General features: G+C 37.2%; 5 protein-coding genes, 2 long non-coding RNA genes and 1 pseudogene across 10 annotated transcripts; 5 read left to right on the top strand and 3 right to left on the bottom strand.

Moving 5' to 3' along the window:
* The first annotated feature begins 9,812 nt into the window (after positions 1-9,812).
* Positions 9,813-11,125, top strand: LOC145156756 (uncharacterized). 2 transcript variants are annotated; one of them, XR_013736905.1, is made up of 3 exons: positions 9,813-10,314; positions 10,494-10,670; positions 10,780-11,125. It is a non-coding gene; the product is annotated as an uncharacterized LOC145156756 (long non-coding RNA). The 2 variants fall into 2 exon arrangements; XR_013736906.1 differs by lacking the exon at positions 9,813-10,314 and adding an exon at positions 10,334-10,420.
* Positions 11,126-15,032: 3,907 nt separating this feature from the next.
* On the top strand, positions 15,033-21,398 carry LOC145158186 (UPF0548 protein At2g17695-like; annotated as a pseudogene). The gene is made up of 5 exons (XR_013737243.1): positions 15,033-15,090; positions 20,274-20,325; positions 20,505-20,681; positions 20,791-20,989; positions 21,172-21,398. The product of XR_013737243.1 is annotated as a UPF0548 protein At2g17695-like (transcript).
* Positions 21,399-22,977: 1,579 nt separating this feature from the next.
* On the bottom strand, positions 22,978-24,696 carry LOC145158185 (GDSL esterase/lipase At5g33370-like). Its single transcript, XM_079077118.1, has 5 exons — positions 24,429-24,696; positions 24,029-24,177; positions 23,609-23,830; positions 23,277-23,520; positions 22,978-23,201 (listed from the first exon to the last, which is right to left on the bottom strand). The coding sequence occupies exons 1-5, from the start codon at positions 24,694-24,696 to the stop codon at positions 22,978-22,980; spliced, it is 1,107 nt and encodes a 368-aa protein (XP_078933244.1).
* Positions 24,697-33,506: 8,810 nt separating this feature from the next.
* On the top strand, positions 33,507-34,978 carry LOC145160107 (UPF0548 protein At2g17695-like). Of its 2 annotated transcripts, none has more exons than XM_079079217.1 (4): positions 33,507-33,799; positions 33,978-34,154; positions 34,264-34,462; positions 34,640-34,978. In XM_079079217.1, exons 1-4 carry the CDS (start codon positions 33,741-33,743, stop codon positions 34,823-34,825), a joined length of 621 nt encoding a protein of 206 aa, XP_078935343.1. In that variant the 5' UTR covers positions 33,507-33,740; the 3' UTR covers positions 34,826-34,978. The 2 variants fall into 2 exon arrangements, with proteins under 2 accessions (XP_078935343.1, XP_078935344.1); XM_079079218.1 differs by having other exon boundaries at positions 33,511-33,799; positions 34,643-34,978.
* Positions 34,979-35,348: 370 nt separating this feature from the next.
* LOC145160110 (uncharacterized) lies at positions 35,349-36,204 on the top strand. Its single transcript, XR_013738017.1, has 2 exons — positions 35,349-35,763; positions 35,839-36,204. It is a non-coding gene; the product is annotated as an uncharacterized LOC145160110 (long non-coding RNA).
* Positions 36,205-36,409: 205 nt separating this feature from the next.
* LOC145158183 (GDSL esterase/lipase At5g37690-like) lies at positions 36,410-37,301 on the bottom strand. The gene is made up of 2 exons (XM_079077117.1): positions 37,031-37,301; positions 36,410-36,612 (listed from the first exon to the last, which is right to left on the bottom strand). The coding sequence occupies exons 1-2, from the start codon at positions 37,299-37,301 to the stop codon at positions 36,410-36,412; spliced, it is 474 nt and encodes a 157-aa protein (XP_078933243.1).
* Positions 37,302-38,499: 1,198 nt separating this feature from the next.
* On the top strand, positions 38,500-40,672 carry LOC145158182 (uncharacterized). The gene is made up of 2 exons (XM_079077116.1): positions 38,500-38,648; positions 40,384-40,672. Exons 1-2 carry the CDS (start codon positions 38,500-38,502, stop codon positions 40,670-40,672), a joined length of 438 nt encoding a protein of 145 aa, XP_078933242.1.
* Positions 40,673-66,355: 25,683 nt separating this feature from the next.
* On the bottom strand, positions 66,356-71,597 carry LOC145158181 (GDSL esterase/lipase At4g16230-like). The gene is made up of 5 exons (XM_079077115.1): positions 71,327-71,597; positions 70,146-70,294; positions 69,719-69,940; positions 69,390-69,633; positions 66,356-66,579 (listed from the first exon to the last, which is right to left on the bottom strand). The coding sequence occupies exons 1-5, from the start codon at positions 71,595-71,597 to the stop codon at positions 66,356-66,358; spliced, it is 1,110 nt and encodes a 369-aa protein (XP_078933241.1).
* Positions 71,598-72,089: the final 492 nt, after the last annotated feature.

Below are 72,089 nucleotides of genomic sequence, written 5' to 3'. Positions count from 1 at the left end.
AATAAAAAACTTATGGTTTCCATTTACCAACTGGGGGGTTTTCAATGACGCTCATACTCATATTGTATGAGTTCCCAAGTGAGTACTTGAATCCTTCAAGTGTAGAGCTCATGTTTTTCAAAAGGGATTCTAATGGTGTGTAGAATGCACTAGCCACATCGTTAAGTTCCTTTGCACAATCACCACCGGAAAATGCACGAGCAATCGGACAACATCCAATTGGTGGAACACTCATTAATCCAAACTTTCTTGCTCCCAAGTCATATAAGTTCTGTCGGTTTAAAAAAAAATAAATGATGTAATATGAGCAGAAAGTTGAAGATCAAAACTTGGAGATGGTAGTGACAAATGTCAGGGAACCTTTAGATGAATAGCGTAGATGGCTGTAATGTTGGCGATGAAGACCTCTGGAGTTGTAGGGTGGGAGAATACATAGTTCATGATGTCGTTGCTTCCAACACAAATGATGTACATTGAACCTTGAATTAGAAGTTGACCTTTTGACTCGCCTAGTAATGCGGTTATGTTTCCTTGAACCGTTGCAAATTGTTGAATTTGCTCTTCCAACGATACCACATCCCCCTGTATCAGCATCATACTTTCTTATACATAATGCATGACATGACATGATATGACATATTTTGAGCTAACAAAACAAGACGACCTTGAACTGTATTTGACATGCATTGAACTTAACCCAAGATTTATGTAAATAAGACAAAAATTACAATATTTAAGAACCCTCAAATTGTATTCCAATTTTATAGATGAACACTTACCACAACTTGTTTCCCAATTCCTTTAACAAGGGCAGCACCTCCGGAAGCAAAGTTCACCCCGTGAAGTAAGTCTCCCGTAAGGTTGGAACTATGTGCAAGGAGTGCAAGAAATGGAGGCGGACTTTCTTCGTAGCCACCCAAAAGTGCGACTGAACATACACGGAATAATCATCTTAAACTTGTTTAAATTGTGGAGCACCAACAATATTTTTTGGCGTTCCACGTTTTGAACCCTAGGATATTATCCGTTTTAGGAAACCCAACACTGGGACCCCTCGACTTCTTAGGGGTCACCCATTAAGGTTTTGTACTGTATATGAAAATGAATAACTTACCGACAGTATCGGCAGGGTTTAAGCCATTGCTGAACCTTCCCGTTGCTATTGAATGTGGATAATCGATCCCGTAATATGGGCGATTGACTTGTGCTTTGCAGTTTTTAAGGTAGTTGTTTGTGCCAACATCTACTATTGAATCCCCGAATATGAATACGGGTCCCACGGTTTCACTGGTTGCATCCTTTGTGGCTATTGTTGTCACGCTGAAAAGGAGTAGGCATATTTTGAGCAGCATGGGTTTTTGAATTGTTAATGGCGTGGCCATCTTTATTTGGTTAGTTTGTGAATGAAGAGGGCAAGTACTTGTAGAAGATGGAGCCTTTTGGATCTAGAATGTACATAAGGAAAAGGTTAAAAGATTATTGGCAATGAAGAGTAAATACTTAGTTTATATCAATTACCATGATCATTATCCTTGTTTATAACCAAAAATATACCATGAACTGTTTCTCGTTTTTTGGTAATATTAATTGAGTTTGGAATAAATCGTGAAAAGATAAGTATTTGGTCTGTTTGAGTTGAGCTATGTGTGTGTTTTACGTGGTTAAAAGCAAAAAACTGATGCTAACTTGTACATTACTTATATTTGGTAAGTTATCTAATTTGAGCTGGACTAACATCGAGCTAATTTGCCATCACAATTTATGTTAGATGTGACAATTGCAAGTAAAAGTGCTCAATTACTTTTATGTGACACTTTGTTTTGATTTAAAATTGTTCATGCTTGATTTAGAAACACATTTTGACAGCTGAAATTGAAGATTTTGGACCGGAATAATGTATAATTTTTCTTACAAGATATAATAGAAATTATTGCGAAATGATGGTGTTTTCGTCTACAAACAATGTTTAGAAACATATATTGCAAGTAATCAAGGAAAAAAAAGGTTCGTCTACAATCAATGTTTGGAAGCAAAACTATATAAATTTAATCAAATTTCTATAGCAGGATGGAAAATGTAATCTACATCTACTATCTCCTTTCCCCCACCACACATTTAACGAATCTAAAGCCAAAATAACCACCATCAATTGATTAGTGAATTGCCAAATTGTTTTATGGATGGCATCTGCCACAAAAACTTTCAAAAAAGTAATCATATTTTTCGCAATTTTTTAAAGTTTTTTTTTTGGTAGCTTTTTCTCGTTAAAAAGCAATTTCACAATTTTTTTGGAATTCCGCAATTAACCATTTGTGAAAAAAACAGTCATTTTAGTCCAACATATGTTGAAATTGTTATTTTTTGTGATTATCTCTCAAACTAAGACCTATACTACTCCTAAAGTTTAGAAAACAAGAATGCAAAACAAAATAACCAAAATAACTCTTTGATTAATCGGAAACTAACTCAAAACCGATGTTTTACAAACTGTGCTCATAATCATAAACTCGATTATAGACATGTATATATAGCCTAACAAACCAAATTGTATTAGACTAGGAAACTTATGACCAACTTGCCATAAACTAAACTTGTCATAAATTAGATTGCTTGGTCTCCAAGCCCTAATCGACTTAGGATTCCAACAATCACCCCCCGAATCTCTAAGTCCTTCTAGAGAATTCTTCAACCCCGATCCGTATTTAAAATACGGGCTCGTCGTTGTCGTCACATTCCGAAAAATCACCTTCTTGTAATTTTTGGAGTCGTTTCGGACATTCAGAGGCAAAGTGACCCGGTTTGTCACACCGAAAACAAATCACCTTAAATCGGTCTTTTTCCCTATTTTTCTGATTTTTATGACAACAACAATTACAATTTTTGCAATTGTTGGAATTGGGTTGAGTTAAATCACAATTGGACTGTTTATTGGGCCGATTACTTTGAGAAACCCTATTATTCCCTTTGGGCCCGCCTGACCCAGATAACCCACCGGATCCGGATCCACTTGGCCCGTCAGTCCCATTAAACCCATTCACATTATTAGACCCATTCGATCCACTCGTTCCTTTTGATCTACTATGAGAACTAGTCGATTTCTTTGCAAACAATACCTTCGACTGATCTGCCTCACTGATATCTTCCTCCCTAATTCTATCTTCGTAAGCTTTGAGCCTTCCGACGACATCTTCAAATCCCACCGTCTTCAAGTCCAAGACTTGCTCAAGGGAGGCAACGATTTGGATGAATTTCGACCTAGGAAGAGTTTTGAGGAATTTCTTTACCAACTTCGATTCCTCAATCGTCTCACCGAGTGCCGCCGATTTGGACGCGATTCCGGATAGCTTTCCGACATAGCTATCGATTGATTCCGACTCCATCATCTTCAGCTGATCGAATTCGGCGTTTAGGGTTTGCAATCGAGCCTCTTTCACACGATCAACACCTACATATCTCGCCTTAATCGCTTCCCAGAGTCCCTTGGCAGATTCCACATCTCCGATTTGCATGATTAGATTCTTCGGGATTGCCTGATACAACAATCCTATTGCAAGATAATCTTTCTCTTCATTCTTTTCTGTTCCCGGATCAATTACAGTCCAGGCCTTATGGATTCTAAGAACTACCTTCATTCGTAGAGCCCAAACGGTATAGTTGGTTGATGATAGCATGGGACAGACAACTATGGTGGATCCAACTTCCTTCGCATTCACCGGAGGAGGCCCTGCACCATCTTCTACGTCTGACATATTGACCTAGCTCGTCAATAGGTAAACAACTCGATCTCACAGCTTCTTAACTCAAGCTCTGATACCAATTAAAGTTCAGAAAACAAGAATGCAAAACAAAATAACCAAAATAACTCTTTGATTAATCGGAAACTAACTCAAAACCGATGTTTTACAATCTATTCTCATAATCATAAACTCGATTATGGACATGTATATATAGCCTAACAAACCAACTTGTATTAGACTAGGAAACTTATGACCAACTTGACATAAACTAAACTTGCCATAAATTATATTGCTTGGTCTCCAAGTCCTCATCGACTTAGGATTCCAACAACTCCATGGGTTGATATTAAGCTTCCATACTTTTCTATATGAAGTTATGTCCTCGGGAAAAAAATAAATCCAGATACAAATGCAAAAAACGTAACAACTCAGATCCGTTGAATTTTATTCATGAACGGTACTTTGAGTACAAGATGTGACACATGATACAAATTAATGATCTTTTCATCTCATTTGGTCAAAATTCTAAAGATCAATCCCTTCTAAAAATGCTAAAATTGATTGGAGTCACAAATTCCGGATCTTCACAAAAAACCAACGCACGAGCTGCTAGTTTGGCGGTTGCCCGAGAAGGATGATATGCATCCCAAAACAAGTATTCATCCCTATTTCGACAAAGGTACCCTCCTTTTTTGCAGTCACTTATTCCTTGTTGCGTGTGATCCCCACAAAATATTGTTTTAACATCTTTAAACCCTGTAAAACATGCCACTTTAGAACCCCGAATATGTAAGCATTTGCATGCAATAAAAAACTTGGAGTCTGGTTGGTATGAAGGAGTGAAATCACAATGAAAAGGAGTTAACAGAACTTAGGTACCATTAATTATTTGGGGAATGTGATTTCAAGAGCCGGTGTGACTGCCGATCTAGAAACACTTGAAGCAATACAAGCATGGCCGCCCCCACTAGATTTACAACATTGCGTGGGTTTTTGGGCCTTACCGGCTATTACCGACGTTTTGTTTACGACTATGCTCACATGACAACACCCCTCACAGAATTATTAAAAAAACCACAGTTTGACTGGTCATTTCAGCTTCGAAATCCTTCACCCAACTCAAAGTTCCCATGACATCGATCATCAACCTCACCCTACCAATGGGTTACTTCAACCCATTCTCATTAGTCATTCCTAACAAAGTCTGGAATGATATTTCCATGGAGTTCATCACACATCTTCCAAGCTCAAATGGAAAAACTGCCATATGGGTAATTGTCGGCCGCTTTTCCAAATTTACACATTTTCTAGCTTTACTTTCTCTACATTTGGTGCAGTCTCATTGGCAACCTTGTTCCTCCAAAACGTCTACCATTTATATTGAATTCCTCGAAGCATCGTCTCAGATCGAGACCCAATATTTCTTAGCTCTTTTTGGAAGGAACTTTTCAAACAAATGGGAACCCACTTGAAGTACTCCACAACCTACCACTCACAGTCTGATGGTCAAACTAAAGTTGCCAACACCCTACCTTCGTTCATTTGCAAGTATGGAACTGTAACATCCCGTTATTTTCTACTTGTAAAGTCAACCCTAGTCAACCAAAGTCAAACTTAGGTGAACTAAAGTCCTCTTTATTGTTTGGATTTTTATTAAGGTTAGAATAATAACCTTTACATGTTAAAACCATAAGAATTTTAGGTGTTTAAGAAGGGAATAAGTTGGATCCGAGAAACTTTGCACCACCTTTCTTCTCCTTTCCCTTCGGATCGCAAACCTCGCAACCGTGAACCACTTCGGACTGTGAACCCTTCCATATATATATATATATATATATATATATATATATATATATATATATATATATATATATATATATATATATATATATATATATATATATTTCGGCTGATTTTACTTCATTTCTACACTTTCAAACGAAAATTCAACCCTTTTCTCTCAAGTATCATCAGCCAAGAACAACCTCTCTCCTCAAGAACATGCTAAATTCATCCTTTCTCATCATATTCAAGTGATAATCTGTAGTTCTTCATAAGATTTAACAGGTATTATTTATTGATCTTGTTATCACTTCAAGAATATCTTTCAATCTTCATAATACTAGGCAGAAACCCGTTAATTTCACTAGTTTTCACGAAGAGCGCGAAGAACACGAAGAACACAAAGAATACTAGGCTGAAACCCGTTAATTTCACTAGTTTACAAACAGAATGGTTTTATGAGATTAAAACTACTTTTCATATACAGCAGGAAATATAGGATTTTCTGGAACAGTTTACATATTCAAAGAACAAAAAACATACTTTCAAACATAAATACTTATGCACTCACTCAACTTATGTTGATACTCTCTTTTCAAATTACTTGTATTCTCAGGGAACCAGTAGACAGGTACTCCCCGAGCTTTTGAGAAGACGAAGCAGTTTTGAGTTGCGTCTATCAGTTTTTACTATATTTTGGTGTCAATATACATTGGTTGAACACATGTAAAAACTTATACTTATTAATGCAATGGTTGTTTGTACTTTGATTACTATAATGCATGTGTTGTAATACTACAAATGAAGTCATCCACCCCCGGACGTTTACCGCCGTCTGGTTTGGGGGTGTGACAGGAACCGAGCGTGGAGTAAATTCTTGTACCTTGTTGTGTTCTGGTACAATAAGTACCATCATAATGCCATTAACATGACCCCGTTTCAAGAAATGTATGGTCAACATGTGTGACAACTCGGAACTTCTATCTTGTACACCTAGTCAATTCAATCAAAGTTAAACTTGTTTTGTTGACTTCTTGTGCTGCTTAAGGGTTCATTTAAGTGTTCTAAGCTTGAGTATGACCAAGGTTGAGTTTAGGAATGAGTCAGCAAGTCGTATAGTGTCAAAACCGGGCCATACACACCCTTAGGGGGAGTGTACGGCCGTACACATGGGTGTGCAGCCGCACACTCACCTCTTGGCCGCACACTTACTTTTAGGCAGCATACTTACCCCTATATAAAGGGTAGCCCCCTTTCCTCTCATTCCTTTAACACCTTGGCAGCACACCACACCACACCATTTCTCTCAAGCTTCTTCAACCACAAACCCTCCAAAGCTTCAAAAACGTGAGTAATTCATCCTCTAGCTTGCAAACCATGAAAGACCACTCTATGTAAGCCTTAAGTGTGTAATATTCGTCATGTTCTTCGTGTTTGGAAGTGAGTGCGGCTGCACACCCCCTTAAGGTGGCCGCACACTCTTAAAATACCCTCCAAAGTGAGAGATTGACTTCCATATTCGAGATAGACATGAACCTAGCCTTGTTGCACCTTGGAATTGACATTTTGGACATCATCTTGTAGGGTGTACGACCGCACACACCCTTGTGCGGTAGCACACTCCTTGTGTGCGGCAGCACACTCTAGTGTGCGACCACACACTCATCCTAGGGCCGCAAACCCACTTATAGGACCCTTAACTTGCACTACAATTGTGTATAGACCTAGAACACTTCATGGATGCAACTATGGACCTTGAAACACCTCAAAGACACTTTCTAACATGAGTGTACGGCCGCACACCCCTTGATCCGCACACCCATGGCCGCACACACCTTTAAGGTGGCCATACACCTCCCTCATGCAATCCTTTAAGGTCCTAACACTTAGTGCAAGTAGTACCAAGTCCCTAGAGTGGTTCTCCATCACATCTAGTGGTGAAATACCTTCATTTGACTCCTTTATGTGTCATTACGTGTTAACTAGGATCAAATCGTGTTCAAGACTTCACTTGAACATCCAGCCTTCCGTATCGATCCTTCAATCAAACCACTAACCCGAGGTGAGTTCATACCCCTACATTTTCCGTGTTTTTAATGTTTTCACGGGGGAATACAAGCCAAACTCAAAGTATTTTATTAAGTTTTAAACTTATTAATACAGTTCAATGATTTCCACGTTCAATAAAATATTCCGATATTTTACCCCTTTTGTATTAAGTTGAGCATAAGGGAAGCTTTTATTTTGGAAATCTAACTTCATGATTTCAGAAAGGTTTTTACAAAACATTTTTCCATATCAACTCTAATAAACTATAATGGGTATAGTTTGGGATAACCCTCTAGACAGTTTTTACCAAATCAGATTTCATGAATGAATATATATAAACTATGACAGATTTAGTTTATGTTATATATTTTCTTAGGAGTATAAAATAGAATTATTTTATTGTTTTATACTGTTTCTAGCGCGTAAACTAGATTATACAGAATTGTGAGGCTCTACTTCAATACTGTATCCTTAGGTGTACAGGGATAAATCCTTTTAGTATAACCAGAGTCTCCTGGAGGGAGGGCGTGAGATTTGTGAATAGATCTATTCGGGACTGACAATCCCACACCTGAACTGCTAGCTACAGTTAGTCAGGCATGCCTGGGGTGAACAAATGTCATTTAGCTTAACGCCTGAAGAACGTTGTAAAGGTCTCTCGGTCATATCAAGTATGGTTATACGACTCGCAAATAAGTATAAACTAACTTTGGTTTACGGACTCTATTCTTCATTAGTTTTATTTTTAGTAATAAAACTACTTTTATATATGCTGATAGTAATCAGGGATTTCTAAACTGGCATCTCTACCTCTAGGACGGATAACCTGTTTATAGGGAAAATATAGGATTTTCCTAGGATAACACTGGCATTTCTAAAACTGATGGTTTATTTTCTACTAATGAATGTTCGTATTCATTCCATGACTCCTTGGATTGTGCGTACTTGGTGCGAACCGGGAAGTCATGGAAGGAACGGGTTTTCAAACCTGCTTTTCATAAGAAAATATGGGATTTTCTTGAGGATCACTTTTCAAAAGAATCAAAAGAACATTTTCCACCAAAAACTAAATGCTTATGAACTCACCAGATTTTTGCTGATATTCTTTCAAAACTGCTTGTATTCTCAGGGAATCAGTAGATAGGTACCTTCCGAGCATTGTGAAGAAGTCGGAGCGAATAAGATTATGTCTTTATATTTTCCTTATACTTTTGATGTATTTAAACAAACTTCAAGTTGACGTAAACATATATAAATTTTTCATGTATGCAATGTTTGGGTTGTGTTTACTATGATTGCTATTATACATTGGTTCTGATGCTAAACATGACGTCCTCCACCCCGGAAAGATTCCGCCATCATGGTTTCGGGGTGTGACAACATTTTCCCGATCTTAACCGTTACCAGCTTGGGGACTCTTCAACAACATCCATTGACACCATACTCGTGGAACATCAACGACTAAGATCCTTTGTTCAAAAACATAAAACTAACACAAGATCGATTATCACAACATCAACATATCTTTTATTTATGTAAAAAAAGATCTAGTTGGTTTTCAGGTACTTACAACTGAAACCTCACCTACAAAACCACTCACACTCAAAGAAAAAACAAAGACTCAAGACTCAAAACCATTATAACTCGAGGAAATTAAAGAACAAGAACAACTAAGAAAACCCTAGAGCGAGATGGAACACACGAGAGCAAATAATGAGAATAAACGTTTGATACAAAAATGAGTTATGCTCAAAATACTCCTACAACCACAAATTTATACTTTGTGTTATCTTTCCGGTTCAAGTCTGGTTTAACCCGAACCAAATCCGTGAATAGATCCACATTCCATTCCATATAAGAATATAGAAAGCGAGCCACAACCTCTGAAGAAACAAACAATGACAAAACAAACCCTTCATTAAAAGTTACTCACAAATAAACTTTAATAATAAATGTAATGTAATTATTTTTAACATCCTTACTCAAAGACAACCTTCCACGGGCCCAGCAAAGAGTTACCAACTTAGCAAACTCTCACAGGCTTGACAAAGAGTTTTGAGTCTATGGTCTATTTGCGACTCCGTGACTACCACTAATAGTCCGTTCGGTCCCAGGACACAACCAAACTTAGCAAACGATTCTATAGACCATTCAAAATCACCGAACGAGTCGGCAATGTTGCTTACCGACTCCAACTTCCACCGGAATCGCGAGTACATCCGGTCTTCCATGTTTCATTACTCCGCCAAGCCCATGGCAACCCAACTACCATACCGTTACCAGTTACCAACAATGAAGACGACGAAGTACCAATTCCCGCTCACATCCTCAATCACCGGCATCACAACAACCAGCTGCAAGTTTTGGTTTCCTGGAAAAATAAGGGACTAGAAGATGCCACGTGGGAACCTTATGAAGCATTTCGAGACCGATTTCCAGAGGTCTGACATCAATCAGATTATCCCATCAGGCTCGAGACTAGCTGTTTGCAAGGGGGAGGGGCAAGTAATTAGCATCACGTTTCCTTTGTTTCTGCATCCATGAGATCCATGATCTCCTAGACTTTATCCTTTAGCTGCATATTTAATTCAGTTGTTATTTCCTTTTAAAGCATAGAAAATACAGAGAAAATTGTCCCAACTTGTGTTCTTCTTCCTTACCCTGTTCTGTGGAGATTAGCCATCTCAAAGTAAGCTGTATCATGTACTCACTCTTCTCCCAAAGAGCAGAAGGATTGCTTTAGCAAGTAAGGTTTAAGCAATTATTTGCTTTATTTTGTGATTCGATATCAGTTCTAAGAATTTGAGATATTGTGAACTCCTTTTTCCTTGTTAGACTGTGATATTAGACCGGTATGATTCATTCTCAAAAACCCTAATTTCACTGCCCGTGTTTGCGCCTAATATGTTGGACGATATGCATCAGGTCAGGTACCTTCAACTATGACAGTAAATACAGAGGAGCTACTGTAAAACCATTGTCTGTTCTTAAAGAAGATAAAGAGCTTTCAAAAGATGGATTTTTAATCAATCATTCAAAAACTTTAGTGGGATCAGGCGCTGACGCATACGAAAAAGGCAAGACTGCTCTGCAAACTTGGAGGTTTGTTTATATCTTTACTATCTTCCAAATGAATTTGAAAATGAAGAGAATCTGATTGTGATTTTGTTAAGATACACAGAATTGATGGTTCTATTTTAGGAAATTTTAGGCATTTTGGATTGAGTTGGGCATTTGTTGATCCAAAGACACCAATTGAAAATGGGGTGAAGTTTTGTGCTTGTGTGAAGGAGTTCTTTCCATGGCTCAGGATGCCATTGCAGGTTGTTTATGTTAATGAAACAAGAAACCCTAAATTGGTTGTTTCTTCTTTTGGTTTTGGTGGAGGCACTCTCAGGGGACACTTACTGGTGTGTGTGTACTTTCTTTCCTCTTTTTGTATGTGTAATGTTTTCATTTGATATGATGAGATAATTCTGAACTTATCCTATCAAAAACCCTATATTTGTTTGTGTAAATCCATAAAAACCTTTTTAGAAGCATTTTTCTAAACTCTATATCAAGTTTCTCATTGAAGTCGGAGCGAATAAGATGTATTTAAACAAACTTCAAGTTGATGTAAACATATATAAATTTTTCATGTATGCAATGTTTGGGTTGTGTTTACTATGATTGCTATTATACATTGGTTCTGATGCTAAACATGACGTCCTCCACCCCGGAACGATTCCGCCATCACGGTTTCGGGGTGTGACAGATTGGTATCAGAGCCCTTGTTTATAGCGAACTAAGTATACCGAACCTTACGTGGTATACAACTATAAACAATAAGGGGCCTAAGTGCTCTAAACTAAAAGTATACTTTCAAAAATATAAGTATTTTTATAAAAAGTATACAAGTATACCTAGGTACTGGAATCAGTTTCATAAGTAGAACAAAACAAAAGTATTTGGATGTTGGGACGCTGCGGTTAAGCCTGGGCAGTTATGTAATCATGTCTAGGGTGAATATAGCCTGATAAACTATATTCAGTCGAGACATGACCAACATGTGCTTGGGAGTGACTATGGTGTTGCAGCAAGCCTAAAACTTATCGAGAACAGAAATATTCAACATAAAATACTATAGGAGTATTTTAGCTAGAGCCAAATTCCGTATATAGATTCATTCCAAGTGTTACTACCTTTTCTTTCTTAAACGATAACTTACTTGTGTTAGTAACCTTTCTTTGCTTATCGCTTGGTAGAACACTTTTATTATCAGAATGAGATATATCTTGTTTCATATATCTTGAGGACTTACCATCCTCTTCTTCCTGATTGTTTCTAGAACAAGATGCCTCCCCGCAGAAGATCCGACAGGAGAAACGATGACGCACCGCCACCACCACCACCCCCTCAGTTCGACCCCGTCATGTTCCAGGCAGCAGTCACAGCCGCCGTGACCGCAACAATGGCACAAGTGAATGCTGGAGGGGCTGGAGGTGGAACCGACCCTCAAAGACAAGACGGAAATCAGGGACATAAAAAAGAGTGTTCCTATAAGGACTTCATGACTGCAAAACCCAAGTCCTTCGACGAAAATGGAGGTGTCATCGCTCTGACTCGATGGTTCGAGAAGATCGAATCCATCTTCGAAATTTGCGCCTATTCCGAAGCCAACAAGGTGAAGTTTGCCGCCTGCACCTTCACCGACCGAGCCTTGACCTGGTGGAACGGTCAAGTCAAATCCCCGACTCTGCCAGTGGATAATGTCATGGGTTGGGAAAGAATGAAGGAGCTCATGCTTGCTGAATACTGCCCGAGGGGCGAAGTGCAAAAGTTGGAGCATGAACTTTGGAATCTGAAGATGAAGGGCTCCGACATCGCTGCCTGCATTGCTAGATTCTGTGATCTGGCTCTTCTTTGTCCGGGAATGGTCACCTCGGAAAGCAAAAAGATCGAAAGGTACATCTGGGGACTGATGGCCCCAACCAAAGGGAATGTCTTGGCTGCCAGACCAACTACATTTGATAGCGCCAAGTGCCTGGCGCAGACTCTGATCGATCATGGAGTCGATCTAGATGAGGCAGCAACGGTCGCCGAGCCACAAAAGGAGAGTGGTGCGAAGAAGAAGAAGTATTGGAACAAGCGCAAGGGCCAGTCTCCTCAGGAGCCCTCCAAGAAACAACAAACAGTGGCAGTCCACGCTGCTACTACTCCTACTGCTACTCCAGCTGCTGTTCCAACCACTCAAGCTCCTACCGGATTATTCAGGGAAACTACCTCTGTGCAACAAGTGTACCTTCCATCATCATGGACCTGCCGTGATTTGAATTGCAACAACTGTGGGAGGAAGGGACACACGACCCGATACTGTAGAGCACCAGCCCAACCAACTAATCCGACTCCTGGAGCGGGTGCCAACCAAGCCTGCTATGGATGTGGGGAAGTTGGACACTTCAAAAGAAACTGCCCAAGGCGACAACGGGTGGTAATACAGGAAGAGTGATGGCGATGGGCCAGGAGGAAGCGGTCGCTGATCCTACCATTGTTACGGGTACGTTCCTCCTTGACAACTCTTATGCATGCATTCTCTTCGATTCTGGTGCGGAGAGGAGTTTTGTTAGTCATGCATTCAAACATCTAATCAAATGTAAATCCCAACCATTAACCGAAAAATTCACCGTCGAGATGGCTAACGGAAAGAAAGAGAGCACGAACGACATATTCATAGGCTGTACTCTTACCCTAGGCAATCATTCTTTTCCCATCGATCTTATGTCTGTATCTATTAAGAGTTTCAATGTCATTATCGGTATGGATTGGCTGAGCCCCAATCGTACTGATATCATTTGCTTCGAGAAAGCCATCCGTCTCAACCTTCCCTCTGGTGAAGCTATCATGGTTTATGGTGATAAACCCAGTTCGAACCTTCGCATCATTTCATGCATCAAAGCCCAGAAATATCTGCGGAAGGAATGCCATGCATTTCTAGCTCATGTCGTTGAGGAGACGCAAAAGGCTAAAGACCTCGAGAGCATCCCCGAAGTCTGCAACTTTCCTGATGTCTTCCCCGAAGATCTCCCAGGAATTCCTCCCGAGCGTCAAGTCGAGTTTCGTATCGACTTAACCCCGGAGCTACTCCTGTAGCTAAGTCTCCTTATCGTTTGGCGCCAGCAGAAATGCAAGAGTTATCCAGCCAACTCAATGAGCTGATCAGCAAAGGATTCATACGGTCGAGTTCCTCACCCTGGGGAGCTCCGATCTTATTCGTGAAAAAGAAAGATGGATCCTTTCGGATGTGCATTGATTACCGATAACTGAACAAGCTGACCGTCAAGAACCGTTATCCCTTACCCAGAATCGACGATCTCTTCGACCAACTTCAGGGAGCCAGTTATTTTTCAAAGATAGATCTAAGATCAGGGTACCATCAGTTGCGAGTTCACGAGAATGATGTGCCCAAGACAACATTTCGAACTCGCTATGGGCACCAGGAGTTTGTAATAATGCCCTTTGGTCTGACCAACGCACCGACAGTATTCATGGATCTGATGAATCGGGTGTGCCGCCCTTTCCTGGACAAGTTCGTAATCGTGTTCATCGACGATATACTTGTCTATTCGCGGAGTGAGAGCGACCATAAACAACACTTGAGGAAAGTGCTCGAAACATTGAGGGCGGAGAAGCTATATGCAAAATTTTCAAAGTGTGAGTTCTGGATCAGGAAGGTAACTTTCCTTGGTCACGTGGTTAGCGAGGAAGGCATACACGTGGACCCTTCCAAAATCAAAGCGATTGAAAATTGGTCTGCAGCAAAGACACCCACAGAAATCCGGCAATTCTTGGGTCTCGCGGGCTATTATCGCAGGTTTATCCAGAACTTCTCCAGAATCGCCAAGCCTTTAACTACCCTGACACAGAAAGGTGTAACCTTTAGTTGGGGAGTTAAGCAAGACACTGCATTTCAAAAATTGAAGCAGACCCTATGTAGCGCACCTATCTTGTCCCTGCCCGAGGGAACGGAAGACTTCGTTGTCTACTGTGACGCGTCCAATCAGGGCCTAGGCTGTGTGCTTATGCAACGAGGAAAGGTTATCGCCTATGCCTCGAGGCAGTTGAAAACACACGAGGTCAATTACACAACTCACGATTTAGAGTTGGGAGCAGTGGTCTTTGCGCTGAAGATCTGGAGGCACTATCTCTACGGAACCAAGTGCACCATTTTCACCGACCATAAAAGCTTGCAACATATCCTTGATCAGAAAGGAGTTAAACATGAGACAACAGCGATGGGTAGAGCTACTCAGTGACTACGAGTGCGAAATACGCTACCATCCCGGCAAGGCCAATGTGGTAGCGGATGCTCTCAGCCGAAAGGAGTACTCAGGGCGTAAGGTGAAGGCACTAACAATGACCATCCATTCCCATTTGTCCGCGAAAATCAGAGAGGCTCAGTTGGAAGCCTTGAAACAAGAGAACATGGCAGAGGAAGCACTGCGGGGAATGGACAAGAACTTAGAGGTCAAGAGAGACGGAGGTTACTATTTCATGAACCGGATCTGGACCCCAAAGTACGGCGGGTACAGGGAGGTTGTCATGAATGAAGCTCACAAGTCTAGATACCCCGTTCACCCAGGTTCAGATAAGATGTATCTGGATCTCAAACAACTCTACTGGTGGCCAAACATGAAGGCAGAAATTGCAGCCTTCGTGGGCAAGTGCTTGACTTGCGCCAAGGTAAAGGTGGAGTATCAAAAGCCCTCAGGTCTACTTCAGCAGCCAGAGGTACCTGAGTGGAAGTGGGAAAGGATAAGAATGGATTTTATCACCAAGTTACCCAGATCTCTGAGTGGGCACGACGCCATCTGGGTAATTGTCGATCGGTTGACGAAGTCCGCCCATTTCCTGCCAATCAAAGAAAACTTCAAGATGGAGAGACTCACGTGGATCTACATTTGAGAAATAGTTCGCCTCCATGGGGTACCTGTATCCATTATCTCCGAACGAGATAGCAAGTTTACCTCGAGATTTTGGAAATCACTACAGAAGGCTCTTGTAACTCAGTTGGATATGAGCACGGCTTATCATCCACACACAGATGGACAGAGTGAGAGAACAATTCAGACATTGGAAGATATGTTGAGAGCCTGTGTCATCGACTTCAGCACGTCATGGGACACTCATCTTCCTTTGGTTGAATTTTCCTACAACAACAGCTACCATACCAGCATCAAGGATGCGCCGTTTGAAGCCCTCTATGGCCGCAAGTACAGATCCCCTCTGTGCTGGGATGAAGTGGGTGACACACAGCTAGCCAAGGGTCAAGTCCCCGACAGCACTCTCATAGGTCCTGAAATCATCCGAGAGACAACTGAAAAGATCGTACAAATCCGAGAGCGACTGAAGGCCTCACAAGATAGACAAAAGAGCTATGCCGATAAGAGGCGAAAGCCCTTTGGAATTCCAGGTTGGTGACCGTGTCCTTCTGAAGGTCTCACCCTGGAAAGGCATGATACGTTTCGGAAAACGTGGAAAGCTAAACCCAAGGTACATAGGACCATTCGAGATCCTTGCTAGGATCGGTCCCGTAGCATACAGACTCCAGTTACCACGAGAACTCAGCAACATCCATCCCGTCTTCCACGTGTCGAACCTAAAGAAGTGTCTGTCCGATGAGACACTTGTGATTCCCCTCGACGAGATTGAGCTAGACGAAAGTCTACGTTTCGTGGAAGAACCTGTCGAAATCATGGACCTGGAGGTCAAGCGCATGAAGCAGAGCCGCATCCCGATAGTGAAGGTTCGCTGGAACGCCAAGCGGGGACCTGAATTCACTTGGGAGCGCGAGGATTCAATGAAGCAGAAGTACCCTCACCTCTTTCCTAGTCCATGATTTGTATTCTATTCTTGAATTTCGGGACGAAATTCCCTCTAACGGGGGGGATGATGTGACAACCCGGAACTTCTATCTTGTACATTTAGTCAATTCAATCAATGTTAAACTTGTTTTGTTGACTTCTTGTGCTGCTTAAGGGTTCATTTAAGTGTTCTAAGATTGAGTATGACCAAGGTTGAGTTTAGGAATGAGTCAACAAGTCGTATAGTGTCAAAACCGGGCCATACACACCCTTAGGGGGAGTGTACGGCTGTACACATGGGTGTGCGGCCGCACACTCACCTCTTGGCCGCACACTCACTTTTAGGCAGCATACTTACCCTTATATAAAGGGTATCCCCCTTTCCTCTCATTCCTTTAACACCTTGGCAGCACACCACACCATTTCTCTCAAGCTTCTTCAACCACAAACCCTCCAAAGCTTCAAAAACGTGAGTAATTCATCCTCTAGCTTGCAAACCATGAAAGACCACTCTATCTAAGCCTTAAGTGTGTAATATTCGTCATGTTCTTCATGTTTGGAAGTGAGTGCGGCCGCACACCCCCTTAAGGTGGCCGCACACTCTTAAAATACCCTCCAAAGTGAGAGATTGACTTCCATATTCGAGATAGACATGAACCTAGCCTTGTTGCACCTTGGAATTGACATTTTGGACATCATCTTGTAGGGTGTACGACCGCACACACCTCTGTACGGCCGCACACACCCTTGTGCGGTAGCACACTCCTTGTGTGCGGCAGCACACTCTAGTGTGCGACCACACACTCATCCTAGGGCCGCAAACCCACTTCTAGGACCCTTAACTTGCACTACAATTGAGTATAGACCTAGAACACTTCATGGATGTAACTATGGACCTTGAAACACCTCAAAGACACTTTCTAACATGAGTGTACGGCCGCACACCCCTTGATCCGCACACCCATGGCCGCACACACCTTTAAGGTAGCCATACACCTCCCTCATGCAATCCTTTAAGGTCCTAACACTTAGTGCAAGTAGTACCAAGTCCCTAGAGTGGTTCTCCATCACATCTAGTGGTAAAATACCTTCATTTGACTCCTTTATGTGTCATTACGTGTTAACTAGGATCAAATCGTGTTCAAGACTTCACTTGAACATCCAGCCTTCCGTATCGATCCTTCAATCAAACCACTAACCCGAGGTGAGTTCATACCCCTATATTTTCCGTGTTTTTAATGTTTTTAGGGGGGAATACAAGCCAAACTGAAAGTATTTTATTAAGTTTTAAACTTATTAATACAGTTCAATGATTTCCACGTTCAATAAAATATTTCGATATTTTACCCCTTTTGTATTAAGTTGAGCATAAGGGAAGCTTTTATTTTGGAAATCTAACTTCATGATTTCAGAAAGGTTTTTACAAAACATTTTTCCATATCAACTCTAATAAACTATAATGGGTATAGTTTGGGATAACCCTCTAGGCAGTTTTTATCAAATCAGATTTCATGAATGAATATATATAAACTATGACAGATTTAGTTTATGTTATATATTTTCTTAGGAGTATAAAATACAATTATTTTATTGTTTTATACTGTTTCTAGCGCGTAAATTAGATTATACAGAATTGTGAGGCTCTACTTCAATACTGTATCCTTAGGTGTACAGGGATAAATCATTTTAGTATAACCAGAGTCTCCTGGAGGGAGAGCGTGAGATTTGTGAATAGATTTATTCGGGACTGACAATCCCACACCTGAACTGCTAGCTACAGTTAGTCAGGCATGCCTGGGGTGAACAAATGTCATTTAGCTTAACGCCTGAAGAACGTTGTAAAGGTCTCTTGGTCATATCAAGTATGGTTATACGACTCGCAAATAAGTATAAACTAACTTTGGTTTACGGACTCTATTCTTCATTAGTTTTATTTTGAGTAATAAAACTACTTTTATATATGCTGATAGTAATCAGAGATTTCTAAACTGGCATCTCTACCTCTAGGACGGATAACCTGTTTATAGGGAAAATATAGGATTTTCCTAGGATAACACTGGCATTTCTAAAACTGATGGTTTATTTTCTACTAATGAATGTTCGTATTCATTCCATGACTCCTTGGATTGTGCGTACTTGGTGCGAACCGGGAAGTCATGGAAGGAACGGGTTTCAAACCTGCTTTTCATAAGAAAATATGGGATTTTCTTGAGGATCACTTTTCAAAAGAATCAAAAGAACATTTTCCACCAAAAACTAAATGCTTATGAACTCACCAGATTTTTGCTGATATTCTTTCAAAACTGCTTGTATTCTCAGGGAATCAGTAGATAGGTACCTTCCGAGCATTGTGAAGAAGTCGGAGCGAATAAGATTATGTCTTTATATTTTCCTTATACTTTTGATGTATTTAAACAAACTTCAAGTTGATGTAAACATATATAAAATTTTCATGTATGCAATGTTTGGGTTGTGTTTACTATGATTGCTATTATACATTGGTTCTGATGCTAAACATGACGTCCTCCACCCCGGAACGATTCCGTCATCACGGTTTCGGGGTGTGACAACATGTTCCCGATCTTCACCGTTACCACCTTGGGGACTCTTCAACAACATCCATTGACACCATACTCGTGGAACATCAACGGCTAAGATCCTTTGTTCAAAAACATAAAACTAACACAAGATCGATTATCACAACATCAACATATCTTTTATTTATGTAAAAAAAGATCTAGTTGGTTTTCAGGTACTTACAACTGAAACCTCACCTACAAAACCACTCACACTCAAAGAAAAAACAAAGACTCAAGACTCAAAACCATTATAACTCGAGGAAATTAAAGAACAAGAACAACTAAGAAAACCCTAGAGCGAGATGGAACACACGAGAGCAAATAATGAGAATAAACGTTTGATACAAAAATGAGTTATGCTCAAAATACTCCTACAACCACAAATTTATACTTTGTGTTATCTTTCCGGTTCAAGTCTGGTTTAACCCGAACCAAATCCGTGAATAGATCCACATTCCATTCCATATAAGAATATAGAAAGCGAGCCACAACCTCTGAAGAAACAAACAATGACAAAACAAACCCTTCATTAAAAGTTACTCACAAATAAACTTTAATAATAAATGTAATGTAATTATTTTTAACATCCTTACTCAAAGACAACCTTCCACAGGCCCAGCAAAGAGTTACCAACTTAGCAAACTCTCACAGGCTTGACAAAGAGTTTTGAGTCTATGGTCTATTTGCGACTCCGTGACTACCACTAATAGTCCGTTCGGTCCCAGGACACAACCAAACTTAGCAAACGATTCTATAGACCATTCAAAATCACCGAACGAGTCGGCAATGTTGCTTACCGACTCCAACTTCCACCGGAATCGCGAGTACATCCGGTCTTCCATGTTTCGTTACTCCGCCAAGCCCATGGCAACCCAACTACCATACCGTTACCAGTTACCAACAATGAAGACGACGAAGTACCAATTCCCGCTCACATCCTCAATCACCGGCATCACAACAACCAGCTGCAAGTTTTGGTTTCCTGGAAAAATAAGGGACTAGAAGATGCCACGTGGGAACCTTATGAAGCATTTCGAGACCGATTTCCAGAGGTCTGACATCAATCAGATTATCCCATCAGGCTCGAGACTAGCTGTTTGCAAGGGGGAGGGGCAAGTAATTAGCATCACGTTTCCTTTGTTTCTGCATCCATGAGATCCATGATCTCCTAGACTTTATCCTTTAGCTGCATATTTAATTCAGTTGTTATTTCCTTTTAAAGCATAGAAAATACAGAGAAAATTGTCCCAACTTGTGTTCTTCTTCCTTACCCTCAAAGTAAGCTGTATCATGGACTCACTCTTCTCCCAAAGAGCAGAAGGATTGCTTTAGCAAGTAAGGTTTAAGCAATTATTTGCTTTATTTTGTGATTCGATATCAGTTCTAAGAATTTGAGATATTGTGAACTCCTTTTTCCTTGTTAGACTGTGATATTAGACCGGTATGATTCATTCCCAAAAACCCTAATTTCACTGCCTGTGTTTGCGCCTAATATGTTGGACGATATGCATCAGGTCAGGTACCTTCAACTATGACAGTAAATACAGAGGAGCTACTGTAAAACCATTGTCTGTTCTTAAAGAAGATAAAGTGTTTTCAAAAGATGGATTTTTAATCAATCATTCAAAAACTTTAGTGGGATCAGGCGCTGACGCATACGAAAAAGGCAAGACTGCTCTGCAAACTTGGAGGTTTGTTTATATCTTTACTATCTTCCAAATGAATTTGAAAATGAAGAGAATCTGATTGTGATTTTGTTAAGATACACAGAATTGATGGTTCTATTTTGGGAAATTTTAGGCATTTTGGATTGAGTTGGGCATTTGTTGATCCAAAGACACCAATTGAAAATGGGGTGAAGTTTTGTGCTTGTGTGAAGGAGTTCTTTCCATGGCTCAGGATGCCATTGCAGGTTGTTTATGTTAATGAAACAAGAAACCCTAAATTGGTTGTTTCTTCTTTTGGTTTTGGTGGAGGCACTCTCAGGGGACACTTACTGGTGTGTGTGTACTTTCTTTCCTCTTTTTGTATGTGTAATGTTTTCATTTGATATGATGAGATAATTCTGAACTTATCCTATCAAAAACCCTATATTTGTTTGTGTAAATCCATAAAAACCTTTTTAGAAGCATTTTTCTAAACTCTATATCAAGTTTCTCATTGAAATTTTGTTTAAAGCAGTCTGGTGAAGAGAGATTTTCAGTTGAGATGGATGAAGAGAAACAAGTTTGGTATTAAATACTTTCCTTCTCAAAACCAGCACATCCTCTCTCTATTATTGGGTACCCGTATGTATTTCTTAGACAAAAGTATTTTGCTCAACAATCTAGTGATGCAGTCAGAAAATTTGTATCCTCAAAGTAAACTCTACAACATTCTGCTATTATGAATTCACAATCTTTCATCCATGTTTCTGTTCTCTTTTATGTTTAAAAGAAATGAATAGAATCCCGAATTGTATGTTCACAATCTGTGGTTGACTTGTGCTTTTGAGTGGGTTTAAACAGCCTATTCAGAACTCATGAAGTGAAAACAGATACAACATGAATACCCAATCCCATGGAGAAAAGGGATCAAAAGTAAGAAGGTAAATACCGTATGAAAAGCATAAATAGATAAAGTACAAAAGGGATAATCACATAAATGACCACCATATGTTCTAACAAATTAATCACCTTTTGTCACACAGCGCAAAATGACCACCAATTTCGCAATTGATCAATCGTACATTACAATATTATTTATGAAGGGTATCAACCACATAAAACCTTTAAAAATAATAAAAAACAATTTGTAGTAAAATTGCGAAAATTTTATTTTTGCCAATTTTTAATAAGTATTTTTGCATCCTTTTGTTAGTAAAAATAATTTTGAAATTATCAATTGTGAAATTGGTTGTCATTTGTGTTATTAGTAAAAAAAATGGTCAATTTGTTAAATGTCACTTATTTTTGTGATTCTCTCTCAAACTAGAACATACATTAAGGTGCTGTTTGTTTTTTCGAAGCGAAAATTCATGAAGTCTGCTGACCACCTCTGCAATCCTCTGTAGCAGAAGAGGTGGAACAAACGAATGCAGCCCATAATAAGAAGCATGTTTGTTTTTTAACATCTGCAGACTGCTGCAGTAAACTGAAATTTAAATAAACTAATTTTATAAACTTAAAATAGTTCTCAACACCGAAATTTTAATAATTCTAGTCTTAAAACATTGAAAGAGTACTAAAAAGAACATGTAAAAAAACAAAAATATAAAACTTTTTTTAAAAAAAAACTTACAAAAATATAAAAGAAACTAACAACTTTATTCTAGAAAAAAACTAATTTTAAAAAAACATAAAAAAGAAAATAATAAAAAAATTAAGAAAGTATTGCAAACGATGTCTACAAAGTTCGTAAAAAATTACACCCGTTAAAAAAGATTAAACTGAAAATAAAAATATTATTAACAGAAACAGTAAAAAAAATTCAAAAATTCAAAGTTTTTTTTTTTTAAATCAAGTTAAAAAAATTTGTGGAAACTATAATAAGAAATTGTATCAAATTCGTAAATAAAAGTTTAAAAAAAATAAGTTATACTAAAATTCTAAAAAACACTTCAAAAAATTGAAAGCTGAAGAGGTTTGAAGAGTCAAGCCAAGTGCTGCGCCACGCAGCGCACGCGCAGAGGTTTTGCAGTCTGAAGTCTTCCAAAAAAACAAACTGCTGCGAGAGGAAAAGTGTTGCGCGTGTGCTGCGCCCCGCAGCAGAAAGTGGTTTGAAGAGGTTTTTCTAAAAAAACAAACAACACCTAAGTACCCTGATTATAAGCCTTCACACCCTCCTGAAACCAAGTCCCCGGAAAGAAGTAAAAACAGATACAAATACGAAAAGGGTGACAACTTCGATTTGCTGAAGTTTATTCATGAACGATATAAATAGAGTAGAAGATACGACACACGATACAAATTAATGATCTTTTCATCTCCTTAGTTAAGATTCTAAAGATCAAGCCTTTCTCAAACTGCTAAAATTGATTGGAGTCACAAAATTCGGATCTTCACCAAAAACCAACACTCGAGCCGCCAGTTTGGAGGCTGCCTCAGATGGATGAAACGCATCCCAAAACAAGTGATCATCCCTTTTTGGGCAAAGATACTCTCCTTCCTTGCAGTCATTTATTCCTGCTAATGGTTGATTCCCACAACATGGTGTTTTAACATCTTTAAACCCTGTGAAAACGTGTCACTTTAGAAGCCGAATGTATGCATTTGCAAGTGAATAAAAAACTTATGGTTTCCATTTACCAGTTGGGGGGTTTTCAATGACACTCATAGTCATATTGTATGAGTTCCCAAGTGAGTACTTGAATCCTTCAAGTGTAGAGCTCAAGTTTTTCAAAAGGGATTCTAATGTTGTGTAGAACGCACTAGCCACATCGTTAAGTTCCTTTGCACAATCACCACCAGAAAATGCACGAGAAATCGGACAACATCCAAGTGGTGGAACACCCATTATTCCAAACTTTCTTGCTCCTAGGTTATATAAGTTCTGCCAATTTAAAAAATTAAAACAATATAATATGAGTAGAAAGTTGAAAATCAAAATTTAGAGATGGTAGTGACAAATGTTAGCGAACCTTTAGATGAATAGCGTAGATGTCTGTAATGTTGGCAATGAAGACCTCGGGAGTTGTAGGATGGGAGAATACGTAGTTCACGATGTCATTGCTTCCAACACAAATGATGTACATTGAACCATGAATTAGAAGTTGACCTTTTGACTTGCCTAGTAATGTGGTTATGTTTCCTTGAACGGTTGCAAATTGCTGAATTTGCTCTTCTAACGATACCACATTCCCCTGTGCCAGTATCATACTTTGTTATTCATAATGCATGACATGACATGACATAACATAACATGAGCCGACAAAACAAGACGATCTTGAACTGTATTTGACATGCATTGGACTTAACCGAGATTTGTGAAAATAAGACAAAAATTACAATATTTTAAGAACCCTCAAATAGTATTCCAATTTTATAGAGAAGACACTTACCACAACTTGTTTCCTAACTCCTTTAACAAGGGCAGCACCTCCGGAAGCAAAGTTCACCCCATGAAGTAAGTCTCCCGTAAGGTTGGAACTGTGTGCAAGGAGTGCAAGAAATGGCGGCGGACTTTCTTTGTAGCCACCTAAAAGTGCGACTGCACATACACGTAAATAATTATCTTAAACTTGTTTATTCATCGCATGGGGGTAAATTGTGGAGCACCAAAAATATTTTTTGGCGTTCTAGGTTTTGAACCCTAGGAATTTGCTCCCAACACATATGTAATATCCCAAACGCACGTACCAAGATATTATCCATTTTAAGAAACACAACACTGGGACACCTAGACTTCCTATGGGGTCATCCATTAAGGTTTTGTACTGTATATGAAAATGAATAACTTACCGACAGTATCGGCAGGGTTTAAGCCATTACTGAACCTTCCGGTTGCTATTGAATGTGGATAATCGACCCCGTAATATGGGTGATTGACTTGTGCGGTGCAGTTTTTGAGATAGTTGTTTGTGCCAACATCTACTATTGAATCCCCAAAGATGAATACGGGTCCCACTGTTTCACTCGCTGCATCCTTTGTGGCTATTGTTGTCACGCTAAAAAGGAGTAGGCATATTTTGAGCAGCATGGGTTTTTGAATGGTTAATGGCGTGGCCATATTTATTTGGTTAGTTTGTGAATGAAGAGGGCAAGTACTTGTAGAAGATGGAGCCTTCTGGATCTAGAATGTACAAGAGGAAAAGGTTAAAAGATTATTGGCAATGAAGATTAAATACAATATTGTTTATATCAATTACCATGATCATTATCCTAGTTTATAACCAAAAATATACCATGAACTGTTTCTAGTTTTTTGGTGTGTTTGAATTGAGCTATTTGTGTGTGTTTTACATGGTTAAAAGCAAAAAACTGATGCTAACATGTACATTACATATATTTGGTAAGTTATGTAATTTAAGATGGACTAACATCGAGCTAATTTGCCAGCTGAATTTGAAGATTTTGGAATAATGTATACTTTTTTATTACAAGATATAATAGAAATTATCACGAAATGATGGTGTTTTCGTCTACAAACAATGTTTTGAAACATATATTGCAAGTAATCAAGGAAAAAAAAGTTCGTCCACAATCAATGTTTAGAAACAAAAATATATGAATTTAATCACATTTCTATAGCAGGATGGAAAATGTAATCTACATCTACCATCTCCTTTCCTCCAGTACACATTTAACGAATCTACAGCCAAAATAACCATATGATCTTGACATTTAACAAATTGACTACCAATTTTGCAATTGATTAGTTAATTGCCAAATTGTTTTATGAATGGTATCTGCCACAAAAACTTTCAAAATAATAATTCATATTTTTTCGCAATTTTTTATTTTTATTTTTTTGTAGCTTTTTTTCGGTAAAAAACAACTAGTGTAATACCCGTTCGGTGAACGGGTAGGCCGATAAATGAATCTATCATTCATTGTTTATATAATCTTACTGTGTGTATAATTGATTTTGAATTGCATGGAGCACCAATAGTTTTACATCTACATTTCAAGTCTGTTTAGTACCGAATGTCCACATCACACAGTACACGAACAATATTCACAAATGCATTCATTCAAATGTATTCAAATAAAAAAGAACGTATTCAAATCAAAAAGACATGACCCAAACTACCTGATTGGCTTTGAGGATATGCAAAACATTCATTCTTCACACAACCAAAAATGAATGAAACCTTAAGAATATACGCATATGTACTTACTATTAGGGAGGAGGGAGTCGTTCCCACTGAACCCACCGAACCCACTGTCACATCAGCTTTTCTCTTTGATTTTTCTTCATCTTTCCGAACCCACAACACACGGAAATCCTATATTTCTTGTGAAAAGTTGCCTCCAAAATTAGCAAGTGGCAAATAGTTCAGGGGTTATTTCCGTAACTTATCATTTACTATTCATAGTTTGACTATGAATAGTAATCTAATATGAAATTGAAAATGAAATTGGACGGAATGGAGGCGCAGACATTATTATATGTGTATAGTAATATGCAATATGAATTTGAAGATTGTAGGCGCAGCAATTTTGTCTTGGACGGCATTTTTGTTTTCTTCTTTCATTTGTATTCTCCTCTTTGGCTATAAATAGCCAGAGAGATTTAACCCACGAAAAACCCAAACAATCAAAATATATATATATATAGTAAAACATTACATATATATATATATATATATATATATATATATATATATATATATATATATATATATATATATATATATATATATATACAGATACACCACCACATATATTTTAGCTCTCTCACTCTATTTGTAATCTCTTTCATAATCCCTGTAAACACTGCAAATTATAGTGAATTGTTTCTCGGCTTCCTCCGCCCGTGGTTTTTTCCCGATTTGGGTTTCCACGTAAATTCGTGTGTCTCTATTCTATTTATTTTATTCGTATTTCGTTGTGATTATTACGCTTTGATAATTTTTGATCCCATTCCGCATTGAGCTAATATTATTTAAGTCTATTCGGATCCTTCGTATTTCACAACAATTGGTATCAGAGCATCCGGGTTGTAATATTAGCTCATTGGGATCATTTTATCAAGTAATTAATCATGTCTTCGGTAAAATACGATATTCCACTACTGGATCGTAACACACGATTTCCGTTGTGGCAAGTAAAGATGAGAGACATTCTCATTCAGATGGATTTACACAAGGTGCTTTTGGGTTTCAATAAGATGCCCGATACATGGACCGAAGAAGAAAAGGAGATGAAAGATCTGAAGGCTTTATCCCAGATTCGTTTGCACTTGTCAAACGATGTTTTGCAAGATGTTCTAAAAGAAACGTCAGCGGCTTCTTTATGGCTAAAGTTGGAGCAACTGTTGATGACCAAGAGCTTACCAAACAAGTTGCATTTGAAGCAACGGTTGTTCAATCTCAAGATGATTGAAGGAGGCTCTTTAACTGAACATATATCCACATTTAAAGAGTTAGTAAATAACTTAGAGAATATGGATGTTCAATATGAAGATGAAGACTTGGCTTTATTCTTACTGTCGTCGTTGCCAGAATCCTATAGCCATTTTCGTGATACTATTATCTATAGTCGTGACACTTTAGTTTTAGATGAAGTCTATACAGCTTTGGATTCCAAAGAGAAGATGAAGCATATTACTGGTGGTGGTTCAAGTGATGCTAAAGCCGAAGGTTTGAATGCCAGAGGAAGAACAACAGAGAGAAGTAGAACTTCTCAATCTTCCAACAGAACCAGATCCAAATCAAAAGGCAAACGAAAGTTTTGCAACTATTGTCACAAGAAGGGACATGTGCTTGAAGAATGCTTCAAGTTGAAGAATAAAGAAAAAGAGAAGACGGCAGCAAATGGTAAACAAGCTAGCACTTCGGGTGAAGCCGATGTAGCTGAGGTGGAAGGTATTGGAGAACTTTTGACAGTTTATTCAGATAAACTGGATTCCACTGGTGATTGGATACTCGACTCTGGTTGTACTTTTCATATGTGTCACAACAAAAGTTGGTTTTACACATTTGAAAAGGTTAACCAGGGCTATGTGTTGATGGGTAACAATACTACATGTCCAGTTCTTGGACATGGTTCAGTCAGGATCCGTATGTTTGACGGAGTTATTCGAACCATGGGGGATGTTAGATATGTTCCTGACCTCAGAAGAAACTTGTTATCTCTCAGTTCCTTTGACAAAAGGGGATACGAGTTTGCTGGTAAAGGTGGAGTTCTCAGGGTATTCAAAGACGGCTCCGACAAACTGAGAGCCAAACGAAAAACCTCAGATCTTTACTTTCTTGACGGGCAAACAATTTCGAGTGATGCTGCTGTTGTTTCAAAGTCTCTTTCTGATCCAGATCAGTCCCGTCTTTGGCACCTTCGACTCGGCCATATGAGTTTTCAAGGCATGTCAGAATTGAGTCGAAGAGGTTTACTTGGTCAACAAAAGATTGTTGATTTGGATTTCTGTGAAGACTGTGTATATGGCAAGGCAAAACGAGTGAGGTTTGCAAGTGGCATCCATACAACGAAAGGACCACTTGATTATGTTCACTCGGATTTGTGGGGACCGGCTCGAGTTGCTTCAAAAGGTGGAGCTATTTATATGCTCACTATTATTGATGATTTCTCCAGGAAGGTGTGGTCTTTCTTCTTAAAACATAAAGGAGACGTTTTCTATACCTTCAAAAATTGGAAAGTTCAGGTTGAAAAGCAATCAGGTCTGGTGGTAAAGTATCTTCGTACGGATAATGGACTTGAGTTTTGCTCAGAAGAGTTTAATGTCTATTGTCAAAAGGAAGGCATTACTCGACATCGCACAGTAGTCCATTCACCTCAACAAAATGGTGTAGCTGAAAGGATGAATCGCACCATTATGGAGAAGGTCCGGTGTATGCTTTCTAATTCCAAATTGCCAAAGTCTTTTTGGGCGGAGGCTGCTTCGACTGCTTGCTATGTTATCAACCGATCACCGTCACGAGCAATCGAGAAGAAAACTCCGTTTGAGTTATGGTCCGGTAAACCTGCCAATTATTCATATTTAAAACCATTCGGATGTCCAGCGTATGCACGAGTTGACAATGGGAAGCTAGAACCAAGAGCAATCAAATGCGTTTTTCTTGGGTACAATCAAGGTGTAAAGGGTTACAAGTTATGGAGCTTTGATTTGAAGAAAATTATCATCTCAAGAGATGTTACTTTTGATGAGTCTGCTATGATTCAACCAGTTGCTGACTCTTCTAAAAGAACAGATGCATCAGATGTATCATCCGAAGCAAATAAAGAGTATGCTCAAATGGAGGTGGAGCTTCCTACTTCACCTACCACTAATCAGAGTACAAATCAGCATCAAGATTCTTCTTCGTCGGATGAGCATGTTGTTGGTGAAGATTCAACACCTTCACAACCACAAGCTACTACTCCAAGCATTGCAAGAGATAGACCGAGAAGACAGATTATTCCTCCGAAGAGGTATGCTGAATCTGATTTGGTTGCCTATGCTTTTATTGTTGCTGATAATATTGAGTACACAACGGAGCCTGCGAATTATGACAAGGCTATCAAATCTGAAGACTCAAATGATTGGATGCTCGCTATGCAAAATGAGATGGAATCCTTGCAGCGAAACAGTACTTGGAATTTAGTTCCTATTCCGAAAAGGAAGAGACCAGTTAAATGCAAGTGGGTCTATAAGCTCAAGGAACCTGTCAACCCAAATGATAAACCAAGATACAAAGCTCGGTTAGTAGCTAAAGGCTACAGTCAGATTCCTGGTATTGATTACACTGACATTTATTCCCCAGTTGTCAAACATACTTCCATTCGTGTATTGTTGGGGTTGGTTGCTTCTAACGATTTTGAGTTAGAACAACTTGATGTCACTACAGCTTTCCTAAATGGTGAGCTTGAGGAAGAGATTTTTATGCAACAACCTGAAGGTTTTGTAGTTCCTGGAAAGGAGAACTACGTATGCAAGTTGAACAAATCTCTTTATGGCCTCAAGCAGTCTCCTAGACAATGGTACAAGAGGTTCGATTCTTTCATGACCAGTCACAAATTCAGCAGGTGCACCTATGAAAGCTGCGTTTATTTCAAGAAAGGTGACAATGGTTCAAAGATCTACTTACTCTTGTACGTGGATGACATGTTGATTGCAGCAAAAGATATGAAGGAGATTCAGAAGTTAAAAGACCAGTTGAAAGCTGAATTTGAAATGAAGGACTTAGGAGCTGCCAAAAAGATTTTAGGTATGGAAATTATTCGTGACAGGAAGTCTAGGATCTTGCATCTTTCTCAGAAAAGTTATATTGAGAAAGTCCTGAGACGCTTCAATATGCACGAAGCAAAGTCTGTCAACACACCTTTTGCAGCTCATTTCAAGCTATCATCCGCTTTGAGTCCTACTAATGAGACTGATATGGCTTACATGGCACGTGTTCCATACTCTAGTGCTGTTGGATCTTTAATGTATGCTATGATCTGCACACGCCCTGATTTGGTTTATGCTGTTAGCATGGTTAGTAGATACATGGCGAACCCGGGGAAAGAACACTGGAAAGCAGTACAATGGATTTTTCGTTATTTACGAGGTACGTCTTCCATGTGTTTACGTTTTGGCAAATCTAACACTGGGGTGTTGGGATATGTTGATTCAGATTATGGAAAAGATTTGGATAAATGAAGATCAATTACAGGGTATGTGTTTACACTAAATGGTTGTGCTGTTAGTTGGAAAGCCCAGTTACAGTCTACAGTTGCCCTGTCTTCTACCGAGGCAAAGTACATGGCGATTACAGAAGCAGTTAAGGAAGATATCTGGTTGAAGGGGTTATTCGGAGAACTCGATGATAGAATAAAGGTGACCACAGTTTTCTGTGACAACCAGAGTGCTATCTTCTTGAGTAAAGATCAAATGTTTCATGACCGAACAAAGCATATTGATATTCGTTATCATTTTGTGCGAAATATCATTGAAGTAGGTGATTGTGTTGTGGACAAGATTCATACAGATTATAATCCCACTGATATGTTCACTAAAAGTCTTCCTATAGCCAAGTTCAAATTATGTTTGGACATGGTGGGTGTTTCTGATCGCAGTTGAGCCTGAAGGCTCGTGGTGGAGGAAGTATTATTTATTTTTTCGGAAACAATTTTTCTCTATACAAAATTGCAGTTTTTTATGGAAGTTTTAGAGTTTGATGAGCTAAAGGTTTTGACTAATCGTAAAGCATGACTTGCTTAATTTTGATGTCAAGGTGGAGATTGTGGAAAAGTTGCCTCCAAAATTAGCAAGTGGCAAATAGTTCAGGGGTTATTTCCGTAACTTATCATTTACTATTCATAGTTTGACTATGAATAGTAATCTAATATGAAATTGAAAATGAAATTGGACGGAATGGAGGCGCAGACATTATTATATGTGTATAGTAATATGCAATATGAATTTGAAGATTGTAGGCGCAGCAATTTTGTCTTGGACGGCATTTTTGTTTTCTTCTTTCATTTGTATTCTCCTCTTTGGCTATAAATAGCCAGAGAGATTTAACCCACGAAAAACCCAAACAATCAAAATATATATATATATAGTAAAACATTACATATATATATATATATATATATATATATATATATATATATATATATATATATATATATATATATATATATATATATATATATATATATATATATATATACAGATACACCACCACATATATTTTAGCTCTCTCACTCTATTTGTAATCTCTTTCATAATCCCTGTAAACACTGCAAATTATAGTGAATTGTTTCTCGGCTTCCTCCGCCCGTGGTTTTTTCCCGATTTGGGTTTCCACGTAAATTCGTGTGTCTCTATTCTATTTATTTTATTCGTATTTCGTTGTGATTATTACGCTTTGATAATTTTTGATCCCATTCCGCATTGAGCTAATATTATTTAAGTCTATTCGGATCCTTCGTATTTCACAACATTTCTCAACCCACTCAACCCACTCAATTAAAAAAAAATACCAAACAATTAAGGTACAAGTCTTAAAACACATGGTACAAGAGAAAATGAGAGAGAGAAAGTAGAGAGAGAGGATGAAGTGGGTTAGTGAAACCAATTAAACAATCCGCCGAAGAGGGAGTGGTACCGGCGGTAACTCTATTGCTAATTAAGATTTTACCTTGATTATTTTGTATTTTTTTTAATTGAGTGGGTTGAGAAAGATATGATTTCCGTGTGTTGTGGGTTCGGAAAGATAAAGAAAAATCAAAGAGAAAAACTGATGTAGCAGTGGGTTCAGTGGGAACGACTCCATCCTCCCTTAAAAGTAAAACAATGATGTAAAGATATGGCATGAAAACAATTCGATGACATTGAGTTCTCAACCTTTTTTGTTGAGGAAGGATCAAGCACTCCTAAAGCTCTTATCTATAATAGCCTTGCCGTTAGTAACCATATATAAACAAAATTAAACATTTGTTATTAAGAAGAATTTGTATTTTCTATCACTGAAAACATGATTATATTTTCTAATAAAACTATTTTTTAACAGAATTATATATTAGAAATATGTGTTTATTGCTACATATAACACCGTTAAACAAATAGAAAAAATATATATAATACGATAGGTAGGTGTTATGTGAATACCAAAGAAATAATATTTTAAGTTTATGATCATATAATAATTCATATACACATGATGTTTGATAAAATCACATAATACATCAACTATTACTATATCATAAAGTAACTTTTAGATACAAATGACATAAATTTACAATTTTTGAAGCCACATTCTTTAGCCATTTCTTTTGCAAGAGTCCTTCTATTATCTTAAATTGAAAATCCTAGGACATATTGAGTTTACCCGTATTTTAAATATATGCAACAACTCCATTTTTATAAGTTTGACCAATAACAACACCATAAGATATGTTGTTTATGGTTCAATGATGTAGGTCGACGAATGAGGTGAGAACAGGGGAGAAGGGAAGTGGTGTACTGTGATTTAAGATTGATAGAAAGAGGGCGCTAGCGGTTTCCGGTGATGCTTGTGGCTAAATATGGTGTCGATCTCGAATGTAGTGGTGGTGGCTAATGGAGGTTGTGACTGTCGGTATAAGGGGAGGGGTGGGGATATTTGTTTTATGTATTTATTTTTTAATTTAAACTGACAAAGAAATAAAAGAAAATGAAAAAAAAGAAATTATTAAGGGTAATATAGTCATTTCATGTCCATAGGGACTAAGCGTGCAAGAAAAAAACAAAGTCACGAACGGTCCGAGTTAATTTTTGAAAATAGGGACTAAACACGCTTTCTGACATATACATGAGGGACGATTGGTGTAATTTATCCAAAAGAAAAAGGAAACGTGACATCGTCAAATTCGTCAATCGGAACAAAACGGTCAACTAGATCGAAAGAAATGATGACATAAATGACACAATTGAATACAACTTTTGAGAAACATATGATTAAAACTATCGGACTCACAAAATTTTCGTTGTTGATGCAAGATATGAGACACCTCGACCCCGAAGATCAGGAGGCGGCTAAACTAGTGAATGCTTCGATACGTGAAAAATATAAGCTAAAACACAATTGAAATTTGGATGTTGTGTTTTTTTTTTCTAGTTTTTTTTTTAAATTAAAATTTTCACTTCATGTTTTTATTTATTTATTTTTTTAGGTTTTTAATGTAATTTTTAATTTCATGTTATTTTTTAATTTTAGGATTTCTAAAATGTAATTTTTAATTTTATGTTATTTTAAATTTTAAAATGGTTTTTATTAAAAATTTAAAATTAAAAAAAAAATTATACGTAAAACAATTACCACACCCGTAGATAAAATTTATAAAATAAAAACTCATGTCGCGACTAATCAAAACCTTTTTACCATTGAAAAAAAAAGAAAAAAAAATACATCACACCTACCCGCCCGACCGCAGCTACCATTTGATATCTATGATCCATTTAACTGCACCTCGCAACAGAATTTAACTTCCTCCCTATCATCAATCAAAAATCCTGCAACACCACATCAAGATTAAACCCCCGTTTGCCAATTTCATCAAATCACTTTCTGCGTTAGCTTTCGTGAATTAGTCGTGTTTTGATGCTTATTAACGTAATAAAAAATTGAAATTATCGAGATATAGATTATGGTGTTCTTGTCTTGGACTCGCCCTTCTCCCAAAGAGCAGAAGGATTGCATTAGCAAGTAAGATTTAAGCAATTATTTGCTTTATTTTGTGATTCGATATCAGTTCTAAGAATTTGAGATATTGTGGACTTCTTTTTCCTTGTTGGACTGTAATAGTAGACCAGTATGATTCGTTCTATAAAACCCTAATTTCACTAATGTGTTTGCGTCTAATATGTTTGACGATATCCATCAGGTCAGGTACCTTCAACTATGACAGTAAATACAGAGGAGCTACTGTAAAACCATTGTCTGTTCTTAAAGAAGATAAAGAGCTTTCAAAAGATGGATTTTTAATCAATCATTCAAAAACTTTAGTGGGATCAGGCTCTGACGCATACGAAAAAGGCAAGACTGCTCTGCAAACTTGGAGGTTTGTTTACATCTTTACTATCCTCCAAATGAATTTGAAAATGAAGAGAATCTGATTGTGATTTTATTAAGATACACACAATTGATGGTTCTATTTTGGGAAATTTTAGGCATTTCGGATTGAGTTGGGCATTTGTTGATCCAAAGACACCAATTGAAAATGGGGTGAAGTTTTGTGCTTGTGTGAAGGAGTTCTTTCCATGGCTCAGGATGCCATTGCAGGTTGTTTATGTTAATGAAACTAGAAATCCTAAATTGGCTGTTTCTTCTTTTGGTTTTGGTGGAGGCACTCTCAGAGGACATTTACTGGTGTGTGTACTTTCTTTCCTCTTTTTATATGTGTAATGTTTTCATTTGATATGATGAGATAATTCTGAACTTATCCTATCAAAAACCCTATATTTGTCTGTGTAAATCCGTAGAAACCTTTTTAGAAGCATTTTTCTAAACTCAATATCAAGTTTCTCATTGAAATTTTGTTTAAAGCAGTCTGGTGAAGAGAGATTTTCAGTTGAGATGGATGAAGAGAAACAAGTTTGGTATGAAATACTCTCCTTCTCTAAACCAGCACATCCTCTCTCTGTTATTGGGTACCCGTATGTATTTCTTAGACAAAAGTATTTTGCTCAACAATCTAGTGATGCAGTCAGAAAATTTGTATCCTCAAAGTAAACTCTACAACATTCTGCTATTATGAGTTCACAATCTTTCACCACGTTTCTATTCCCTTTTATGTTTAAAAGAAATGAATAGAATCCCCCAATTGTATGTTTACAATCTGTCATTGACTTGTGCCCTTGAGGGGTTTAAACTGTCTATTGAGAACTCATGGAGTAAAAACAGATACAACACCAATACCAATAGAAGAAGGCAGACGATTGCAAAAAGGGGACAAAAGTAATAAGGTAAATACTGTACGAAAAGCATAAACGGATAAAGTTGAAAAGGGGTAATCACATAAATGAAGGGTAAAACTGTGAAATTGTCAGTATTTTTGTTGGTAAAATGCAATTGACTATTTGACCAATTGTGAAATTGGTGGTCATTTGTGTTATTAGTAAAAAAGATGGTCAATTTGTTAACATCATATAGTGGTTATCTATCTGAGGCCATAGTAAAAACAAAAACAGATATAAATGCGAAAAGGTTGACAGCTCAGATCCGCTGAAGTTTATTCATGAACGATATAAATAGAGTAGAAAATGCAACACACGATACAAATTAATGATCTTTTCATCTTCCTAGTTAAGATTCTAAAGATCAAGCCTTTCTCAAAGTGCTAAAATTGATTGGAGTCACAAAATTCGGATCTTCACCAAAAACCAACTCTTGAGCTGACAGTTTGGAGGCTGCCTGAGAAGGATGAAATGCATCCCAGAACAAGTGATTATCCCTATTTCGGCAAAGATACCCTCCTTCCTTGCAGTCTTTTATTCCATCTATTGAGTGATTCCCACAACATGCTGTTTTAACATCTTTAAACTCTGAAAACATGCCACTTTAGAGTCAGAAATATGCATGTGGAAAAAAAAAAAAAAAACCTAATGGTTTCGATTTACCAGGTGGGGGGTTTTCAATGACACTCATAGTCATATTGTATGAGTTCCCAAGTGAGTACTTGAATCCTTCGAGTGTAAAGCTCAATTTTTTCAAAAGGGATTCTAATGCTGTGTAGAACATTGCAGACAAACCGTTAGATATCGGTCCACAATCACCACTACCGGTATATGCACGGGAAACTGGACAACATCCAACTGGTGGAACACCCATTATTCCAAACTTTCTTGCTCCTAGCTTATATAAGTTCTGCCAATTTAAAAAAAAAAAAACAATATAATATGAGTAGAAATTTGGCGTCTATTTGGAGATGGTAGTGAGTAGTGACAAATATTAGTGAACCTCTAGTTGAATGGCGAAGGTGGCTGTAATGTTGGCGATGAAAACCTCGGGAGTTGTAGGATGATATAATACGTAGTTCATGATGTCGTTGCTTCCAACACAAATGATGTACATTGAATTTTGAATCAGAAGTTGACCTTTTGACTCGCCTAGTAATGTGGTTATGTTTCCTTGAACCGTTGCAAATTGTTGAATTTGCTCATCCATAAATATCACATTCCCCTGTATTAGCATTATACTTTGTTATGCATAACATGACATGATAGGATATAACTTATAAGTCATAACAAGACGACTTTGTACTGTATTTGACATGAATTTGCCTTAACCAAACTTACGTAGATAAGACAAAAATTGCTATATTTTTAGAACCCTTGTATTGTATTCCAATTTTATATAGAAGACATTTACCACAAGATCTGTCCCAATTCCTGTAATAATAGCTGCACCTCCGGAAGCAAAGTTCACCCCCTGAAGTAAGTCGCCCGTAAGGTTGGAACTATGTGCAAGGAGTGCAAGAAATGGCGGTGGACTTTCTTTGTAGCCACCCAAAAGTTGCACTGCACATACACATAATAATTATCTTAATCTTGTTTATTCATAAATTTATAAAAATAAGGGTAAACCATACTCTCTAGACAACCCATGCCGAACCTACCCCAAGGCTCATCGCATGGAGTTAAATTGTGGAGCACAAACAAAAAAAAATTGGGCCCTAGGAATTTCCTTCTTAACACATCTTTAACATCCCAGACACACATACCAAGATATTGTCTGCTTTGGAAAACCCAACACCATAACACATGGACTTCCTAAGGGTCACCCATTATGGTATTGGAAATATCATGGAATGTGCTGCTCTCACGAATTTAAAACGCGTCTTAATAGGGGATGATCCACATCCTTATAAGGAATGCTTAGTTCCCTTTTTGGGGTCGAGGTGAGATTTTGTGTTGTATATGAAAATGAATAACTTACCGATAGTATCGGCAGGGTTGAAGCCATTGCTGAACCTTCCGGTTGCTATTGACCCTGGATAATCGACCCCGTAATATGGGCGATTGACTTGTGCTTTGCAGTTTTTGAGGTAGTTGTTTGTGCCAACATCTACTATTGAATCCCCCAATATGAATATGGGTCCCACAGTTTCACTCGATGCATCCTTTGTGGCTATTGTTGTCACGCTGAAAAGGACTAGGCATATTTTGAGCAGAAGCATGAGTTTTTGAATTGTTAATGGTGTGGCCATGTTTATCTGGGTGGTTTATGAATGAAGAGGGCAAGTACTTATAGAAGTTGGAGCCTTTGGATCTAGAACGTACAAGGGGAAAATGTTAAACGATTATTAGAATAAATACTTAGTTTATATACATTACAATGATCATTATCCTAGGTTATAACCAAATATATACCATGAACTGTTTCTCGTTTTTTTGGTGATATTAGAATGTACAAGGGGAAAATGTTAAAGGATTATTATAATAAACACTTAGTTTATACCAATTACCATGATCATTATCCTAGTTTATAACCAAAAATATACTATGAACTGTTTCTCGTTTTTTGGTGATATTAACTGAGTTTGGAAATAATTGTGAAAAGATACGTATTTGGTGTGTTTGAGTTGAGCTATGTCTGTGTTTTACATGATTAGAAACAAAAAACTGATGCTAACTGGTTCATGTATGTTCATATGAACTTGTACATTATTTATATTTGGCAAGTTGTCTAATATGAGCTGGGATAACATCTAGCTAATTTCCTTTCATAATTTATTTTAGCTGTGATGGTTGCGATTAAAAGTGCTCAATTCCTATCATGCTTGATTTATAAACGCATTTTGACAGCTGAAATTGAAGATTTTGGAATAATGTGTAATTCTTTTTATTACTAGTGTTGTAGTAATTGTTATGAAATATGGTGGTGTGTTCTTCTACAACCAATGTTTAGAAACACAATGTATGAATTTAATCACATCTCTATAGCAGGATAAGGGTAATGTAAATCGACATCTACTCTCCTTTCCTAAACTACACATTTCATTAAATCTACAGCCAAAATGACCACCATATGATCATGATCTGATATTTAACAAATTGACTATCAATTTTGCAATTTATCAGTTAATTGCCAAGCATTGATTTGTTTTTTAATTAGCAGTCAATTTGTTAAATATCAGATCAATACTTTGTGGCTGCACATATTTGCTCTGTATCACCTACACACACCGTTGCCTTCACCACTATCATGTAGTATTTTATTCGTTTTCATCTTTCTGATTTATGTTTTAACTTGATTTTCAGGTTTCCGCAATATAAATTAGTGCCTATTTTCAGGAATTCGGTGAACTCGGCGCCACCATCACCAACATCTGCTCCAGTTGTTTCCAGGTAAGAGAAAAAAAGGTTCCATCAATGGAGGCTGCTAATCAGATGGATGCAGAATGAATGGACGCTAGTCAAAGGGATTTGGAGAAAAAAATGTTCGATCCAGAAGCAATTAGCCTTGCTCAAAGGGAATTGGCGAGGCAAATGATGGTCAAAAATGGTCATATAGCCACCGATGCAAAATTCTCCAAGAACCCCGGCGACGCAGAGTACGTTCTCTCCCTCGCTCAGAGTTTCAGTTATTTATGAATCGATGGACATTCATTGAATTTATCTTTAATTTGATTTCCTCATTCCTTACTGTAAAATTAGATAGATGTTTCATGGTCAAATTGAAAGGCTGTGCAATCGATAATAGTGTAGTGGTTTAGTTTTCAATGTTGGTTATGTGAGACGATTGTCCTGTTCATTTCAGTGGCATTCAATGTAAAAAACGAGAGAATGAAGGGTAGTTTCGGATTAGAAAGGAAACATGTGTCGTAAGTTACACAAACGACCCCTTAATTATATATCAAGTTTCAACTTCGTTCCATAATTTTATAACATCCATAATTATGATTTATGAATGTTCTTGGTTCAAAAGAATTCTTAAAAGGGTCCATGAAATATTTTGTCATAATGGAAAGGTCGGTTATAAATCACATCATTAATACAATAGTATTCAAAGATAATACTTTTTAATTTAAAATCATCTGTCGTTTCATATAAAAAAAATATAAATTACAAGTTAAAAAATAAATACATTGCATGAAACTTGTTTATAAACTTTTAAAATGGCTATAAATAGAAAATATAAGATAATTACTTTGTTCAAGTGATATAATATGATATATTTTTATATGGTACGATATACTTGCTAAGTTTTATTTTTATCTGTCTCTTCCCGATCGAAACTATATTGTAATATTTTTGTAGTATCGTCACCGTGCTATGACATTTGTAAATCACATTCTATATATAAATTGCAAATGAGTTACCACGTGCATTAAAGTTACGGTTTGAGTCACTTACATAATTTTTTTTTATGTTTTTTGTTTTTATTAATTGCAAATGAGTTTTCCGCGGCAATGCACACAACGTGTTTACAATTTTTATCTCTCATAATTTCAAAGTTTAATTATTGATATTTTATTAGTTGCGATTTTGGTCATTTACTATATTTTAAAGTTGTGCTTTTGGTCTATTACACAATTTGTTTTAAAGTTTTCGTTTTTATTAATATTAATTTTATTATTATATATATTTTTAATTAATTATCATTTGTGTATTGTACCAATCAATATACACTTTCAAACCTTATTTTTGTTTGCATCTTCTTCTATTTTGTAAAGGATTTCTCCACTGCAATGCGTGAGATGACTAAATACTAGTTTCATAGAAATTGCAAAATGCTTCCTTGTTTTTTTAAATTTTTTGTAGTCTTTTGTCCGTAAAAAGCAATTTCGCAACTCCTGACAAATTGTGAGAAAGGCAATCATTTTAATCGAAATATGCTCAATTTGTTAGTTTTTATTTTTGATTATCTTCAAACCAGGACATATGGTACTCCAGGATGATGATCTTTGTTGAGATACTTCTAATTTCTTATTCTTTTAGTTTCCTTATTTACAAAGTATTCTTTTGCTCCCTAAGTAATGTATTTAGCAACTATTTATGAGTCTTATGTCTTTCCTTTTTCTAGTGATATTCTTGGATATATAGCATGTTGTATTTACGTTTTTATCAATAAGAAAGAAGACAATATTCATTAGAATTTTATATGCTATCAGAGCAAAATCTGAGAATCAAATCTTAGTTTGCTTTCAACAATGGCCGGAGATGCCGAAGAAAGTTCGAAGAAAGAAAACGACAATATCGACATCACATATTCGTACTTCCTCACTGTCGCCGATCATCCCGTGCAAAACTTTGTGGGTGAAAGCTTGTTATGTGATGGAATTACAGTGACTGGAAAAACGAGATGACAAACACCTTGTTAGCCAAGAATAATTTTGGTTTCATCGATGGATCCATGCCAATGCTGGTGGAAGACACAGCTAACCTTATGAATTGGAAACGCTGCAACACCATGGTATGTGGATGGCTCATTAGTTCCATGGAAAGAAAAATCAAAAGCAGCGTCAAATATGCAATAACGGTTCGTGATCTATGGGTCGACCTTGAAGAAAGGTTTGGAAAAGCAAACGCTATTAGAGCTTACGAACTTAGACACACCGTTACCACCATACGCTAAGAAGGAATGACTATTTCGACATAATACACCAAACTACGAAACGTTTGGGACGAAATTCAAGAAATCATCTAACTTCCCACGTGTAAATGTAATGGTTGTACCTGTGATATCTCCAAATAAATCACAAAGCTACGTGAAAAGGAGCGACTCTACGATTTCTTGATGGGTCTCAATGAAGAATACGATACCGTCAAAACCCAAATCTTAACTACTGAACCCCTACCCACACATGGAATTGCATTCCACCTTATGAGCCAAGAAGAATAATGACTAATCGGTCTCGCAAGGCACACTTCGAATGAGTCCGCTACTTTTCAAACGATGGGAAGAAACAAAAAGAGGCAGCCTCCAACAAAATTTAACACTAAAAAATGAGACGATCGTGGCAAGAGAAACGACGACAAATGGTTTAATAATTTTCAAAAGGTCGGACACACCATTGCAGGTTATTTCGAGTTGATAGGATACCTGGATCGGTGGAATGTTAAATAAACAAACACCAAATATCAACCTGGAAACCAAAACCACAAACTCGTGATGCCAACACCACTACCGCTGAAGAGAAAAATATCTCAAACAACGAATACAATGAACTCATGCAAATGTTCCGAACCATGAAAGCCCAAGAACACGCACCGAAAGCAAACATGGATGGTAAGACTTCCCGTACTCCAAATACAAACATGATAAATACCTCTAAAAACTCTTGGGTGATAAACTCAGGGGCTAGTGAGCATATAATTGCACATAAAAATTGGTTAAAAGAAATAAAAAAACAACAAAGATGTCACCACCATTACCATTTTGAATGGTGAAAACATCCATGTAGATGGAATTGGTGATATTCAACTTTCGGATGGTTTCAAATTAAAACACACCCTTAATCAGAATATTGATAACATAATATAGCTTGAAATCATGATAATCAGAAGATTGATAACAATTTTCATAAACACTGTTCATTTCTAAAATAAGTAAATAAGTTTTCATGAATAGAAGTTCGTGACGGGTTTTAGTATACTACAACATCTTATGGTGCATATACAACCCTAAATGCTTTGGATCTATGTTTTCTCTAATTATACATGCATTGTTGTTTCCAAAGCATTAATCCTACAACTAGCATACAATTTACATAAACATCATAGAAATGAGTTATAAAATTACCTCTTTGTTGTAGCTTGTAGTTTTGGCCTTTAAGAACTCAACACCAATAGTGTGAATGCCTCAAATGGAATCACAACACACCTTTGGACAAAGGATGACTTTTGAGAGAGTATGGTGTACACAAATCGATTATGGCTCTCCAAGAACACACTAGTCTCTCTAGCACCAATTTCACCAACTAAGGGGTTTCTTATATAGTATGGCACAACTAGGGTTACACCATGCAAACCCTAATGTGCATGACTTTCCACATTCCTTAGGCTCCATGGGTTTTAACCTCCATGGAGTATCCATGGGTCACCACATGGGTTTAGCCCAACATAAAGAACTATGGATCATAAGCCCACTCTATAAGAATGAATGATTTACACAATCAATCCCCATATATTTAATTAGTATGTTTTGATCACAAAATTAATTCCAAATTAATTCTTGATCAATACTAATTAAATAATATGATTTCATATTAATATATTAGAACTTATAATATATTAATAAATCACAAATAACCTCTTCTCAAAAGTCCATCCTATCAAATTGTCATGGTGATATGCAACCCAAATGGACCATGCTACTCTCGGGTCAAGTACATACCAATTATAGTTATGGACTTAGACACTAATCCAACAGTCTCCAACTTGGATAAGTCTAATAACTATTATTGCAAGTACGACTTGAAAACCGACTAGCAATCGTAGCTCCTAAAATCCGCTGTCGAACTCTGACCTAGTCAATGACGCGTCCATTAGATAAGGGATCATATATTCCTCCATTCTAGATATCATATGGACATGAGACATGGATTATAATCATTCTCTCTGTTCATTTATTGTTTCCCGATTTCCGATTTATGACGACCGACTAATTGAACAAATCAAATCAGTCCAGGCTTGGCCAAGCACTTAGGGGTGTCATTACTAAATCATCGAGGGGCCCATATATATCGCTTTTATCCCTCCAAGGGTAAAAGGAATGGATAAACTTCGATTCATATGTTTGCTCTATCTACTCATCAAATCACACACAATGATATGTTCTATAACACCGAGTTACCAGTGCGTTTACATATCATCAATGTGGAACCGACTTGTAAACTACAACTCATACCTCTCCCTTTGAAGAATATAAGATATTATCGTCTCATGGTCACTCGTGATAAAATCCATGAAGTGATTCAAATGAGCGTGGGTTGAATCCAATACTCGAATCTTATTCCAGGAGTACTCATGAACACTGCAGCCACCTTGTCCTAGACAAACTACAGACCCATTCATGACAGTCTTGCCTCAATACCTACTTCCAAAGTATGATCGACTGTGGATGGTTTGAATAACCTAGTTATTCGGGAAGTCAAACCATGCAAAGTGAAACACAAGAATAATGTTAATCCTATATGGCCCTAAAACTTTTGAATGCCATATTGATTACTCACTATTCATTGTATAATGTTTCGAATAATCAACTTAGTACTTGAATTAAAACAATAGTTGTCCCATGCTCCAAGCATGCACACTATGTTTATCTATGATCCTTACTTTTTGAAATAGATCAATTGACAACATTTCAATGATGCTCATTTCACAATTCCAAATCCTTATCGTAAATGTAAGAATATCAAATTCTTGCCATTTACTGTAATCTGTTAGATTCTAAACTTATATGCAATGATCCTCTTGTAATGACTATGCACAAAAGTCACAGAGACTTGGCAACATACATTACAAAGTATTCCAATGGAGAGCTATTCCATGGAAACGAAGTCTCAAATTCGAAGTACATTCCTTTGAACATCCTTCTTGCATTAAGTTTTCTAATCTTACATAGATTTAAAGAATAACTTCCACTTATGGAAACATTTCCGTATTCCCATTTTGACAATCACTTCTGAACAAGAGTTACCTCTTCTCAGAGTATGTCAATATGGTCTTTTCTAAAATTTAAAATATACTTCCAACTGTCCATGAGCAACCAATCTGTCACACCCCCAAACCGGAACGGCGGAAACGTTCGGGGGCGGATGACGTCACGTAAGTATCACAACACATGCATTATAGTAATCAAAGTACAGCCAACCATTGCATTAATAGGTATAAGGTTTACGTAGGTGCTTTACACATTTCAAACATTAAAGGAGATACAGAAGACGACAGGAATCACAGCACGGTACTAGGCAGTCTTCTCAAAAGCGTCGGGGTGTACCTGTCTACTAGAGCCCTAAGAATATAAGCAGTTTTGAAAGAGTATCAGCATAAAGCTGGTGAGTTCATAAGCATTTTGTTTTAGAAAGACGGTTCTCGGTTCTTTTGAAAAGTGTGATATCTTTCACATAAAACCTTATGCTATCTGGAGTAATAAACGTGTACACCTTAGGTAAAATGATTCTTTGATATCCAAGAAAATCCCTTATTTTCTTATGAAAAGCATGATTAAGCCCATTTCTTCTATAACTTCTTTGTTCACACTAGTCACGTATAAACCAATACCGAATAGACAGTCAATTGTATGGATCTGCCCTAAACCCACAACCAAACAAGGAACAGGGAATGAGGCGGAAACCACACATTTCACAGTCTGTCGGGTATTCTCCACACGTAACATGGATGCATAAACCCGGAAGTTATGGAAGAAATATGAGTGTTCGTTAGTTGATTACTAAACCATCTGTTTATATAATACTTATGTTAACTCTGGGAAATCCTACATTTCCCTTATATACCAGTTATTGAATTACCCGTTTTAAATCAGAGAGTACGAGTATCTACCATATTTATATCATTATAGCATTGATTCTTTTGAAAACCCTGGTTACCCCTAGTGGTGTATATTAGCCTTATTACATAAATAAAACTAATTGAAGAGTAAAAATCCCGTAAACCATTGATTAGTTTATACTTACTGTGAGTCGTATAACCATACTTGATATGACCTAGAGACCTTTACAACATTCTTCAGGTGTTGGTTAAATGTCATTTGTCACCCCAGGCGTGCCCGCTTAACTGTAGCTAGTAGTTCAGGTGTGGGATTGTCAATCCCGAATAGATCTACTCACAAATCTCACGCTCTCCCTCCAGGAGACTCTGGTTATACTAGGATAGGATTTGATTCAATACACCTAAGGGTACAGTTTTGAAGTAGAGCCTCACAATCCTATATAATCTAGTTTACGTGTAATTCTAGAGTGTTTTCCTTGAATTAGAGTCCATTGGGTGCGGTATAAAGAAATAATTATGCTTAAATAATTATTAAATATTATACTCCTGAGAAAATATATACCGTAAACTAAATCTGTCATAGTTTATATATATTTACTCATAAATGAAATCTGGATTGGCAAAATCTGTACATTGGATTCTCCCAAACTATACCCATTATAGTTTACTTGAAATGATACGGGAATACTTTGTGAAAACCATTCTGAAAACTATGAACTTATGTTTTCAAAAATAACAGCGTCCCTTATACTCAACGTAGTACAAAAGGGATAAAATATCTAAATATTTTATTAGCCGTGAAAATCGTTGACTGTATTAATAAGTTTAAAACTTAATAAAATACTTTGTGTTTGGCTTGTATTCCCCCCTGAAAACATTAAAAATCGTAAAAGCGTAGGGGTATGAACTCACCTCGAATGAATGGTTTGAATGAAGGATCGATATGGGATGATGAGTGTCGAATGAAGCCTCAAACACAATCGGATCCTAATTATCATGTAATAACACATATATGATTCGAATTAGGGTATTTCACGACTAGACATGATAGAAAACCACCCTAAGGACTAAGTGTTGAAGCCATATGTGGTTGAGTGAGGGAGGTGTACGGCCACCCTAAAGGTGTGTGCGGCCATGGGTGTGCGGCCCATGAGTGTGTGGCCGTACACTCATGAAAAAGTGTGTATGTCGAGGTGTTTCAAGGCCCTACGAAGCATCAAGGAAGTGTTCTAGGCCCCATGCTTGGTTGGAATGCAAGTTTGATGCCCAAAATGACCATCAAGAGGGGTTTGCGGCCCTGGAGTGTGTGCGGCCATACAAAGGGGTGTGCGGCCGTACACCCTCCATGTTTATGCCCAATTTGATGACTTTAAGGTGAAACAAGGCTAGAGTCACGTCCAACTAGAAGATAGGGGTCCAACTCTCACTTTGGAGGGCCTTTAAGGAGAGTACGACCACCCTTATGAAGGTGTGCGGCCGTACTCCTTCAAATGATGAAGAACATGATGATTCAAGACTTAAATCAAGTGGCCCTTCAAGTATAATAAGCTAGGTGATAGAAAACTCACGTTTTTTAGGCCTTGGAAGGGTTCACGATTGATGAGACTAGGGAGAGATGGAGTAGTGTGCAGCCAATAGAAGAAATGAGTGAAGGAAAGGGGTCTTCTCATATATATAGGGGTGGGTGATCCACCACCTTGAGTGTGCTACCATGGGGTGGTGTGTGCGGCCGCACACCCATGTGTACGGCCATACACTCCTCCTAAGAGAGTGTATGGCCCGATTTTGCTACTTTGTGACTTGGCACTCATCCCTAACCTCAACCTTGGTTGTACTTGAGCTTAGAACACTTAAATGAGCCCTTAAACAATGCTAAAAGGCCACAGAAACGAGTTTAATCTTTGCTTGAATTGACTAGATGCACAAGATAGAAGTTTCGGGTTGTCACATCATCGGCCCGTTAGAGGGAATTTCGTCCTGAAATTCAGACATGGAGTAAAATCCCTGGACTTGGAAAAAGACGAAGGGTATCACGAGTGTCTCATCGGATAGACGATTCTCTAGGATCGGTACGTGGAAGACGGGATGTACATTGCTAAGTTCTCGTGGTAACCCTGCAATCCCGATCGGAGACAATGGATGCAGGTACCCCTTGAAAACGAACTACTTCTCGAAGGTATATTCGGGAGAGTCTCTCCGTTTTGAATTCGGGTTCTCACTGGGTGTTTCAGTGGATCTTCACTGTTGTATCCGCTGCTTCGATTCTGTGATGGGTGGTGGTTTTTGGCTCACTCTATCATGTTCATCCAGCTGGTAGGATGCCCTTTTTGGGATCCCGCGCAACCTTTGTCCTGAAGTTCGTGGTAGGACTCATACCTGGTTTATCTATCATTGTCCCGTGTACACAAGTCGTATATAATTAAGATTGACAAGACGGTTGGATGGGTGACTCTGCCCCAGGTCCACAACCAGACAAGGAACAGGAGATAGGGCGGACGCACACATCCTAAGTCAGTAGAATCTTAATTATGTACCACCCTCGCATGTACATTAGACATGGATAGGTTAACCATATTTGTCCCTAGCCTCTGTGCCTGAACTTGACTTGTTGCTCGAGTGGTAATCCTAGAATGGTCTACCGAGGATGGTTAAGGAAGGTTACGGGTGGATGCCATACTCTTCGCATGAATACTTTCGAGTTTTGAAGGGAAATAAATTTTCGAAGTTCGCATCTAGTTTGCCGTTATGGGTGACGAGAGTTTTGGGATTCGAGCGGTTTAAGGCAAAGGGTCTCCCTGGTGACAAGCGGGTTTGGCATGACGTAAACTCAGTCGGACTAAGCCGGATGATGTCGTAGCATCGCGCATCAAGTTAGTTCGGAGAAAGTGTCTTGTTAGAACATTGGTGCCTCTAGGTGTACGTTTCTGGTGTTTTCTGTTTTTGATTCGAAGTTGGCGGGTACTACTAATATGAGGGTTCTGATACTTTGAAATTATGGACCTTTTATGAAATGATTCTTACTAGGTCTCTCTATAACCACTTGGTGTATACAAGTCATGTATATTTAAGATTGGTAAGACCTTTGACTGAGTAACCCTGCCCTAAATCCTCAACTAAGCAAGGAACGGGAAACAAGGCGGGATTACTTACTAAGCCATCATAGTTTACCCATTAGGGTTTCAAGTTTTTTTTTAATGAATGTTGTAAATAAATAATTTCATAATTATAAACAATTATTGGGGTTTTGAAAGCGTACCAAAAATATAGCAGGGTTCTTTGATGATTCCCCATTATCTGGGGTCAAACTCCTTCTGCTTCCCCGTCGTTCCTCTCTGTTGGACAGTCTCTCTTGAAATGTCCTACTCCACCACATAGGTGACATTTTGGATTGGTCCCAACATTGGTAGTCGAAGCGATGAACTCGACTGGGGTCCTACAGATGCGGGTGGTGTGTCCCTTCTTGTTGCATCTAAAGCAATGCAACACTCAGCAGGCTCCATAATGATGGTAGTTGCATTTGCTGCAGTATGGGAGGTTTCCCAAGTATGGTGTGGTTGGTGTTGGAATAGCAGGGCTGACGAGAGTGTTGTCTGTTCCAGTTCATTGCCTTTCAGTAGGTCCTTGAGTTGAACAACTCCCTTTCTCGTGTTCGAACTTTCGTTTCAGGGTATTAGGTTTGGAGTCCGGTGCACCTTTATCAGCAGGCACTTGTGGCTGAAATTGGTTAGCACCTCGATCAGAATTGCCGTTAGCATTTCCATTAACGTTTGCGTTGTTAGTAGTAAGGAGAGTCACGGCAGCTGCTACGGCTGCTGTGACTGCAGCTTGAAACGTAGTTGGATCCATCTGAAGGATTGGTGTTTTACTGGTGGGTTGGCTACGTTTCTTCGGAGGCATGATCTGCTACATGACAAGAGAATGAGCTTGTGAGCAACAATGGTTGCCTCAGGATGTACTCTAAATGTTTATACAGGCATGCAAATTTTCCATTTTGCTATCTGGTTCATAATGATTCGACCCACATCCCTATGATGTAGTCCTAGTAAGAATAGAAGTAAGTTTTTAGAATGGTTAGAGACTGAGTGTCAACCGAACTAAGTTACCTTCGATTGGTGGATATCGATGTCCAGCTTTCAAAAAGATTTGAAAATGATTCCTAATAAAACCCACATAAAATAAACTTATGGATTCTTTGCTGATCAGCTCATTGAGCTGGTTGGATAACTCTTGCATTTCTGCCGTCGCTAAACGGTAGGGAGATTTAGCTACAGGAGTAGCTCCGGGGGTCAAGTCGATACGAGACTCAACTTGGCGCTCGGGAGGAAATCCCTAGAAGATCTTCGGAGAATACATCAGGAAAGTTGCAGACTTCGGAGATGCTCTCGAAGTCTTTAACTCCTTGCGTTTCATCCATAAGGGAAGTCTATATGTCATAGACTTTTGAGATTTGAATTGGCTATTCCGGAATGAATTTCTGACGAGACGTTTGTGAAGCGGCGTAATGCGGCCAAGAGGTTACAAAGACGCACGAGGGTAAGTCCTTAGAGGTTACGAATCGAGTGTATTCTGAATCGAAATTATCTTAGATTTGAGGGTTGTATGATCTGACGTTCGAACCGATTCATAATAGAGGTCTACGCAACATAGACTTATGAACTTGGTAGTGACTACCCTCTTGATGAAGTTATGGAATCTGGTTTACTGTTACTCAACTGATATGATAAAGGCAATAAGTCTGTCACGAGGTGTGAGCAGTGTAATCACTAACTCACCAGATCATATTAGTTAGTTACTTATTTGCTTGCTACTGTTTTATAATATATTTTGATAATAAAAATCTTTAACCGAAATAAGGGTGTTGTCACTGTAGTTGGTATTGAGATTACACGGAGTTCGGAAAATTTGACCTAGGAGTAGGTCTACAACATACCAACAGAGGAACAATTTGACAACATAAGGAACTAGTGAATCAGTACTTGCAAGACAGGAATGTCTACAGGGAGAAGAGCCACTTAGAGCATAGATATGAAGGCTATCCTTTAACCAAAAAGGAAGGTTGAGTAGAGTATTACCTATTAATGACGGGCACCCCTCGGAGGAAACCTTAATTCGGCCAGCTGACGCTCCATACCAAGTAGGCGACCCTTGTATACTGATTGGCGTGCTCGGAGCTCTATGACCTCAGCTCGAGTTGCAACTAGCTCTCGCTGCAGAGCTTCATTGTCTCTCATAGTTATCCCATGAGAAACTTCGAGATTGCGAATTCGGTTTGTGTTGGCATCCGAGTCTGCCTCAAGCTCCACAGTTCGCTGAATGGCCGCCACGTTCAGTTCAACATTGCGGGCCACTCGGCGGACTATGATTGGAAGAGCTCTATCTACGGAGCCTCCCTCATTCACATTGTAGAAGTGGCGATCCCCATTGTATGGACGGGGTTGGCCTTGCTCGTGACTCCACCTATCCAAGCTTCCGACCCACATAGGCGTTGGGCCTTCGAATACAAGCTGGGGGTTGGGATTTGGTATCGGAGCCACTTGAGGTAGGTTCTCGACTTCAGGCTCTGAGTCGGCCTCTTCGGGAAATTGTTCTGCGAGGTCATCGTCCAAGGAAATTTCATGATTTTCTTCTGGCTCTTCCTCGAGCCATCCATTATTTCCTTGGTTGGGAAAGTATGGGTCGCCAGGTAGGTTGAAGCCAGCCATGCTATCTACGCGGGAATAGAGGCGAAAATGGATAGTTAATAAACATCGAGTCTAATAATACTCCTATAGTATTATAATTGTATGCTTGATGCTTCGCTGTTATCTTATAGTAACTAAAATACTCCTATAGTATTTTAAGTCGTATGTTTTTGTTCTACCGATATCTGGTGTACATATACTTGGTAAGTTTTAGGCTTGCTGCAACACCACAGTCACTCCCAAGCACATGTTGGTCATGTCTCGAATAAATATAGTTGATCAGGCTATATTGACCCTAGACATGATTACATAACTGCCCAGGTTTAACCACAATGTCCAACATCCCAATAGTTTTGTTTTATTCTTCTTGTGATTCTCGTTCTAGTATATACATATTCTGAATATTTTTATACTTTTATAACACATTGATATATTTTTAAAGTATAAATTCTTGGTCAGAGTGTTTTTATCCCAATGTGTTTATAGCTGTATATCTTTTATGATTGATATACTGAGTTCACTATAAACAATGCTCTGATACCAATCTGTCACACCCCCAAACCGGAACGGCGGAAACGTTCGGGGGCGGATGACGTCACGTAAGTATCACAACACATGCATTATAGTAATCAAAGTACAGCCAACCATTGCATTAATAGGTATAAGTTTTACATAGGTGCTTTACACATTTCAAACATTAAAGCGATTACAGAAGACGACAGGAGTCACAACACGGTACTAGACAGTCTTCTCAAAAGCGTCGGGGTGTACCTGTCTACTAGAGCCCTGAGAATACAAGCAGTTTTGAAAGAGTATTAGCATAAAGCTGGTGAGTTCATAAGCATTTTGTTTTAGAAAGACGGTTCTCGGTTCTTTTGAAAAGTGTGATATCTTTCACATAAAACCTTATGCTATCTGGAGTAATAAACGTGTAAACCTTAGGTAAAATAATTCTTTGATATCCAAGAAAATCCCTTATTTTCTTATGAAAAGCATGTTTAAGCCCATTTCTTCTATAACTTCTTTGTTCACACTAGTCACGCATAAACCAATACCGAATAGACAGTCAATTGTATGGATCTGCCCTAAACCCACAACCAAACAAGGAACAGGGAATGAGGCGGAAACCACACATTTCACAGTCTGTCGGGTATTCTCCACACGTAACATGGATGCATAAACCCGGAAGTTATGGAAGAAATATGAGTGTTCGTTAGTTGATTACTAAACCATCTGTTTATATAGTACTAATGTTAACTCTGGGAAATCCTACATTTCCCTTATATACCAGTTATTGAATTACCCGTTTTAAATCAGAGAGTACGAGTATCTACCATACTTATATCATTATAGCATTGATTCTTTTGAAAACCCTGGTTACCCCTAGTGGTGTATATTAGCCTTATTACATAAATAAAACTAATTGAAGAGTAAAAATCCCGTAAACCATTGATTAGTTTATACTTACTGTGATTCGTATAACCATACTTGATATGACCTAGAGACCTTTACAAAATTCTTCAGGTGTTGGTTAAATGTCATTTGTCACCCCAGGCGTGCCCGCTTAACTGTAGCTAGCAGTTCAGGTGTGGGATTGTCAATCTCGAATAGATCTATTCACAAATCTCACGCTCTCCCTCCAGGAGACTCTGGTTATACTAGGATAGGATTTGATTCAGTACACCTAAGGGTACAGTTTTGAAGTAGAGCCTCACAATCCTATATAATCTAGTTTACGTGTAATTCTAGAGTGTTTTCCTTGAATTAGAGTCCATTGGGTGCGGTATAAAGAAATAATTATGCTTAAATAATTATTAAATATTATACTCCTGAGAAAATATATACCGTAAACTAAATCTGTCATAGTTTATATATATTTACTCATAAATGAAATCTGGATTGGTAAAATCTGTACATTGGATTCTCCCAAACTATACCCATTATAGTTTACTTGAAATGATACGGGAATACTTTGTGAAAACCATTCTGAAAACTATGAACTTGTGTTTTCAAAAATAACAGCGTCCCTTATACTCAACGTAGTACAAAAGGGATAAAATATCTAAATATTTTATTAGCCGTGGAAATCGTTGACTGTATTAATAAGTTTAAAACTTAATAAAATACTTTGTGTTTGGCTTGTATTCCCCCTGAAAACATTAAAAATCGTAAAAGCGTAGGGGTATGAACTCACCTCGAATGAGTGGTTTGAATGAAGGATCGATATGGGATGCTGAGTATCGAATGAAGCCTCAAGCACAATCAGATCCTAATTATCATGTAATAACACATATATGATTCGAATTAGGGTATTTCACGACTAGACATGATAGAAAACCACCCTAAGGACTTGAAAACACTTGGACTAAGTGTTGAAGCCATATGTGGTTGAGTGAGGGAGGTGTACGGCCACCCTAAAGGTGTGTGCGGCCATGGGTGTGCGGACCATGAGTGTGCGGCCGTACACTCATGAAAAAATGTGTATGTCGAGGTGTTTCAAGGCCCTAAGAAGCATCAAGGAAGTGTTCTAGGCCCCATGCTTGGTTGGAATGCAAGTTTGATGCCCAAAATGACCATCAAGAGGGGTTTGCGGCCCTGGAGTGTGTGTGCGGCCGTACAAATGGGTGTGCGGCCATACACCCTCGATGTTTATGCCCAATTTGATGACTTTAAGGTGAAACAAGGCTAGAGTCACGTCCAACTAGAAGATAGGGGTCCAACTCTCACTTTGGAGGGCCTTTAAGGAGTGTACGGCCACCCTTATGAAGGTGTGCGGCCGTACTCCTTCAAATGATGAAGAACATGATGATTCAAGACTTAAATCAAGTGGTCCTTCAAGTATAATAAGCTAGGTGATGGAAAACTCACGTTTTTGAGGCCTTGGAAGGGTTCACGGTTGATGAGACTTGGGAGAGATGGAGTAGTGTGCAACCAAGAGAAGAAAGGAGTGAAGGAAATGGGTCTTATCATATATATAGGTGTGGGTGACCCACCACCTTGAGTGTGCTGCCATGGGGTGGTGTGTGCGGCCGTACACCCATGTGTACGGCCGTACACTCCTCCTAAGAGAGTGTATGGCCCGATTTTGCTACTTTGTGACTTGGCACTCATCCCTAACCTCAACCTTGGTTGTACTTGAGCTTAGAACACTTAAACGAGCCCTTAAACAATGCTAAAAGTCCACAGAAACGAGTTTAATCATTGCTTGAATTGACTAGATGCACAAGATAGAAGTTCCGGGTTGTCACACAATCTTTGGTAAACCTCAGATTGTCCTCGACAATTTCTTAACCATTTTAGTCATATCTGGTTCTATTCCTTTTTCCCTCTTAATGCCCTAGGCATTTGGAAAATTAGAACACGAGAATATTATAGCATATGCAATCGATGCTATACCCGAAGCATATGGGACGCGATTCATAATGTCTAACATAAAGACATGATACTTGATCAGTCTTTTGCTATAATATTTCTATTTGCCATGTTCTCATAATTCAAATTATAAAGAGGGATGTTATAATCATAATCGAATTTTGAGGACGCAATTAACATTTTCATATAGAATTTCCTTATGCCGAATCTTTTCAACATAACATTCATATATGTCCTTGACTAAATTTGATTAAAAACTCAATCTAAGCTTTTAGATTTTGAAATGAAGTATAAATTCCTCTCCCTTAATTATAGCAAAACAACTTTTCAAACCCTAGATCTTTGCAAATTGAAACTTTTGTTTTTCTATAATTAACATTGCTAACTTGCAACATTTTCCATAATAATTATGCTCCCACTACCAAAACAATTATTATCTTACTAGCATAACACTTATGCTCCCACTAGCTTTGACATGTATTCATAAATCAGTTGGACTTCTAGAAATCAATACTTATTGACTTTCATTACCAAAGTTCGGATTTCTGATACAAGATGCTTCGATAAGACTTTATCTAGGCTTCTTAAACTCATACACCTTTCCTTAGATATCTCACATGTGTGTCTAAACAATTTCATAACTTACAGGAATAAATCTCAAATGTTTAGACCTTTTTTGCCATTTCTCACAATTCGAATTATGAAAAGGGATTCCGTAATCATAATCGAATTTGAGAATGCAAATATCACAACTGCTATCTACTTAAAATCTACTTAGTGAAAGCGTTTCCTCACAATCATTTTCATGAATTGGAGAGAAACCTTATGGCACTTAGATTTTATGGTATATGTGTTCCTATCCATGTGAATTTGTCATAACCATAATCACAAGACAAGGTTAGTGACAAATCCAAACTCATATGTACTGAACTTGTTCAATCTTAATTTCTTGCCACCTGGAAGCACAAGGGTCTATCGTTGCTTCCAGGTTGTCTTGTAAACAATTGAGTACTCATAGAACTCACATACATAGTCAACCAACTGGAATGGCACAGAAACAAGAATATGTCAACACGATAGGTTATAAACCTCAAGTCGTGTACTAGTGATAAACAGTAGGTTTTATTCTTGATTAGTCTTTTCAAGATCTTTAAGATTCCCACTGACCTCTTGACATATAAGATTCAATTTGTCAAGGAACATTACTTAGCAAACAAATATTCAAGAGTTAGTGCGGATTCTAATCAAGACTAACACTTCACACAATTGGCCTTGGTTGGTCTTTGTCTTATCCAAGACATCACAACTTACCAATTTCAAATGTACAAGAGTAGAAAACATTTTACTCTACATTTGACAAGTGTTATAAACCTTTCTTAAGATTATGTCACTCAAGTTACAATCTTGGAGTATGACTCCAAGACTTGTTCTTGGAACGAAGTATGATTCACCTTTTGATTTAACCATTTCAACAATTCACGATTCCTCTTCTTAGCCATACAAATGCACTAAGATGTCCTTAGAGAATCAATTGTGATTTGGTTTCATAATCACTAAGATAATCATAAACACGATACTCAAGTACTCTCCCATCTTTTCAGATTGGAGAAACCTTTATCTTTCTGCCTAATTTGATTCTTCTCATTCGTTCTGCCATACATTGAAACTTTTCCAATGATTCAGAATTATACTTAAACTTGTAAGCATAACCATATTTACTAAACTTTAGTAAATCATGACGAATAGTCTTATCGTTCTCTGTGGTGGACCTGACCAGCGCACACCCAGTGTACCCAATCCCCTAGTCCTTCACTTGACTCACATATTCATGTGAACAAGGAATTAGTCTTTAATTTCCCAAAGATGAAGGTTCTCATTCATCACATAATACAACTTGCATGATTCCAAGTTTCTATCCAACTGAAACTTGGGTGATGAGAATCTTCCATTATTTGGAAAATTATGACACTACCACAAACGAAAGAATCAAATCCATTTCCAATATTGCTAGAAACATACATAAACATCAATTTTCACAAATGCCATTGTAAGGAGATATAATAAAAATAAAAACAAATTTTATTTATTTATAAAATGCGGAAAAACTTTTCCTTACAATGCAATTACAAATAAAAACTATGTTACTACATATTTCTAAGCAATCTATCATAACTCTTAAGCAGCAGCTCAAAAATCCGATCATCGAACCATGCGATTGAAATCCATCTTCGCGACCAGATTCAGCATACTCTTCCTTTAAGCTTCCTTTCTCTTCTTCAATTCTTCAAAACATCAAAATGTAATTACATTACATCATGTATTAAGAATCTCCAAATAGGAACTTAATAGAGTTAGACAGTGGTTTTTACCTGAAGCAGAGTCAAATATTCTGACTTTACCATCCTTGGATCTTTCAGGTAAATATGGCAGCTTCGCAACCAATGCCCCTTCTATTGGCAATAGAAACATACAAACTTTTTCGTAATGGCACATGGGACAATCTCAGACCCAACCTTTCCCTTTACCATATGGTCAAATGACTTGACCATGGCCGATCCCTTTCCATTGGGAAGAGAAAGCTTTTCTGGACTTCCAATGTTCCCATTGGCAATGTCCATGGAAGTTTGGGAAGTAGATCTTCCAATCAAATTTGCTTTACCAGTGCGCCAAATCATTGTTGATTCAGCAGCAACAAACAAATATGTTAGATCAATAAGGGTCATGTCGTGATCTCCCATATAGTAGTCCTTAAGGGAACCCGCTATATGACTTAGGAAGTGATTGAAGAACCCAGTCAACAACCAACTTCCTTAAGACTTCGACACCCAACTCTCTTAGCTTGTCAATATGTAACTTCATCTCCAAGACGTGAGCACATACAGACTTTCCTTCCTGCCAATAGGGCTTTGAGTGACCTTGAACTTGTGGGTTAGGGAGAATACTTGGAGGAGGTGGAGGAAGTGAAGTTCCATTATAGCACGAAGAAGGGATTAATCTTTCACCTTGATCGCCTTGTGGAAAATCATCTTTATAAAAAAAGGTTTTTTTCAAAAGATTCGGGAAGAACTAGACATCTATAATCGGAGAAATTCAAGTTTAGTTGATTTTAGTCCTTAATATAACACCCAACATGAAATATTAAGGCTAGGACCCAACACAATATTTTACAATTTGGAAGAGGGATGCCGTAATCCGAATGCAAAATATTTGAAGGTAGGTAAATGACGATTTACCAATTTCCACCATGAAAAATAAAATTGATTATTAAGTTTTAAATGGATTTAAATTCATAGATCCTTTGAGATTCATTGAACTTTTCAAAGGCATGTTTAAATCTCGATTATGCCCTTTAGGTTTGTGATTGGGATACTGAAGATCACAAACAAGGTGTGAATAACCATGCAAATGTACTTGGTACTCTTAATGCCAATTATCACCTTAATCAATGTGCCGTTTAACCACACACGCTTCATTGAACTTATGATAAACATTAAGCTACCCTTTACCACCCTTACTAGTCCAAGTTAATGTGTCGGTTAACCACACACGCTCCATCAACGACTTGGTAAGGTGCCAAGTGTAATTCCATGGATTAGCATCAATTTCACATTTTCCTAAAGTAACTAAGATTGAGAATTTATAAAATGTTTAGTTACTTTATTATTATCATTATACTTTTAATGAGAATTATAGTCTTTGTCCTACCCGTTCGGCTAACGACCCTCCACCAGTCAAGGAAGCGGTGGGTGAGAGTGGACACCCATTAAACTGCCATTTTATAGGCAGTAACCTTATACCCCCCTTATAGACTGGCTTCGTGAATGAGGCCTACTAACGGTAAGACTGACTTTGTTCTTATACATATATATAAATATTAAACCTATAATGTTATAATAGTATAAGGGTAGAATTTTAACTTTTAAAACTCTAGGATTTGGAACTAAAGTATTCAAAAAGTGAAACTTTACAAATTGCAAAACTTGAGGGCAAGTTTTGAAACTTGTCAAAACTTTTCAAATCCATAACTTATGAGTTTAATATAGGTTTTAAGAAAAGACTCTTGACATTCCATAACTTGAGGACAAGTTATGGAGTTCATAAAACCATTTATGGGAAAAAGACTCTTCAAGTTCATAACCTATGATTTTAATGATCTCTTTAAAAGAAAACCATTTCATTTTCCATAACTTGAGGACAAGTTATGGATTCCATCAAAAACATTTAGATCAAAAATTGTAACTAACAAAATCAAACAATTTGTCTATGATCTAATTAAACTCATAAATTAAGATAATTCATATCAAACAAATTTCAAGAAATTAGCTTAATCATATAAACTAATACAAACCATGAAACTTTGACAATTATCTTTTATTTGGATGAGGATAATCATTACCATAGCAACAAAATCAAATTTTATGAACAAAAACATTTTGTGGTAATGATCCGAATCCAAAACAGGCCAAAAAACTGAAAAAAATTTCACTGAACAGTCACCACCTCATGGTAATTTTTACCACCTCGTGGTGAACAGGCAGATTCCAAAAAAACGATTTTTCTTGCTTTAAAAAACAATAAGCATCAAATATAATAGAAACCGACCCTAGGCTCTGATACTACTGATGGGTTTTAGTATACTACAACATCTTATGGTGCACATACAACCCTAAATGCTTTGGATCTATGTTTTTTCTAATTATACATGCATTGTTGTTTCCAAAGCATTAAGCCTACAACTAGCATACAATTTACATAAACATCATAGACATGAGTTATAGAATTACGTCTTTGTTGTAGCTTGTAGTTTTGGTCTTTAAGAACTCAGTACCAATAGTGTGAATGCCTCAAATGGAATCACAACACACCTTTGGACAAAGGATGAGTTTTGAGAGAGTATGTTGTACACAAATCGGTTATGGCTCTCCAAGAACACACTAGTCTCTTTAGCACCAATTTCACCAACTAAGGGGTTTCTTATATAGTGTGGCACAACGAGGGTTACACCATGCAAACCCTAATGTGCATGACTTTCCACATTCCTTAGGCTCCATGGGTTTTAACCTCCATGGAGTATCTATGGGTCACCACATGGGTTTAGCCCAACATAAAGAACTATGGATCATAAGCCCACTCTATAAGAATGAATGATTTACACAATCAATCCCCATATATTTAATTAGTATGTTTTGATCACAAAATTAATTCCAAATTAATTCTTGATCAATACTAATTAAATAATATGATTTCATATTAATATATTAGAACTTATAATATATTAATAAATCACAAATAACCTTTTCTCAAAAGTCCATCCTATCAAATTGTCCTGGTGATATACAACCCAAATGGACCATGCTAATCTTGGGTCAAGTACATACCAATTATAGTTATGGACTTAGACACTAATCCAACAGTTCGTTACTAAAATGAGTAATAAAGTTTCCATAAATAGAAGTTTGTTGCTAATATGAGAAACATAGTTCGTTGCTCAAATGAGTAAACAGGTTCACTGCTACAAAGAGCAAACAAGTTCGTTGCTATAAAGAGCAAACAAGTTCATTGCGAAGACAAGTAAATAAGTTTCCAGTAATAATTTTTTTTTGCTATAATGAGAAACAAAGTTCATTGCTATAATGAGAAACAAAGTTCATTGCTATAATTAATAAAGAAGATTGTATGTATATGAGCAAATAATGAGTTCACAACCAAGCCTATGACTGATGCCCTATCAAGATCTATGCTTATCGTTCCATAGATGAATATGATATCATGCACTCAAGCAATCGGGCGAGTGAGGAGTTGTCAATTCCTAATAGCGCTATCCATAATGACCATTGGCTCAAAGAGTTAATGGTTAAAGTAAAGTGTAAGGGAAGGGACTTAATACAATAATGCCTCATGTTTCAAGTTACATAGACATACATAGAAAAATATAGCAATCATGTTTGATACAAATCAATTTAAATACAACGAACAATAAACAGTTTTTCGGACATGCTTTTCCACCTCAAAACATAAAAACCAAAAACAGGGGAATACATGAATACTCACAATGCTTTAATATAATGCAAATGGTGCCTTAAACTACACTCCACTCGTACCAGTATTGTAACGCCCGTAGATCCGGGCTAGTCAATCTGGAGATAATAGGGGTCGAAAATGACTTTTCGACAAAAGATTATTTAGAATAAATAATCTTAACCAAGTTGTAGAATATGTCTCAAGGGTCCCGTACATATAAAGAACGCCGAAATCCGAGTTATAACGAAGAAGTTATGACTCGTCGAAGTTTTACGGCAGAACCGACACGACACCGGGAGACGTAAATAGTGAATTTACGATAGAACGACTTTTAGCCTTAGTGATCTAAACGAAAGTCGTAGAATACGTTAATCCGAGAGCGTCCATAAAAAGAACCCCCAAATCTGACTTCGTATGAGGAAGTTATGATTTTTCGAAGTTTTGGCTTAGTAGTGTACAGCCCGAAGTTCGAATATTAGAACGAGCGGTTTTTAGCCGACACAACCTAAACTAGAATTGAAGATCTCGTTAATAGTAGTATAACGATAAAAAGACAGACGAAAACGGACATCGGATGAAGAAGTTATAAATTTTACGGACCAATCCTGTCCCGACCTGTTAAAAATAAAACTTTTAAAATAAAGTCAAAATTAGCCGACGGAGTCTAAACAAAAGTTGTAGAGTACGTTCCCGCCTACGCGTGGATATAAAGAACGTCGAAAACGGAGCTCGTATGCGAAAGATATGAATTTTAGAAGTCGGGAAGGAAAAGTGCGAAACTGATGCAAACTCGATGACGTGGCTTGATCTGGGCTGTCCATCGCTAATCGGAGGATCGCATCGGAGGAGGACACGTCGCCCCTTGCTACGCCCAACGTCTGAAGCTCGGTACGCCCAGCGTACAACTGTATCCCTCGGTCCACAAGCAGCCGCGTAGCTCCGGTCCTTATCCAACACGTGACTCGTACGAAGCTCGCTGGCACTCTTATCCGGACTACGCCCAACGTACTTTGGAGTTACGCCCAGCGTAATCCGAGGTCTGGGCACTATAAATAGAAGTGCGAGGCTGCCGACTTCTTCACTCCAAAATCACTTCTCTCTCTAACTTCTTTCTCTCTCTAACTATAACCAATATAATTCATTCCAAACCCCCCCTAAGCCTAGGTAAACCCCCTAGCACCCGAAGGAAGCCCCGAGGCTCCCCGGAGTCCCGAGAAAAAGGGTCTTTCGGTTCGGAAACGCTGCTCCGAGCAAAGCCCGATTTTCTTTAAAATCCGCTGTAAGTGAGCTATGCCTACGCTATTTTTAATATAGCTTTTAAATAATTATAGTAATGTTATTAGGTCCCTAAAATAATTATTTGGGCTATTATTATGAGTTATATTCAGTGTTATTTAAAGCTTATATAATAATAATAGCTAGACTATTAATTAGTCGCGGTTAACGTTAAAACTAAACTCTAGTGGTATTGATACTAGGTTTTGGTCAAGGAAAAAATTGTTTTGAGATAACGAAGTGCTGTCCGAGTGCCGAGTCACCACCTTAACAAGTGAGTGCATAGTCCCTTTCATGAACATGATTTTAATACAAGTATTGATTGAAGTATTAAATATATGTTTAAGTGCGAGTTATTTGATGTTGCCTGAAATACATGTTAAAGAACATACCTGATTATATATGTTGATTTAGGATAATGAGTAAACCTAAATTAATTATGGGGAATATTAGATAGTATCTTCTTATGAGTACAAGTGAGTTATACACAGAGAATAGAACTTTAAAATATGTCATCGATCCGGGAGCATGGATTAGACATAGTCATTCGTCCCTAACCCGAGAGTATGGATTAGGCATAATCATTCTTCATTAATCCGGGAGTATGGATTAGTCATTCGTCCCTAGTCCGAGAGTATGGATTAGGCATAATCATTCGTCATTAATCCGAGAGTATGGATTAGTCATTCGTCCCTAGTCCGAGAGTATGGATTAGGTAAAGCCGTTCATTTCTGATCCGGGAGCATGGATTAGGTAAAACGGTTAATCTTAGGTCCGAGAGTATGGATAGTCTCGTTGTGAGGATTAACGGGGTGGGGTAAAAGTTGCTTATATATATATATATATATATATATATATATATATATATATATATATATATATATATATATATATATATATATATATATATATATATATATATATATGGTGAAATTGTATATTTCGTGAGTTCTAAATTATATATATGATATAACATTGTGGGATTGAAATCCCTATGTACTCACCAGGTTTCCCAACCTGACCCACTCAAGCTTATTTGTATCACAGGTGTCGATACGAAGTCACATTACACTGAGAGATTAAAGAGATGTAGATCACTAGTGTAAATGAATGTAAGTTCTGTTTATGCTTATGTTTCTGTATTGACGATGACATCCCAAATGTTTTAAAAGTGAATAAAAATACATTTCTTTAGAAATGCTTTGATAACGTATTTATCATATTTTACTGGGAACAAATTCCGCAACATTTTTATTGAAAGAAGTACTCTGATTTTTATAAAGCATAAACAAAAAAAAATCGGTCTTTTCTGGCCGTGAAAATGGGGATGTCACAGTTGGTATCAGAGCATTAGTTTAAGCGAACTAGGAATATGGATTTATTTCTAGACTTAAACTTAGAATGTTAAGCGATGATCGTGAGGAGTGTGTCTAGTATATTTAAGTAATACACCTGAATAGACACAAGCACTAGCTTATTTAGGGAAAATTCCTAACATGCTTTTATGTGCTAAATGATTTATGATGCTTTATGATGCTAAATGTATGATCGGATCTATGGTCTGTTGCCGACCGGATCTGGAAACTTTATGTGTTCAGATTTCTAAACGTTTAATTACGGTATTAGAACTGGCATGTAACTTTTCGGAGTAATAAGGAGGATTACACGTCTAAACCCTCCTCTATCTATATTCTCGTCTCGATACACCGAACGCCTACTTTGGTGTATAGAATTTCATGGTGAAGACTCGTAGTGAATTGAGTAAATGAAGGAAATGAGAAGGCTTACGATAGTGAATGATACCTATCGGAAGATATCGTAAGAGTGGTATCTTGCCTTTAGAGTACGCCAGGAAAAATAACAGGACGTTTAGAGGAGTACGGTACGTCCGAAGTACACCTTCGATTGGCAGGATGATGAAACGATTGGCTCAATAAATTATAGAGAAAACTTGATTCTTGTGATTTTGGTAAAGGTTATTGATGTCACCTTGAGAATTTTTGCAACATGTTTCAAAGACTTTTGAATCAATATCTTTTTGTCCCTATGAATATATGATGTTAAGTGCTGAATTTAATTTTTTTCTATATTTTTAGTGAGGAACAAGTCATTTGAACATGCAATACAAAACTAGTATTCACAAAAAAGATGTTGTTTGAGCAACAGTTTTGTAATAATTGCTAAAAATCGAAATATTGGAATTTTCCAGTGAGGTCAGATGGGTTTGAAAGCTAACTCGTAATATTATATTTCAGAAAAAGAATCTCGAATTTTGTTTAAGAAATGAGTGAGATATGGCAGTTCAAAGTCAGGTAAAGAAATTTGGGAGATTGCATGCTTGCTAATAGGTTGGAAAAGTGAACTTTATTCATTACTTTGAGAAAATACTTTAAAATATTTAATAAAATCATGATCCATACATGTTATGGTCATGTTTCCAGAGATCAAATATATTTAAAAAACATAATTTTTACATGCATTAAAATACAAAAATCTTATTTCTCAAGAACTCTTAAAAATGAGTTTTATGTTGTTTATAAGGACTCATTTGACCCAAACATTTGAGTTTGAGTTTTAGCATATGAAATATGAATTAATGAACATGCTGAAGTTAAAAATAAGTTCTTGATGGTTTAGAAATGATTTAGGTACAAAAGACTCAAAATCTCAAGAAAGTGTGAAAATCACCATTGATGATGGTTTAGAGCTTGCATGTGTTCATCTTTGGTCTCAAATTTGGTTTGATCATGGATTATCACTATTTTCATAACATGCAACATATTTATAGTGATAATCTACAAACATCAAGATTAAAGACAAGAAAGGATCATAAAATCCGAAAATAAAAGATGAAAATAACAAGGAAACTTGTATAAATTGTTATGGATCTTCAAAAGATGTAAGCTCTTGCCTTTTTCTTTGTTATGTAACTTCAATAACACCCAAATATCTCCTGAATTTCGTGGGGTTGGAGGCTGGTTTTTAGAGAGGGAGAGTGTGGGGTTTTAGAGAGAAGAAAAGAGAGATTTCATCTCTCTGGATACCCAATCTCTCTCGTCATCTCTTTGGGATTTCTCTCCACCAAAATACAGAGATGAATGTAGACTCATGAATTATCGACTGGAAAAATCTCTCCCACAGATTATTCATCTAAGTTCGGATTTGGTAGGGAGAAGGAGAGAGAAGTTATTAGAGAGAAAAAATAAAGATGTAGAGTATGAGAGACGAAGTAATTAAGTGGAAATATGGGTTTTCAAGTCAGAGAGAGAGAGAGAGAGAGAGAGAGAGGTGGCTGGATTTGTGGGGTATAATGTCCTCTCTCCCTTTTATTTTTATAAAAATTCAATCTCCTATAATTATATGTAATTTGTTTTTATAAAATATGCATCATAACTTAGTTTTCATTCATAAAACCTTGATTTTTGGCTTATAAATTAAGGGTAAATGTTAATGACTTAAAATTTTGTTTTCCTTGATTATATTTCTCTGAATTTAATTATTTTAAATTGATATTGTAAGGTTCATATAATTTTTGAGGTTAAAGTTTATAAAATTGGGTATTTAGGGTTTTTAGGGTTTTTCGGATTTTGCTAAACTTTGAATATCAGAATAAATTGATTCTTTGAGACTTAAAATTATTTTTGTGTTTCCTAACTCTTATTTAATTTAAAAATAACATTTCTAATTTGTTTTTATCGGTTTATTGGCAATTCCATGTAGTGGTTCCAAGATTCAAGTGAAGTTGATGAATCAAGTATACTAGTCATAGTTTCAACTTTGACTTAAGTTCCTATGAGACTCCGACCTAATTTCCACTACTAGGTCAAGTGCATGATGAGTGTATATGATTCATTAAAAGGTGTTCAAGTCAAATAATGACCCGAATATAGATATTCATTATAGTTAAGTAGTGGTAGAATTCATATATCAATGTGAAATCCAAGTACATTGTCCTTCAATTCTACTCATTTCCAAGTCTCTAGTAGGTTATAACTTAGCTTCTAGTTATAAAGTCTAGAATGTGTCGTGCCTACATGTGCAACTAAGTTTATCAAATCTAGAACCGACTTGAATTTTGATGATTTTCACACATAGGTACGCACGACGTACTCACATAACTTCTCTTTTCACATTAAGAGCTTAATATTGCGAATTAATGCGTCTAATTGCAGATCTAAGACCAAAATATCACTAAGAGTCATAAAGTCTCTAACTTTATGACTTTGCATGTCCAATAAGTTCTTAGTACATAAAAAATCCACATCTTATGCATTAAGACCTTCTAAAGAATGCATGGAGCAAAACCAACCATCAAGACCACATTTTTATGACTTAAGACCCTTCCTAGGGTCGAAAGGATGACTTACTGGGTCAAGAACATGCCATGATCAAGAATCACCATTTTGGGATAAAAAGTAACTTAATGGAATGAAATGTCTAGATCTGCAAGATGGAGTGATAAAGTTGCAAGCTTTATACCTCCTGGAGGTTGCAAATAAGGAGGGAATCTCAGATCCAAAATGCTTCCAAGCTCCAAACTCTTCTCACCACCTTCTTCTTCTTCAAACACACATCCAAAACACTCCTATGGGCTCAAAAATGGACTTTTCTCACTTAGGGTTGCTTGAACACGTTTTTTATAGAGCGAGGCTACTGAGGATATGAGGCATGAAGTTATAATGGTGTTTATATATAGCTAGAGCCCTAAAAATTAGGGTTTAGACATCCTGCGCGTATGCCCTGTATACGATATGTGCGCCCAACGTACTAGGGTCCGCCCTAGTACGCTCAACATACACATCGTACGCCCAGCATACTAACTTCAAGTCCAAAATTACCACAATGCTACTATGGGCCAATCTTGCAATCTTTTCAACTTCATGGGGGCCAAAATGCAATATTATTCAAATATAGGGTCAAAATTAGAAGTACCTCATCATTGGAATGTTACACCTATTCAGACCGAGTTTCAAACTACATATATATATATATACAAAGGCATTAGGAGATGATCATTTTAAATTTATATGCAACAAGTTGGGTGTTCGTGATCTTCACATTCCAACTTGAGAGGGAGTGTTGAGATACTTCTGATTTCTTCTTATTTTTGTTTCCTTATTTACCAAGTATTCTTGCTCCATATGTAATGTATTTAGCAACTAATTAGGAGTCTTATGTCTTTCCTTTTTCTAGTAATATTCTTGGCTATATATAGCATGATGTGTTTATGTTTTTATCAATAAGAAAGGAAACAGTTTTCATTCAAATTTTATAATGTTAAGCTTGCATGATTTCTTATATGAGTTCATAGCCTCATAAAAATCCATTTACAAATACAAAAAATGTGATAACTTAGATCTGTTGAATTTTATTCATGAACGATACTTTGAATACAAGATGTAACACATGATACAAATTAATGATCTTTTCATCTCTTTTGGTCAAATTTCTAAAGATCAAGCCTTTCTCAAAGTGCTAAAATTTATTGGAGTCACAAATTTCGGATCTTCACCAAAGACCAACTCACGAGCCGCCAGTTTGACTGCCGCCTGAGAAGGGTGATATGCATCCCAGAACAAGTATTCATCCCTATTTGGACAAAGGTAGCCTCCTTTTTTGCAGTCACTTATTCCTTGTTGTGTGTGATTCCCACAACATGCTGTTTTAACATCTTTGAACCCTAGAAAACAAGCTACTTTAGAATCCAAATATTTAAGCATTTGCATGCAAATAAAAACTTAAGGCCTAGTTGTTGGTATGATGGAGTGAAATCAAAATGATAAGGAATGAACAAAACTTAGGCTTTAGTTGATATGATGAAGTGGAATCACAATGGAAAGGAATGGACGATGTAATGAAATGAGTAAAGTAATTGAATAGATCATAGGCCTAAAGGAATGAAATGAGTAAAGTAATTGAATAGATCATAGGCCTAAAGGAATGGAATGAACTATTAAAATATATGGTTTGTTATGCACAATTTTAGAAAAAACGGATCGATAAATTAAAGAAATAAATCTTATTTTATGAAAATAAAATGTAATCAAAGAAAAATATAAATCTAAATAAATTGCATATAAACAAATCTTATGCTCGTTTGATATATTATTTGTGCTTTAAATAGTAAAAGAGTTTATTTATCACTTTAAAAATTGTTTACAAAAGAAAAAAAGTTAAATAGCATGAAATTTTGAAACACATCTATAATAAAAATATAACAAAAAACAATTTAATAGAAGCCTTGAAATTTTCTATATATATTATTGTTATTGAAGATTATATATAGAAAAAACATCATAAATGGTCCCTGTGGTTTCTCAAAATCTGAAGTTTAGTCCCCGTGGTTTAAAAACCTCATAGATGGTCCCTGTGTTTTCAAAACTTTTGACGATTGGTCCTTATTGCTAACTTCGTTAAGTTTTGTCCGTTAACTGAAGGGCATTTTCGTCATTTCACTACCACAAGGACCATTTATGATGTTTTTTTTAAAAAAAAGTAAATATAATTATTTAATATATAAACTCTCTCTCTCTCTCTCTCTCTCTCTCTCTCTCTCTCCTCAAAGAGCGTGGCTGTTGGGTACTTCCCTTTCAATTGTTTCCCTTAAAAACCCAAACCACCATACGCCCCTCCCATTTGCTTCCTTTTGGCATTCAATCGATCTCCGACACAGAGAACCCTTCCTTTTTTCTTCTTTATCTTCATCAATTGTATAGCTTCACCATTGATTTCCTGAGAAAAAAATGGATGCTGCTTCAACGCTAATCACATTCCAAGATTCGTAGGTATCCACATTGACGCCACCTTGAAACAACCAGCGATCGGGGAGTTTGTCTCCAACGAAGATGGTGGTGGTGATTTTGGGGGTGGTGGAGTATCTTATGATGTGATGTGATGTAACAGGTAGGCGAGGCAGAGGTTTTGTCATTTGATGCGGAGGGGAGAGATGGAGGAAGAACAGGGGAGAGAATGAGGTTTTAGATGAGAAATACGCTGAAGAATTCAGTCTACAAAACCCCTTTCGTTTTCTTCAAATGGGTTCATTGCCTACTGTGCCCTCAATTTGTTGGGTTTCAAAATGAAAAATATGTTATGCTGGTTATAAAATCAAAATCCCAGGAATGCAATGGTAATATATCTTAATATGTTTTCTTCAAATGGGTTCTATACATGTTTATCTATTTGTTGAATTGGATGTCTCTAGAAAGAAAATTGGAAGTGTATGCTTCCAATGGTGATAAATCTTAATAAATAAATCAGAGAATGAAGGAGGAGAACAATGCACTCCAAGTGCTCGATGAAACACCTGAAAGAAAAGTACCTTCACAAAACTGAAAGTGTCTAATTTCACACCTGATGCATTCAAAGTTGAAAGAAAACATCAGACCCAGTAGCTCACGAATTAGGTAACACCACCCATTTCAAGTTATTATGCAGTAGAGAGGAGAAATCAAGATACCTCCTCCAATATAAACACAAACACATGTAGCAGAAAATAGAAATCGAGTTCCTTCGATCATCAAATATTTTACCAGCATGAAACATGAAAGAAGGCTCGCAAGGGTGGGATTGGAGGAGTAATCTCATTGTGTTTTTAGGAAGAACACGATGAGAGAGAGAGGGAGAGAGAGTTTATATATTAAATAATTATATTTACTTTTTCTTTAAAAAAAACATCATAAATGGTCCCTGTGGTAGTGAAATGACGAAAATGCCCTTCAGTTAACAGACAAAACTTAACGAAGTTAGCAATAAGGACCAATCGTCAAAAGTTTTGAAAACACATGGACCATCTATGAGGTTTTTAAACCACGGGGACTAAACTTCAGATTTTGGGAAACCACAGGGACCATTTATGATGTTATATATATATATATATATATATATATATATATATATATATATATATATATATATATATATATATATATATATATATATATATATATGGTTAAGTTCATTTGAGACCAGTGAAATTTTATGAGACAAGGGGACTCGTCCGTGGCAAAAGGATGCCAAAAAAAAATTAAAAAAGGAAAAAAAAATTAATATTTTTTTGAAACTTTTTGCTTAAAAAACTAAAAATAATAATAATAAAATCTCGATCCATATATAATATTTTAACATCATATGTGTAGAATATTACTTATTAAAATTTATCATGTATAATATTATATTAGAATATTACACATACATAATATATTTGTATGAGTAATATTCTACACATATAATGTTAGAAAATTAAGAATAGACAATGATTTTTTTATTTTATTTTATTTAAATAAAAAGTTTTGAAAAATATAATTAAATATATATATAGTAACGAATCAAAACACACCTCCCCTATAAAATGAAGATCAACCAAAGGCAAGTAATCACATTACCATTATGTTCCTATATGGCAAACAAACGTAATATTTTCATTCCACCCTACTACTTCATTCTATTCCATCTTCGATTAGTGCACACCAAACACTAACTTATGCTTACCAATTGGTTTTTCAATGATATTCATAGTCATATTGTATGCATTCCCAAGCGAATACTTGAATCCTTCAAGTGTAGAGCTCAAGTTTTTCAAAAGGGATTCAAGTGGTGTATAGAACGCAATAGCCAAGTCGTTGGGCTCCTTTGCACAATCACCAACGGGAGAGAATGAACGGGCAATTGGACAACATCCAATTGGTGGAACACTTATTACTCCAAACTTTCTTGCCCCTAGACTATATAAGTTCTGTTATTTTAAAAATGAAATAATATAACATGAGTAAAAAGTAAAATTAAAATCTGGAGATGATTTTTGACAAATATCATGGAACCTTTAGATGAATGGCATATGTGGCTGTAAGGTTGGCGATGAAAAGCTCGGGAGTTACAGGATGAGTGAATATGTAGGACATGATGTCGTTACTTCCAATACTCATGATGTACATTGAACCTTGAAGCAAAAGTTGACCATTTGACTCACCTAGTATTGCGGTCATGTTGCCTTTAATAGTTGCAAATTGTTGGATTTGCTCTTCCAAAGATACAACTACCCCCTGTATTAGCATCGTACTTTTGTCATGGACATCAAATAGTAGTTGTAAACAACGCCCAAAGGAAAATATATGATAGAACAAGACACCTTGTATTGTGTTTGGTATGCATTAGAATGAGATTGATCGATATTAATAGGATAAAATTTTCAATTTTCTTAAGAACCCACTAATAGTTGTATTCCCTATTAATAGAGGAAAGACTTACGTAAGGATCTTTCCCTGTTTCTTTATCAAGGCCACAACCTCCCGAAGCAAAGTTCACCCCATGAAGAATTTTTCCGGTAAAGTTGGAACTATTTTTAAGGAGTGCAAGAAATGGAGGCGGACTATGTTTGTAGCCACCCAAAAGTGTTACTGCACATTCAAGTAATAATTATCTTGAATTTGCATATTAATAAGTTCTATAAGAAAATGTGAAAAATATCCTCTACACGGCCCACACCAAACCTGTTCCAAGGCCCATCATGTGGGGGGTAAATTTTAGAGCACACCAACAATATTATTGAGTGAGCCAGATTGCAACTCAACCGCTAGGCGGCACCTATAGCATTTAGGTGCACATACCAACAATATTATTGGGTGTGCCCGATTTCTCTTGGATTTGTTGTTATCACAACTTTTAATCACTTTTTGACAAGAAAGATATATCCACACCCTTATAAGTAGACCTGGCAAAACATGACACGACACGAAAACCCGACACGAAATTAGCGGGTTAGGGTTAGAGATTTCGACACGTTTATGTAAACGGGTTGACACGGCACGACACGATAATTAAACGGGTAGGGTTAGGGTCAAGAGTTTCAACTCGAAGATGACTCGAATATGACCCGTTTAATTATATATTATTTATTTTTAAATTTTGTATTTTTATAAATATATTATATGTTATAGACTTATAGTCGGTCAAACTCAAGAATTAGAAGTAATATTCAAATTTTTAAAGTTATTTAATTTTAGTCATCCTCACCACCTATCCCTTTGCTCCCCAACTTTAACTCTTTTCATTTTCCCTTCTAAACTTACTATAAATTTTGTCATTCCATCTCATAACTCGAGTGTTTCACTTTTTCCTTTTTGCCTCCACAACTCCTACTTTCCAACCTTTAAAATATTTCAACCCAACATGACACAACATATTTACAAGGTCTAAACCTTAACCCGAAACCCGACACGAAAATAAACGGGTTGACACGATACGACACGATTATTAAACGGGTCGGGTTAGGGTCAAGCCCTTTCAACCCGTTTAATGTCTTGACACAACACGACACGAACCCGACACGACACGACACGTTTGTCAGGTATACTTATAAGGAATGATTTGTTTTCACCTTCGACTAATGTAAGACTGGTTTGTACTATATATAGAAATTGATTATGTACCAATAGTGTCAGCAGCGTTTTGTCCATTGCTAAACCTTCCAGTTGGTTTCGACTGTAGATAATCGATCCCATAATATGGGTGATTGGCTCTTGCGGTGCAGTTTTTGAGGTGGTTGTTTGTGCCAACATCCACTGTTGAATCACCAAATATGAAAACGGGCTGCATGGGTTTACTCGCTGCCTTTTTTGTGGCTATTGTTGACACACTAAATAGGACTAGGCATATAGTGAGTAGCACTGCTTTTTGAATTGTTAATGGCTTCATAGCCATGTTGATTTGGTTAGTTTGTGAGAGAAGAGGGCAAGTACTTGTAGGAGATGGGGCCTTTTGGATCTAGAATGTACAAGAGGAAAAGTTTGAGATTAATGAAAGTATAATCCTTGGCTTACATCAATTACTATGATCGTCATCCTAGTTTATGACCAAAATATACCATGAAAAATGTGATTCTCGTTTTAGTATTATTATTATTTTTATTTGTAATATAATGGGATTTGGGATATATTGCGTTTGGTTTTATAGACTTGAACTTGCAGAAGTTCGGATTGGTCCTGGGTAAAAACAGCTTGATTTTTGGCTGATTATTAATGGTAGTGTTTTCCACCTAAACCATAAACTTAATACACAATGCAAGTAATTTACAACTTTTTAAGACATAAGTTTATGTAATTCTTATAATATTATTTTGGAGAATGATTCTTTAATTTGCAGAAAAATAAACTTGGTAATATAAGTAGTGCTCAAAACAGAGCCACAGGTGCA

The sequence above is a fragment of the Lactuca virosa genome, chromosome 2, assembly GCF_052849685.1.
Source record: "Lactuca virosa cultivar CGN04683 chromosome 2, Lactuca_virosa_CGN04683_v6, whole genome shotgun sequence".
Taxonomy (NCBI): domain Eukaryota; kingdom Viridiplantae; phylum Streptophyta; class Magnoliopsida; order Asterales; family Asteraceae; genus Lactuca; species Lactuca virosa.
Note: the sequence above shows the minus strand (reverse complement) of the source record. Positions and strands in the feature narration are given on the sequence as shown.

Excerpts from the sequence above, each read along its gene's own strand:
- LOC145158182 (XM_079077116.1), top strand. The coding sequence starts at position 38,500 with ATGGACGCTAGTCAAAGGGATTTGGAGAAAAAAATGTTCGATCCAGAA. Across the intron at positions 38,649-40,383 it reads AAGAACCCCGGCGACGCAGA|TGACTGGAAAAACGAGATGA; the intron begins GTACGTTCTCTC and ends ATGGAATTACAG.
- LOC145158183 (XM_079077117.1), bottom strand. The coding sequence starts at position 37,301 with ATGGCCACACCATTAACAATTCAAAAACTCATGCTTCTGCTCAAAATA. Across the intron at positions 36,613-37,030 it reads CAACCCTGCCGATACTATCG|TGCAACTTTTGGGTGGCTAC; the intron begins GTAAGTTATTCA and ends GTGTATGTGCAG.
- LOC145158185 (XM_079077118.1), bottom strand. The coding sequence starts at position 24,696 with ATGGCCACGCCATTAACCATTCAAAAACCCATGCTGCTCAAAATATGC. Across the intron at positions 23,831-24,028 it reads GAGTTAGGAAACAAGTTGTG|GGGAATGTGGTATCGTTAGA; the intron begins GTAAGTGTCTTC and ends ATACTGGCACAG. Across the intron at positions 23,202-23,276 it reads CATTGAAAACCCCCCAACTG|GGTTTAAAGATGTTAAAACA; the intron begins GTAAATGGAAAC and ends ACGTTTTCACAG.
- LOC145158181 (XM_079077115.1), bottom strand. The coding sequence starts at position 71,597 with ATGGCTATGAAGCCATTAACAATTCAAAAAGCAGTGCTACTCACTATA. Across the intron at positions 69,941-70,145 it reads AAACAGGGAAAGATCCTTAC|GGGGTAGTTGTATCTTTGGA; the intron begins GTAAGTCTTTCC and ends ATGCTAATACAG. Across the intron at positions 69,634-69,718 it reads CATATGCCATTCATCTAAAG|AACTTATATAGTCTAGGGGC; the intron begins GTTCCATGATAT and ends TTAAAATAACAG.
- LOC145160107 (XM_079079217.1), top strand. The coding sequence starts at position 33,741 with ATGGTGTTCTTGTCTTGGACTCGCCCTTCTCCCAAAGAGCAGAAGGAT. Across the intron at positions 33,800-33,977 it reads CAGAAGGATTGCATTAGCAA|GTCAGGTACCTTCAACTATG; the intron begins GTAAGATTTAAG and ends GATATCCATCAG. Across the intron at positions 34,155-34,263 it reads ACTGCTCTGCAAACTTGGAG|GCATTTCGGATTGAGTTGGG; the intron begins GTTTGTTTACAT and ends GGGAAATTTTAG.